General features: G+C 43.5%; 1 protein-coding gene and 1 pseudogene across 17 annotated transcripts in view; both read right to left on the bottom strand.

Annotated features, from left to right (window-relative positions):
* Window positions 1-23,420: 23,420 nt before the first annotated feature.
* LOC110536239 lies at window positions 23,421-55,372 on the bottom strand (annotated as a pseudogene).
* A 7,373-nt stretch (window positions 55,373-62,745) lies between these two features.
* Window positions 62,746-72,089, bottom strand: part of arvcfb (ARVCF delta catenin family member b) — a 309,144-nt gene continuing 299,800 nt past the window's right edge. For 10 of the 17 annotated variants that reach the window (XM_036936118.1, XM_036936120.1, XM_036936122.1 and 7 more), the window contains 8 exons: window positions 71,401-71,551; window positions 70,067-70,259; window positions 68,022-68,133; window positions 67,774-67,924; window positions 67,077-67,130; window positions 66,415-66,509; window positions 65,106-65,218; window positions 62,746-63,622 (listed from right to left, as the gene is read on the bottom strand). In XM_036936118.1, the coding sequence (XP_036792013.1) occupies window positions 65,117-65,218; window positions 66,415-66,509; window positions 67,077-67,130; window positions 67,774-67,924; window positions 68,022-68,133; window positions 70,067-70,259; window positions 71,401-71,551 (858 nt within the window). In that variant the 3' untranslated portion in view covers window positions 62,746-63,622; window positions 65,106-65,116. The remainder of the gene's footprint in view (window positions 63,623-65,105; window positions 65,219-66,414; window positions 66,510-67,076; window positions 67,131-67,773; window positions 67,925-68,021; window positions 68,134-70,066; window positions 70,260-71,400; window positions 71,552-72,089) is intronic. The other 7 variants (XM_036936124.1, XM_021621907.2, XM_036936125.1 and 4 more) reach the window with 6 other exon arrangements.

The raw sequence follows: 72,089 nt of genomic DNA, 5'->3' as shown, positions 1-72,089 counted from the left end.
CAAGTTCAAACTTGAATCCCTCGTTTCAGTGCACAACAGGAAACTACAAGAAAACGTATGTAGTAAAACACAATGGGAGGACATAACAGCTTTACACTTTATGGGCTTACGTCTTACTACTTTCAACTACTACTAGGCTCTGATCCATCAGGCAGACAGAGCTGTACTACAGTCTATAATAAATCCTAATAAGACCTGACCTCCTGACGCAAGTGTCGTTTTCCTGACCTAGACACACTGTCATTGACTCTGATAAAATACACACAGTCTAATGAAAGCTCATTAGAGAGAGAGGGAGAGAGACAGAGAGAGAGAGAGAGAAAGAGGGAGGGAGAGAAAAGGAAGAGAGTGTGAGGGAGAGAGTGAGAGAGAACATTAGATATCATGAGGGAAAGGGCGAGTGAGAGAGAGAGAGACCCTATTAGCTACAGCTACTCACAGTCTCTCTCTGTCTGACTTCCCTATGGCCACACTACTCAGTCTCTCTGACTGATCCAGAGAGAGAGAGAGATACATCCTCATTAAGGCTGAGAATAAACATCCTGTTTAACAGACCAATCAGATTAAATATCCTGTTTTAAAGGACCAATCAGATTACACATCCCATCTAACCAGCCAATCAGAACAAACATCTGTTTAAGGAAGCAATCTGTATTTTATCGGGGTGCCACATCTGTGCCATGTTTACCCCTGAGCTAATAGCCAGACAAAGAGGGCTTTAAGGAGCAGCCTCTCTCGCTGTGCCTCAGGTGGAGTGTTCTTGTGTGGCACACACACACACACACACACACACACTTATGCCCATAAATTAAACACCCACTCTATTAATTAATGCTTTTTCAATGGCAGCAATCCGCTGGCAGCGAGCAGTAAACATTAAACCTACCTGCCTCCTAAATTGATGGTGCTGCTCCTTCCTTTCAATCCCCCTCTGGCTCGGATCTACACCATGTTTTGTGGCTGTGTGTGTGGAGGCATGGGTCTAAATCTATGATTAGGATCCCCTGGGAAAGGCATGGATAACAGTGGGGCAGCCAGGGGTGGGACAGGAGAACGGGACAGTGATAAGAGAGGATGTGTGTGTGTGTGTGTGTGTGTGTACCTGCATGTAGTCACAATGGCATTATTGAGGGTGCTGGGCTTGAAGGCGTCCCGTTGACTCGTCCAGCCTGTCTCTATAGTGGTGGCATGTTTGGCTGGATCGAGTTACTAGCCTGTCGCTTTCATGTGAGGCTTCATTAGAGCAGGGTGAGTAACATGAATCTGGAGGCAATGAAGGTGCCTGAAAAGCTGCCTGTCGCCTCCCAGCCCTGCTTCACTGCACACTGACTGGACTGGGCTATGGCTTTCCACTACCGTCTCATACCCTAACAAACACAAATGAAAGCAAGGGGGAAATGTGTAATAATTTGTCTGTCATTGGCTGATGCACTCTAAACCGTGCCTACTCACAAGTTTCTTTCAGACAGGTCATGAGGAGAGGAAAGTGACACAATACAGCACTTCCATGAACCTAAATTGTTATGTGTTGACAGGTGTATTATCAAAAGTTGCACTGTAACTCATGAACAAACAGCAAATATCCAGGACATCATCTCCCTCTCTTATCCCCCCCTCCCCTCCCTCTCTCATCTCCTCCCCTCCCTCTCTCGCCTCCTCCCCTCCCTCTCGCCTCCTCCCTCTCTCTCCCACCCACTCCCCTCCCTCATCTCCTCCCCTCCCTCTCTCGCCTTCTCCCTCTCCCATCCCTCCCTCCCCTCCCTCCTCCCTCTTTCGCCTCCTCCCCTCCCTCCCTCTCTCGCCTCCTCCCCTCACTCACCCCTCCCACCCACCCACTCCCCTCCCTCTCATGCCTCCTCCCCTCCCTCTCTTACCCCCTCCCACCCACTCCCCTCCCTCTCTCGCCTCCTCCCTCCCTCTCTTATCCCCTCCCTCCCTCTCTCATCTCCTTCCCTCCCTCTCTTACCCCCTCCCTCCCTCATCTCCTCCCTCTCTTACCCCCTCCCCTTGCTCTCCCTCTCGCCCCTCCCTCTCTCATCTCCTCCCCTCCCTCTCTCACCTCCTTTCCTCCCGTTCACCTCCTCCCCTCCCCTCCCTCTCCCACACTCTCTCACCACTCCCTCACCTCTCTCCATCCCCTCCATTTCTCATCCCCTCCATTTCTCACCCCCTCCCCTCCCTCTCCCACTCCCATCTGTCGTGTCTTTGGCATCATTAAACTGAAGACTTATTTGTATCAAATAAATTCTCTGTAATTATTATTATGTGATTAAACTAACTTAATCATGTAAATGTAATTAACTAGGAAACAGTAGATATGGTTACAAGGAAATGATAGGGGATGTGCCCTAATGGGCTTAACCGGCATGGCGGCTTGGTAGACAAAGGGACTGAGAAGGGCGCGAAAGATAAAAGACACTACAAGTTGATAATTATAACCATTGAAATGCTAATCCTTTGCACATGAACACTCACTCATTCTGGAATAATTGCAATCAATATATATATTTACGCTCAGTGTGTCGTCGTGATCTCTGTTGGAGAGTTTGTCCGCCCTCTCTCTCTCTCTCTCTGCCGTGGTTAGAATGGATAGTTCAAAGTAACATTCAGCAACGTTGTTATAAAATACATGTTTTGGCGGTTGTCTGTCCTCGCATTCACGGGTAAATAATTTCTAGCTGCAGACTAGTAATCAGTATCGAAGAGTAGCTCTTATTCTGTCAGATCGATAGTCTAAGAGTTTAACCACGTGGTATGGTTAACTTGTTATGCTGCATCCCTTGTTCTCAATTTCCGCCTGAAGATATACCCTAAATCTAACTGCCTGTAGCTCAGCCCCAGAGGCAAGGATATGCATATTCTTGGTATCATTTGAATGGAAACATTCTGAAGTTTGTGGAAATGTTAATTGAATGTAGGAGAATATAACACAGTAGATCTGGTGGAAGAAAAGAGAAAGAAAGAGCATACGTTTTCTGTTTTTTATTGTTGTAGCATCATCTTTCACATGTACTAGAATAGCCACACAGTCAGATATGATGCTGGAGATATTGATGGATAACACAAGAGGGCAACTGTAGGTGTGCAAAGTTTCAGATTGATAACTTCAGGAATGGGTGAGCTACATGACATTTAGCATGAAGTCACCCAGGTGTCCCACACAAGTTGCCCAAATGTACCCAAGTGGCCGAATTGGTGAAATGATCTATAACTATATACAACAGTGCAAATAACTATAAACAACATATCAAAAATCAATTCTAACACACAATTTTTTAAATAAAAATGTTTAAAAAAATATTAGAATTTAAAAATAAATAAAAAACAGGGGTAGACCCTTTGGAAGTCCTCTACACAATATTTTGCTGCCTGTGCCATGTCCCATAGCAGTCTCTTTCTGCTGTAAAGCAGAGGCAAACTGAACAAGTGGTGCAGGTGATGGGGGACATTATGCGACACAGAACACAACGACGCCTCCATGTGCCCTTTTGGCCCTGAGGCACAGTCATGCCTGCAGTAATGAACTTTGGCATATGAACACCACTGGAGGCAGGAGTAGAGGGGGCAGAGGTAGAGGGGGCAGAGGTAGAGCGGGAAGAGGTAGAGGGGGCAGAATGTAATGCAGTGGACTTTTTGCTATAGCCAGCAAGCTCCCGGATGAGCAGCTCCCTGAAGGCTAGCTGTAAGATGGGGGTCTGTCCACAGCTTTTCGCCATTTACTTCTGCAGGATGAAGGAATTCACCACAGCAATGTCTTGTACCATTTATTTGTTGTATGGAGAACATTGTAGTACCCTAACAGTGCGTCTGATAGGTCTACACCTCCCATGCTCTTGTTGTAGTCCTTGATGGCTGCAGGAATGGGGACATTTTTGGTGGTCCATGCCCCAGTAGCGTCCTTCACACGCCTGACGACGTGATCGCCACTGAAGGACTTGTGGATAGTGGAGCACATCACCACCTCTCTCTCTGGTGTCCATCCACTTCACAAACAGCAGGCCATCTTCATGGATCCATCGCATGGTACCCCACTCAGCCAACTTAGACATGTAATTTATCTTAGTCTTCGGAAAGCCCACTCTGTTGGTCCGAATGGTGCCACAAACCCACACCTCCAGCTTCCTCAGGTCTGCAAACAGGGTAGGGCTTGTGTAAAAGTTGTCCACAAAGAGTTTGTAGCCCTTCCCCAGCAGTTGAAAATCCAATAACTCCATTACAGAGTCATAGCTAAGTCCTTTACCAGTCGCACAAGTGTTCTTCCCCTCATAGACAAAAAGATTGCATGTGTACGCACACACAGAATCAGCCAAAACAAACAGCTTGTAACCCCACTTAGTTGGTTTGTTACGCATGTATTGTTTTAGGCAAATTCTGGCCTTTGAGGCTACCATCCTCTCATCTATGGACAAGTTCTGGGCGGGCTGAAAATGGATCTTGCAGGCCTCAACCATGCTGGGGTAGAGAGGTTTGACTTTGCAGAGCCTATCAAACTTTGCGGTGCCTCTCCTCCTGTCATTCTCCTCATCAACTTCTGGGTCACTGATGTGAAGCGCCCGTGAGATATTTAGAAACCTTGTAGAGGACATGACAGTGGGGGGGAAGGCAGTTGAGAGAGTGGGGATGTTTTCCAGTAATCCTTTAGGGTTTTTAACTTCACCAGCCCCATGTAAATTACCAGTGAAAGCTAGCATAAAAGGTCTGACATGGAAATGGGCTTCCATGCCTTTCTTTTTTTCTTTCTTTCCTGCTTGCTTCCTAGCCCCATACATGTTAGTATTACACACCAGGGAATCAACAACTGCCGGGGTGAAAAACAGTTGAAAAAGTTGCATGGGGCTGTATTTCGATGTCATGTCGAGCTGAGGTCCTGGTGGCCTTTTTGGTCTGAATATTGGAGGACGTGGCTCCACATCCTCCTCCAGCACAGAGTGCCATTGCCCCTCTACCTCTCTGCCAGCAGGTTCCACACTTCCCTTCCTCCGCTTCTTTGTTACTGTCTTCACACCTCTAGATGGCCGGGCGGGGGTAGGTGTGGAGCTGGAGACAGCAGGAGTCCAGCTGGATGAACCCGCTTCAGTGGGGGATGGGCACCTTGGCACCGGGGGCTCCCAGTCAGAGTCGCTATCACTGTGAAAGAAAACATAAAAAAACATTTGTATTGTATGAGCCTTTTATCATCACATAAAATAAACATATATGTATTGTATAGAGCAGAGGGAACAGTCACTAAGGTCAAGTGCTGTTCCATTCAACTCCAGCCATTGTTATGGGCCTGCCCTCCTCCCAACAGCACCCAATGGCTATTTCATATGGAAATGGAGAGGAGTAGCAGGCACAGTGTCCCTGTGTGTGTTTGCTGGTCTACTCCATTCTATTTGAATAAAAAATGGAAAATATATTTTTCTGACATGGAATATATATATGTATATATACACACACACCCAAACAAACAAAAACACACACACACACATACCCAAACAAACAAACAACACACACACTATGTATAGCCAATGTGTAATTTACACATTTCATCACACATTTCATTGCAAATTGCAAAAAAATAAAATAAATAAAAAAATATTTTTGCAAAAAAAAAATGTATATTTCAAACAACGGCATTAGCACTTACCAGTCCAGAATTACGTCCTGTCCTTGCAGAAACATCTCCCCAATGTTTGAATCATAACTGTGTTCACTCAAAGATTCTTCAAACAACAAATCTGTCTCACTTTCTCGATCAATCTCTTCTATAATCTGGTGCAAATCTGTATACTTAGATTCGGACTTCGCTTTTCCTGATTTATTCGCCATGATGTCTTCAATGAAATCGTTGAAAAAACACTTTCCAAAATACTGCTTCCAAAATACTACTTTCCAAAACACTGCTGTGCGTAACGAGCGTGACTGCAACTAGTCTGATGGTCAATGGCGAATGAAGTTCGTTATGCGTGCGTTTACAACAATGTCCACATAGTGAAAAGACCTGAAGGCTGGTATTGTCAGAGAGGTAGTTAGTTTGTTACCTGATGAGGGTGTCTCTGGAGTGAAGAGTGTTGAGCAAGATGACAGAGGCTCCAGATTGACCTTCTAGAACCCTGTCAGCTCTCCTGGTGGTCAGGTTCCACACATGGACTAAGCCCTTGGCCGGAACTACCCAACACACCATTCAACTTGTTACTCTGGTTATCAATAACGAAGTTAAAATTTACTTTAAAAAAAATCTAAGTTAAATACTAGAAATGATCATTGTTCAGTGATGAGAGTAATTAGTCTGATAAACTAATATAGAGATCCAGGACCTCCAGCCACCCAAGCTACGGTGTCGGACCAACAGGCACCGAGACAGTTTCTACCCACAAGCCAATGACTGCTAAATAGCCAGACTGCTAAATAGCCAATAAATGGTAACTGAACTACAGTGGGGCAAAAAAGTATTTAGTCAGCCACCAATTGTGCAAGTTCTCCCACTTAAAAAGATGAGAAAAAAAAAATCCAGAATATCACATTGTAGGATTTTTAATTAATTTATTTGCAAATTATGGTGGAAAATAAGTATTTGGTCACCTACAAACAAGCAAGATTTCTGGCTCTCACAGACCTGTAACTTCTTCTTTAAGAGGCTCCTCTGTCCTCCACTCGTTACCTGTATTAATGGCACCTGTTTGAACTTGTTATCAGTATAAAAGACACCTAGCCTATCAGAAGCTTCTAAAGCCATGACATTATTTTCTGGAATTTTAAAGGCACAGTCAGCTTAGTGAATGTAAACTTCTGACCCACAGGAATTGTGACACAGTGAATTATGAGTGAAATAATCTGTCTATAAACAATTGTTGGAAAAATGACTTGTGTCATGCACAAAGCAGATGTCCAAATAGACTTGCCAAAACTATAGTTTGTTAACAAGAAATGTGTGGAGTGGTTGAAAAACGAGTTTGAATGACTCCAACCTAAGTGTATGTAAACTTCCCACTTCAACTGTATGTTCTTTTGTGGTAATCATTTGAGAACATCTAGGCCTAATAGACAGAAAGTCTATCTATTCACTATGATGTTACTACAAAAAAGGCCTGCGGGCATTAGGTGAAGAAGTGGAAGAGATCTCTCTTCCTCCAGTCCTTCTAGGCCTAGCCTACACGATAAGAGCTGCTCTTTATAAATACGTCATAAATCACACCATATGACAGCTTAATTACTGTAAACACAGAGAGATTCAGCCTTTTCAGTCAAGTTTTGATCAACAGGCACATCTCCAAAGGCAGCAGAAGCACATAGGCTTTTATGTTCATTGTAGGTAGGGCTGCTTGGGAAATCCACCCAACCACAAAAATGCAGAGGAAATTATGTGTCAATGTTAAATCACACCGATATGTTGACGACTAGAATGACTAATTCTCTGTGATGGCTTCATAAAACAAACCAGAGCCAAGAACAAATAGGAAACATGAGAATTGGCCTATTTTGTTTAAACTAATAGACCTCTATATTACTCCTTAAGTCATCTTCATTTATAATCACCATCCCAGCCCCGCCTCCTGCCCCTACTCTTATAGGCTAACCCTTGCCCTCCACATCGGCACACGCTGAAACAGGTTTTTTGAAGAAGCTCATTTCAGAAGGTTAGTGGTTAAATTGTCCATGTTAATCTGTGAAGCGGAGAGACGGACCTCTGGACAGCCTCCCTAATTAAGAAGAGGGCACCACAGTCACGGTTTCACTTTAACCCCTCACAAAGACCACAGTCATCCCCAGGCCCAGACCACTATCCCATTACCACAGCTTCAGCCAGGCAGTCACCACTATCACACTAACTATTATACTGAGTCCACTCAAGCAGAGAAGGGAGCCACCACTAGTATCCCACAGCTAGGCTCCGCTCATGCAGAGAAACAGGGTCCCTGAAGCTGGAATCGGTCATTGCATCATCAGGACTTAGGCTACCAGAAACCTGGGTTATCCTACATCATATGCATATTATTAGGCCAATCAATGGCTCTACCATAAAGAACCTAATAAAATGAAGCACTGTGCAAAATTGGGAAGGAAAAATGGCAGCAATAGTTTGTGAAGAGCCATTAGGTAAGCCAGACCGGAGGTTGTTGTCAATGTGAATAGGTGGGAAGCCCAGGTTACATTCCATAGCTAGAGCTCAGAGCTGAGCTGTTTCTGTATGTGACAGGGAGGCTCACCCTGATAACAGGTGGATTAAGGTACCCTTATTGTACTCCTGCAGCTGTCTCTGAGCTGGGCTGAGGCTCCACCAGTCTGGAACTGCACTGTGCATTCGTTGTGTAAAAACTGACTGCCTGGGCCATAGAACATTCCTCCTGTGGCCAACTGCCTGCATGTCAATCAAGCATGGGGGTGTGATTGAGCGATTGACAAGGAAACCGGTGCAGTTGGGAGTGGAGTAATGTCACTTAATCACTGAGTAGGGCGCCTGCCCAGCCTGCATCCCTACCCAGCCACTACTTCCTCAGTCCACATCATCTGTTTAGTGATGTCAGCATTTCCAGAGCCACTGCCTGTGACTGCCCCATCAATGGAGCTGCTGGGGTGGAGGGTTGTTAGCAAGTCACCCCCCCAAAAACAATACAAACATGTGGGAGTCTGTGGGAGGCAGCAACAGTAGACAAATAAACAGTCCTGTGACAAGGTGTCACTCAAATCCATTCAGAGGCTCTTCAATTGTTTCACGTTAACCTGGAAAGGCAACCAAGCAGACAAAGCGCTACTCCCCTACTAAGTAAGGGCTGTCCCTGTGTGTGACTGTCTCACCAAGCTGATGTGTTTAGTCCTAAAGTCATGAAATGTGCAGAGTACATTGAGCGGAATTACTGCTTCAATAAATACATTTAAGTTGGCAAAAAAAAATCATCAGACAGCGATGCTTTACTGTGCTACATGCTATAAGTACCATCACTGAGTAAAAAATACTTATTGGAACTCGAAATACCCCTACATTTCAAAAATGATCAAAACAACAGATAACCATTAAACCGGTGGGTTGGTCAGGAATGTTTCTGATAGCCTACCTGCTGCTGGATCCCACAATTACAGAGCTCTTATATAAAAAAAGACCATATTAGAAACATCTAGGAAATTACAAAACGGTTATTTAAATCTGTGGGATGGGGTGGAAGGGAATAATAAATCAGATTGACTGAATAATATACCGGAGCTCCTCCGGACCAGAGCTGCCTGCCTGCCTGCCCCAGTGGAGCCAGGCACCGAGGCCTGGAGAAGCTTGAGGCTCCTACTGGCCCTGTAACAGATAAGACAGCTATAGTAATCTGACTCTAAGTCTGTGGATAAAGGCAGTTTGTGTCTTCTCTTCCCCTCTGTCAACACCTGCGGGGTAATTAGGCCTAATTATGAGAGAGAGAGTCCGCTTCCCCTTCATGTTATTAAATAAGAGCCAGCTCCTCCAGCCAGGTCTCTCTCAACACCGGCAAGGGGCTGGCGACCTTCAGATCAAACGTAGCCACTATCTGCGGCCCCCTGCTTCGCGGAGCTCCATGCTTATGAAAAGGGGGATTGGATTGGGAGCCGTGTCGTTGTGATATGGAGCTTCAGAGCACATTCCTTCCCTGGCTCTTTGGAGTTGGTAGCGAGCTGAGATGCAGCTACCCACCTGGGTAGCCTCCTGTCATATTCTGCCATTCATAAATATGAGCGTGACACACAGATCACAGGGAGGTTGTTATGGAAACTATACCCTGTCTCACAAAAACCCATTACGCAGAGAAGACAGGGCCAGAGTCCCATGATCTGATTACAATCATCAACAAATATGAGATTTGATATAAATTATGACAATGACAAGCACTTTGCAGATCATTCACACACATGCATTCTGGATAGGCTGCTTGTACAGCACATTTTAAGCAACAACAATACATTTTACTACAGCTTTGACATACTTGGCTAAACGCACTATGGACGGTTCCATGGCAAGTAAGAAATCCCTCCTTCAGTGAGATCATACCTCAGCTATTAGTCATTATGTTCTTTATCATAACAGTCTTATCTTGTGTTTCCCCCTATTCTCTCCATGGGCATTTCCATTTCACTGACTCTTTAAGCATTAGTGAGCCTTTCTTCCAAGACCCTCCCACCATCCCCGCCACTAACTTAAAATTATCCAGAGGAAACCAACATGCTGAATAGAGACCCAGGTCCATTATAAAATTCCAGTTAAATAAACAGCATAGGAAGTGGCAGGGACACACACCCTTTAGTGTGACTGAGCGGCTGGTAGTGGGGGTATCTGTGGTGGAATAGCATAACACCCCAGCCCAGCTAGCCTAGATAGAAGATGAAGTCAGACAAGTGCACCCACACCCACTGTCACTCACAGAGTCAGTGGGGGGAAGAGGAGGCATTGTTCCTGTCAATGGCGTGAATGCTGAACGGGGCCATGGTAGATAAGGGATTTTAATGCCATCCAAGCCTCATTTAGGCAGGCAGGCACTGACGGAGCACTTTGTCACTGCGTTGTTCTGATTTAGGAGGATCCTGACTAAGGCCAACAGGTACCTTCCTCTTTATCTGTTTGTATTATCACCTAATTTCCTCCTTTAGGTGTTTTACCTGAACACTTCAGGATATAGGGTCACAAGAGGATTGGTAGCTCATCACCAGCCTACAGCACTGCTGCACTCCTCTGGCTAACCCCCTCATGTGCCCTCTCCAAGAAATCAAGCTAGACATTAATCACATTTTTTTGCTCTCAATTTAGTCAAATTTAATCACTGTGCTCATTTGCTCTCTTGTATCACAAGTATTCTTACTTACACTTATTGTGTGTACCACAAACCATGTGACAGTCTTCCTTGATGATAGTCTGCTACTAGTATGTTTTGAACAGGAAGCAGGAATCTAGATAGATAGCTAGAGCTGTAAACAAAGTTAGGTAGCTTTCCTTTAGCTACACAGATCCATTCGTAAACCCAGTCAGGTTTTCCCACGGGCTAAGACACTACAATGGTCTGTATTGTCAACGTTATAGAAATTAACATTGTAAAATGCAAAAACAACTAGCTAGCTGACGTTAGGCCAGCTAACACAGGCTAGTTAAGTGCACAAGCTAGCTAGCTATAAGCAGTAGCTCTCCAATGAGTTCAGATAATAGTGATGATATATACTAACAATAGCAAAAACGATACATGATTGTCAGTGTGCATGTAATTGCAATTTTGAAAATTGTGATAGAAGCACATGTCACAAATGTACCTTTGCAAATCAGGGGAAAGAAAAACTAACCGCCTTTGAAATTGAAGAACCCTTGTTTTCAAGAGTCATTCTTATTAGTGCATGAATTTATAGCAGTTAATGGACTGACTTACTGGAACCGAGCCCACTGAGTGACGACTTCTTCTGTGGTTTCTTTTATGGCGGTTGGCAACCAACTCTACGGTGCTCACGGAGTTACTTTTTCCGCTAGTACTGTAAATAAAATCATTCTAATTTCAAAATATTAGCCTACCGTAAATACAATATCAAAACTGCATTAGATTATAATAGACAATAGCAGAATATAATATACGTCATGATATATGATTTCAGATATGTGTGCTGTGTTTTCAATTAATTAATGGTACAACCTAACCTAATTCATACAGCATGTGTATATGAATACCATAAGGACTATCAAAATTGCCCATTTATTCAATCTATCAGATTCAGTCAAAGCATTTGAAAATAAGAAGCCTCCTAAAAAGCCAATCAACATGTAAGGAGGTTATTGATGAATGAAGATAGTGCAATCAAATTATTCTTTGAAAATGTTCAATCTGAGACCTGGATTTGACTTGCGCCAAAAATGTTTTAGACATAGAATCCCTTCAAAGATTGAGTAAATATGCTGTTTCTGGAGAGCACGTATTTACAATAATTTGTGAATGCTGCTAAAAGCTGAGGTTTGAAAAGAGACGGGTAAAACCTGCAAAACCTTTGGCCAGGTATAATACTGAGCAAACAGGAGACTCTTTATTTTTTTCATCCTTTTCAGTCTAATTGTAAAAAGAGAAAAAAACACAAGCCCCTAATCTATAGAGCACACAGTGTCCTTTCATGAGTGTGCTGGGAGAGACCTTTATTTGTCCATTCCAATCATGGAAAAGAGGAGGTTTCAAGCTCGGCTGGATCTGAGCAAGAAGATTAGATGAAACCAGAGTGTTTTAAACCTCTTCAGGGGCCATGGATTAAGGCTGGGTGATGGTTACATTGAGCCATTCCCCTGCACTCCGAACAATAAAGAATTCAAGCTCACAGGTGTTCGGTCAAAAATACTGTTAGGGACCACAGAATAATTTGTCATGAAGAACTCACATGATCTATACAAGCACAGCGTAAAATATTTTGTCCTTATGCAGATTGAAAATATGGATTCTCCACACACTATCATGTATTATAATTTCACATCAACTACAACTGAAAAGAAGAAAAAAATGAAGTGGAAGAATAAGAACCACTTCATCTACCTATACCTAATGAGATGGAGGGACATGTAGATGGTTGATGGAAGGGAGCAAGAAGAGGAGGAGAGAGGGTAAATGGGGGATGTATCCAGTTAAACCAATTACAGCTAATGGAGGTGGCAGGATCGTGACCCTTCAGTGGAGGCCACAGGAACATGTCTGCTGACTGGCCTGGTCAAATGCCATGCCATGCCCTGCTTATCATCAATTATTGGTGGCAGTGTCTCGGTTTACCCCGTGGGGATGACAAGGCCAGCCCAGTGCACCTGGGTGCCAGTGCCCTGGCCTCCAAGAAGGGGAGTACTATGATCATTATTATGCATCCAACCAAGAGAGAAGGGTAAGGAAATCCCTGGACTCACTCTCTCGCTCTGCCTCTCTCGATTCGCCGCACGGGCAAGCAGGTCATCTTACAGCTCATCACCAAATTAGAAAGGCTTTAGGTTGGCCAGACTGGTCGGGTCCTGTTGTTGGTTGGTCCTGATGGTGCAGCCAAACCATAGATAGAAATAGAATCAGTCTACCATTTCCTGACACTCACTCAGCATAGTCTTCTCTTTCATCACAGAGGAGATACACCGACCATCCAGTGCAAAAACAAACTAGACTGCAGCTTAAGTTCATGGAGACGTACCATACAGTAATGGAAACCTACAGCAGAGACATGCATATAAAAGGGTTTAAATATAAATAAATAAACATTTATTGTGCCGTCCAAACTACATTTAAAAACAAAGCGTACAAAAAAATATTGTCTAACTGCCTCATTCTCGTCTCAAAACAGAGGGGAGAGCAATGTCCTGAAGAGGGAGAAAACCCCTCAAATAACACTGCCTGACCCAAGCACAAAACAATTGAGCTATACCACAGTATTTTGATTTGGAATATGCAGCTCAATGCAAAACCCCTTAGTGGTCCAGCAGCAGTGCACAGTGTCTCCGTCTCTGTCTCTGCCATGCTGCACCATGCAGTCTTTCCTCTGGTTCAGAGCCTTTAATGACAGTCCTGATCCCTTACTGACAGTGGAGCAGATTCTCACAGAACTGCAGCCAGCCAGGGCTACGTCTGCATGGCTGTGGGAACTGGCAAGGCTTTTCAACAGCCACCACAGCATAAGCTGTCCATTACAACTACCAGGGAATGCCTGATAATCTCAATTAGTTCATCTTTATATTCAGCTAAACCTTGAGAAGTCACCTTTTTGTTAGGTGTATCATGTTGTCAGTGATGGAAATACCTAAAGAATAGGAGTAGAGATATTAGGATAATGCAGAGTGCTGTGGTGTGTTAAGATATTGGACCACATGTATATAGAGCAGTGGAGGCTGGTGGGAGGAGCTATAGGAGGATGGGCTCATTGTAAAGGCTGGAATTGAATAGATGGAATGGAGTGAAAAGTTGTTTCCATGTTTGATACCGTTCCAATAACTATTTTCCAGTCATTACAATGAGCCCGTCCTCCTATAGCTCCTCCCACTAGCCTCCACTGATCTACAGTCTACTTCCTTAAAGACTTGCCACTATAAGCCACTACCTTTCATTGCACTCACAGAGGAATAATAACTAATGTACATTTGAGGTTATTGTTCATCATGTAGTCAAGTCAAACAAACCATCTTGAGAACTAGGACAGGGCAGGGACAGTCTTTAACAGATTTTGGCCAATGGGCGACTGTCTATAGTCTTCCCACAATTTATATTGTGAGACTAATGTTTGAAGTTTAGCATTCAATGACCTGGTGATTCCAATGACTAATAATGTTTAAGGATGACTTAGGTTATCATACCCTGCATACACCTCTGTATGAGTGACAGTGGTAGTTGTAACACCAAAACGAGTGGGAGTTAATTGGCCAAATTGAAGCATTGTCAATAGTTTTGTTTCATAAGAAAATCTAGCGTGTGAGAGAGAGAAATATGACGTGTGTATGGGAGGTGGTGATCCATGGGTCCTCCCAGGTCCTGCTGTTTTTTTTGGGCATCAGTGCTGAGGTGAGGTGGGCTGTGGGCTCAGGGTGTGAGCGGAGAGATCGCAGGCCAGGGAGGGTGAGGTGAGACGGGTGAGGCCGGGCCGTGGGGGAGGCAACCTAACACGCTTTTAATGAAGACCCAGGCCTGCTCAGCCTGCCCTGGGGGAGGATAACAGAACATAGCAGATACACTGTCACAATAAGCACCACCACCCCTAAGCAATCCTCCCCTGAACTCGTTGAGAGGGGGAGCACACGATGTCTGAAGTTAATGTTGTTATCACAGGGCTTTGTGAAACTCCCTCTGCTGATGCGGATGGTGCAGCCCTGGCTGGTTCTCATGGTCTCTTACTGTAAGTCAGCCACAGCAGGGAAAGGATGATTACCTTCAAGTTCGCGTCCACGTCCTCTTGACTTTCCCATCCCATTCAGTTGCAGTGGCAGGGCCAACGCTCAAGGAGAGAAAGCTCAACACAACAGGATGCTGTGCCAATAGTACAGTCCTCCACATAATGATCACCCTGCCTATACTCTGGAACTGGGCTCAATTGTAATAGTGTATGACACAGGGCCAAAGGGTTACATTACTAAAACAGTATTTTTGGGAGTACCGAGGTATTCACAACAGCTTTATTTATAGGGACTGTTACAGACGCGTGCACACACACACACACACACACACACACACACACACACACACACACACACACACACATCTCATCAGATCATTGCGACAAACAAAATGCCAGAGATAAAAGACTACCGGGGAACACCAGAACAGAAACCAACCAGTGCATGGCATTGTGTGTGTGCAGTTTTAATATGCCGGCGGGCGGTCTCGCCACACACAGACAGACAGCTTGAGCTGGCTAAACAGGAAAGAGGGCATAAATCAGGACCGCCATCGACAGGCACCCCGGGGTTATCCCAGCATGCAATCTGTCAGCGTTGCATGACGATCTCTGAAGCTCTGTCTCTTTCGGTCTATGGACAGGAGCGACAGGACAGTCAGAGGAGAGAAAATGCAATCTGTTGGTTCTGCCAGTCAAACTATCACCCCCTCCCCTCCTCCAAGCTAACTCTCCAGCTAATGTTTTGGCTGTAAAGTGGGGAATAGTGTCATGGCGGGAGGAGATAAGTCCTTGATTTATGGCTGTGTCAGACTGATAACACAAGGGCCCCAGGGCAAACACAGGCAGAAGAGATAGATTTGGAAGGAAATTGTAATATGGACGTTTACACTGCTGCTGCTTTCCCTTTTCCCTCACTGAGTGGGGAGCTTAAAACGAGCTTATAATAAACCGGATGCTTACTTGGGATTTTAAGGTATCTATGAATGCTGACATATGTCTATGAATATTTTGGAAAATACACAAAAATAACCATACAGTGTTATAGCATTTCAAATGATTAATTATACCATTTTAATTAGTCATTGCTATATTTTAGTAAACAAAGCACACCTACAAAAGCATGGGAAAAATATGGGATAGAATACTCTAGAACATATCAAATAATTATTTGCATGCAAGTGTCTGTCTCTCACAACATTGTGTGCTAGGCTCGTGCCTTGTTTAACCCCAAACACCAGTGCAGGTGTTTATTTGTTAGGAAGCAGAGCAGACCCGCTGAAGTAAAAGGCCAATCCTGCTGATCTGTGGGTTTGGCGCAAACACACAGCCTACCTATACTATCGACAATGTCCCTTTGTCATGGGAAATCCACAGATAACTCATTAACACACTTCATCAAGGCAAAGTAATAAAGAAGCTTCCTGTGTGGCCAGTCCTGACTAGATTATTTAATAGTTGAGGTAGGTGATTTATAATTACTCTATTTTATTGAAGTCAAAACCGCAAAAAATGCTATGTCATATGCCCTTATTATTACAAATGGTCAGAGGCGTTGGTGGCCTATGAAGGATTGTGGTGGCTGGCCGGTGGGGTTAACCAGTTTAGACAAAGAAACATCTCTCTCTGTCAGACATCCCCTCAGGAGATAATGTATTTTAGAAGCCATGTGTAATGAATAAAGTTCCATTCCAGAGTGTATCTGTCCTTATCTGAGGTTGATAAGCCCATTTCACAGCCCTTCACCTCTACTGAGGAGCAGAGCAGAACTACCATCAGGACAGGACTCCACTGTGTTCTGTCAAACTCAGTTTCCCCTCCACCTCAGAGTCAGTTATAAGTCATGTCTTTATCTGGCTGTAACAGGTGTCTGTGGTTCTGGGTGAAAGAGGGGTGACTTGTGGATTAACCTTCTATTGAGAACTATAACAGTTGCCAAAAAGGGTGCAAATCCCCCCTACTGTACTGCGGGTCAGTTGTTGTGAATGGTTGAGACAGACAGCGTTTAAATTCAAGTCAGGGAGTGGTGAAACTGCTGACTAAGTCACAAACTTTATTAAAAACTGTCAGCCGTTGATAACCTTGGCCTTGAAGAACCTACAGAGCTCACCGCCATCAGGACAGTACCAGTCAAAAGTTTGGACACAACTACTCATGCAAGGGTTATTTATTTATTTGTACTATTTTCTACACTGTAGAATAATAGTGAAGACATCAAAACTATGAAATAACTAATGGAATCATGTAGTAACCAAAAAAGTATTAAAAAGATCAAAATATATTTTAGATAGCCTTTGCCTTGATGACAGCTTTGCACACTCTTGGCATTCTCTCAAATAGCTTCCCCTGGAATGCTTTTCCAACAGTCTTGAAGGAGTTTCCACATATGCTGAGCACTTGTTGGCTACTTTTCCTTCACTCTGCGGTCCAACTCATTCCAAACCATCTCAATTGGGTTGAGGTCAGATGATTGTGGAGGCCAGGTCATCTGATGCAGCACTCCATCACTATCCTTGGTCAAATAGCCCTTACATAGCTTGAAGGGTTATTTTGGGTCATTGTCATGTTAAAAAACAAATGATAGTCCCACTAAGCACAAACCAGATGGGATGGCGTATCGCTGCAGAATGCTGTGGTAACCATGCTGGTTAAGTGTGCCTTGAATTCTAAATAAATCCCAGTGTCACCAGCAAAGCACCCACACCTCCTCCTCCATGCTTCACGGTGGGAACCACATATGCAGAGATCATCCATTCATCTACCCTGCGTCTCACAAAGACACAACGGTTGAAACCAAAAATCTCAAATTTGGACTCATCAGGCCAAAGGACATATTTCCACCGGTCTAATGTCCATTGCTTATGTTTCTTGGCCCAAACAAGTCTCTTCTTCTTATTGGTGTCCTTTAGTAGTAGTTTCTTTGCAGCAATTCGACCATGAAGGCCTGATTCACGCAGTCTCCTCTGAACAATTGATGTCGAGATATGTCTGTTACTTGAACTCTGTGAAGCATTTATTTGGGCTGCAATTTCTGAAGCTGGTAACGCCAATGAACTTATCCTCCACAGCAAAGGAAACTCTGGGTCTTCCTTTCCTGTGGTGGTCCTCATGAGAGCCAGTTTCATCATAGCGCTTGATGGTTTTTGCAACTGCACTTGAAGAAACTTTCAAAGTTCTTTACATTTTCCGGATTGACTGACCATGTCTTAAAGTAATGATGGACTGTCGTTTCTCTTTGCTTATTTGAGCTGTTCTTGCCATAATATGGACTTAGTATTTTAATAGTATTTTACCAAATAGGGCCATCTTCTGTATACCAACCTTACCTTGTCACAACACAACTGATTGGCTGAAACGCATTATGGAAAGAAATTCCACAAATGAACTTAAGACACACCTGTTAATTAAAATGCATTCCAGGTGACTACCTCATGAAGCTGGTTGAGAATGTCAAGCGTGTGCCAAGCTGTCATCAAGGCAAAGGGTGGCTACTTTGAAGAATCTCAAATATAAAATATTTTGATTTGTTAACAGTTTTTTAGTTACTACATGATTCCATGTGTTATTTCATAGTTTTGATGTCTTCACTATTATTCAACAATGTAACAAATAGTAACAATAAAGAAGAACCCTTGAATGAGTAGGTGTGTTCAAACTTTTGACTGGTACAGTATATACAGTGGGGCAAAAAAGTATTTAGTCAGCCACCAATTGTGCAAGTTCTCCCACTTAAAAAGTGAGAGGCCTGTAATTTTCATCATAGGTACACTTCAACTATGACAGACAACATGAGAAAACAAATCCAGAAAATCACATTGTAGGATTTTTAATGAATTTATTTGCAAATTATGGTGGAAAATAAGTATTTGGTCAATAACAAAAGTTTATCTCAATACTTTGTTATATACCCTTTGTTGGCAATGACAGAGGTCAAATGTTTTCTGTAAGTCTTCACAAGGTTTTCACACACTGTTGCTGGTATTTTGGCCCATTCCTCCATGCAGATCTCCTCTAGAGCAGTGATGTTTTGGGGCTGTTGCTGGGAAACACGGACTTTCAACTCCCTCCAAAGATTTTCTATGGGGTTGAGATCTGGAGACTGGCTAGGCCACTCCAGGACCTTGAAATGCTTCTTACGAAGCCACTCCTTCGTTGCCCGGGCGGTGTGTTTGGGATCATTGTCATGCTGAAAGACCCAGCCACGTTTCATCTTCAATGCCCTTGCTGATGGAAGGAGGGTTTCACTCAAAATCTTACGATACATGGCCCCATTCATTCTTTCCTTTACACGGATCAGTCGTCCTGGTCCCTTTGCAGAAAAACAGCCCCAAAGCATGATGTTTCCACCCCCATGCTTCACAGTAGGTATGGTGTTCTTTGGATGCAACTCAGCATTCTTTGTCCTCCAAACACAACGAGTTGAGTTTTTACCAAAAAGTTATATTTTGGTTTCATCAGACCATATGACATTCTCCCAATCTTCTTCTGGATCATCCAAATGCTCTCTAGCAAACTTCAGACGGGCCTGGACATGTACTGGCTTAAGCAGGGGGACACGTCTGGCACTGCAGGATTTGATTCCCTGGCGGCGTAGTGTGTTACTGATGGTAGGCTTTCTTACTTTGGTCCCAGCTCTCTGCAGGTCATTCACTAGGTCCCCCCGTGTGGTTCTGGGATTTTTGCTCACCGTTCTTGTGATCATTTTGACCCCCACGGGGTGAGATCTTGCGTGGAGCCCCAGATCGAGGGAGATTATCAGTGGTCTTGTATCAAATTTATTTATATAGCCCTTCGTACATCAGCTGATATCTCAAAGTGCTGTACAGAAACCCAGCCTAAAACCCCAAACAGCAAGCAATGCAGGTGTAGAAGCACGGTGGCTAGGAAAAACTCCCTAGAAAGGCCAAAACCTAGGAAGAAACCTAGAGAGGAACCAGGCTATGTGGGGTGGCCAGTCCTCTTCTGGCTGTGCCGGGTGGAGATTATAACAGAACAAGGCCAAGATGTTCAAATGTTCATAAATGACCAGCATGGTCGAATAATAATAAGGCAGAACAGTTGAAACTGGAGCAGCAGCACCGCCAGGTGGACTGGGGACAGCAAGGAGTCATCATGTCAGGTAGTCCTGGGGCATGGTCCTAGGGCTCAGGTCCTCCGAGAGAGAAAGAAAGAGAGAAGGAGAGAATTAGAGAACGCACACTTAGATTCACACAGGACACCGAATAGGACAGGAGAAGTACTCCAGATATAACAAACTGACCCTAGCCCCCCGACACAAACTACTGCAGCATAAATACTGGAGGCTGAGACAGGAGGGGTCAGGAGACACTGTGGCCCCATCCGAGGACACCCCCGGACAGGGGGTGTGTCTTCCATTTCCTAATAATTGCTCCCACAGTTGATTTCTTCAAACCAAGCTGCTTACCTATTGCAGATTCAGTCTTCCCAGCCTGGTGCAGGTCTACAATTTTGTTTCTGGTGTCCTCTTTGGTCTTGGCCATAGCGGAGTTTGGAGTGTGACTGTTTGAGGTTGTGGACAGGTGTCTTTTATACTGATAACAAGTTCAAACAGGTGCAATTAATACAGGTAACGAGTGGAGGACAGAGGAGCCTCTTAAAGAAGAAGTTACAGGTCTGTGAGAGCCAGAAATCTTGCTTGTTTGTAGGTGACCAAATACTTATTTTCCACCATAATTTGCAAATAAATTCATTAAAAATCCTACAATGTGATTTTCTGGATTTTTTACAATAATTTTGTCTGTCATAGTTGAAGTGTACCTATGATGAAAATTACAGGCCTCTCTCATCTTTTTAAGTGGGAGAACTTGCACAATTGGTGGCTGACTAAATACTTTTTCCCCCACTGTATGTATGTATGTACATATATACATATATATCAAAAATGTATGACTACCATATAGCTCCCCTGTGTAACGCTACCGGAATAGACATTCGTTACATTGCAAGTGCTTATACCCATACAAGTCATTGTTCATCACCCATGTTCAAGTTGTTGTTTCAGTCACCGTTAAGCTTACCACAATTCCTTCTAGGAGTCTTAAAGCGAAATGGTCTCAAACTTGGGAGACCAGACCGCACAGTGCAGAATGCTACAGGCCAGTTTGAGTTGCTCAGCTTGACTACCCATGAGTACTAGAGGCTCCTTCTACTTCTTCTCTAAGTCTTCCTGGTACCACTCTCCATCACTGAGCCCTCCAGGCATTTTAGACTGTCAGTCAGCTGAGGGAGACACTGGCAGCACTACAGCTCAGACATAATCAGCCCCAATTAATTTATGTGGGATAATCCTTGTCTGGTTTAGCCTTTTCTGTTTCCAGCATTTGCGTGAATGTTTACACAAGGCAGATATGTCTGCCTCCCTGGCCGTGGGGCTCTGTACCCTTTGCGTGTGTCTGCTCTCCCTGTGCTGGCTGTAAGGGCTCAGGGACTAAAGTCACAATGGCCCAGTGAATGTTGACTCCAAGTCAAGACTGTACACTTTTAATTGGCGAGATAAAGACAGAAAACACCCCTGAGCGGCACCTTGACATTTTGACATGTTATGCTAAGTGTGTTTCCAAGCTAGATTTAATCTGTTTGCTCCATTTTTGAGGGAAATAAAAACACAAATCCTTTTGCTGTTGCAAAATGGGTTCAATATCACTATTCTTGAGCCACTCAATTAACTTTAATCGCTAGTGGTCTGAGGGCAGATTCCAGATTGACACGGGCCTCAGTTCAGGGGTGAAGCTGTTTGGGGATCCTAAGGAGTTTCTGGGTTTGTGAGAGCCCTGTCCTTAACCAAACAAACAGAGGAATTTGTGCCATTGTTGATGCAGAGGGTTGAGTGACAGGGCTGCATAGCAGAGGAGCCTGTCAGCAGAGCTGGGGAGAGGTCAGTGTGACCACCCCTACGTGCTACTCACTGCACAGCCTCCGACAAGGAACTGACCTAACAACCAGTGAGACCAACCCCCAGACAAAATACACGAACTCACACACGCGGACGCAGGCATAGACAAAGGCACCCATGCACACACAGAGGACATCATTATTTTAATGGGAGTCATCAGTGCAATCTCATATTTTATTCCTTCCTTTACACATAAATAATGCAGTACGGAGCTTCATTGTAAATTAGGCTACTCTATTTACAGTAACTAAAGTTGGTCGCCAGGTGTCATCAGACATGCCCTCCCCAGTTGTGGGTTTTAGTGCAAGTCATCATTAGCTGGCGACCTGAAAGTTTAACCCTGACCCCAATGAGCAACTTAGCATTACGTTCTGCAAGGCTGACGCGGTTGTCCAATTCAAGACCCAAGGCACTGTCTGTATATCAACAACAACGAATAAAGACATTCCAAACAATTCAGCCACAAATATGATTGACTTTAAAAAAAATAGTGCGTTTGCACAGAAAAAGCAGTAGTCAGAAATAAGAAAAGAACGTAAACAGACAATACATTATTATCTGTATGTAGCCTTGGGCTCAGAGGCAGCCTAGTCTCTAGACCGAGTGCAGAGACATTAACTTATTTATCTATCCATGGAAAATACAACAGTTAGTCAGTGTTTTGCATGTCCCCAGCCTTGCAGCTAAGAGCATGTGGGCTAACTTTGTGCTGTTCTGTGGGTGATAGAGTCAAGCTGTTGCTGCCAAGCGGGGGTTCAGGGTTCTTCAGTCAGCACCCCGTCCCTGAACAGAGCACACAGGAATCCCCCCTCCTTCTACACCTTCTCCATAACCTCCTCTACCTCTCCCCATGTCCTGGCTGCATCCCTCGCTCTCAACCCCAGGTCCATATAAACCTGGTAGGGCTGCTGCGCCCTTCTCTCCTCCATCTCTCCCCATCTCTCCCTCTATCGCCCGTGCTGTGCGCTGTCACTCCCCTCGTCAGGATCATTAATCAGGCCAGGCAGATTAGACTTCAAACATAAATAAACCAGCCCAGTTCCCTCCTCTTAGACCCCTCACCTCCACCACTCCCTACTCTGCTCCACTCAATTCAACTGCATGACTTGTCCAGTACTGCATAGTTCTATGCTTCCAGTGGTTATTTATTTATTTCATCTTTATTTAACTAGGTAGGCTAGTTGAGAACAAGTTCTCATTTGCAACTGCGACCTGGCCAAGATAAAGCGTAGCAATTCGACACATACAACAACACAGAGTTACACATGGAATAAACAAAACATACAGTCAATAATACAGTAGAACAAAGAAATAAAAAGTCTATATACAGTGAGTGCAAATGAGGTAAGATAAGGGAGTTAAGGCAATAAATAGGCCATGGTGGCGAAGTAATTACAATATAGCAATTAAACACTGGAATGGTAGATGTGCAGAAGATGAATGTGGAGGTAGAGATACTGGGGTGCAAAGGAGCAAGATAAATAAATAAATACAGTATGGGGATGAGGTAGGTAGATAGATGGGCTGTTTACAGATGGGCTATGTACAGGTGCAGTGATCTGTGAGCTGCTCTGACAGCTGGTGCTTAAAGCTTTAAGGAAAGGGTGATTTTAAAAAAAAAAAAAAATTATTTTTTTATTTTACCTTTATTTAACCAGGCAAGTCAGTTAAGAACAAATTCTTATTTTCAATGACGGCCTGGGAACAGTGGGTTAACTGCCTGTTCAGGGGCAGAACGACAGATTTGTACCTTGTCAGCTCGGGGGTTTGAACTCGCAACCTTCCGGTTACTAGTCCAACGCTCTAACCACTAGGCTACCCTGCCGATTGGGTGAAGGACTCGTGTAAAAAGACGACCTTGACATTGTTTGAAGACTTGAATAGTACGACAGAATGTATGTGACTATTAAAAAAACAGTATAATGTCATTTAAGAGAAATAAACAAAATGGCCTTCTCAGAGGGTAGGGTGATGACTGAGCTGAACTGTGTAAATACACAATGTTATCAGTTGGCACTACAAAAGTCTCCACGGCCTCCACATTTATTCAATTACAGATATCTTAAATATGGATTAGAGGATTAAAATGTGGACCTTGAATGCATGAGGGCTTATTCTTCATACACAGACTTCACTAATCTATCATTTCTTGACCGGCAAGGAAGAAAAAAGGGCAATACCGCCACCATTAGGTAGTGTTAGGTACCTCCACTACTGTGGCCCGGCCCAGGCAGTTCCCTCAGTCTCCATCACTCCCATAGAGGGAGGGATGGGTTGCCAGAGACTGCTGGACAAGGTATCCCCACACACAGACTGACAGAGGCTGTTATTGCAGTCCCACCGTATTCCTTTGTGCATTGGAGTTGAGTGGGGAGAGGGGAGGGGAGAGGGGCAGAGTGCTGGAGAGGGGCAGCAGCACTGGCCAGGCCCCGGCTGGCCCAGCGCAACACCTCTCTGACTGACAGTCGGCCTGCCGACTGTTTGTGTGTGTCCATGGGAAACAGGGTGGTGTCACAGCGGCGACGGCCATGAGAACATCAATCAGTGTCGCCCAGGCAACGCATGTATCACTCAAGACTAATGGACAGGAAGCACAGGCGGAGAAACAACAATATTTGCAGAATATATTTCAGAAACATTAGTTGCACAGCTTTCTCTCTCTCTTATACAGTCCTGTTTCAACAAACTGGAATGGGCCCTAATCCTGATTTATGAGCCTGTTTATTTAAAGGACGATGCTTGTGGCTGGACGTTTCACTAACCTGGATCTAGAACTCCTTATGGCTTTCAGAGAGGGAGTAGAGGAGAGTACTTACATTATGGGGCTAAATTGGATAACCATTGCCTGGTTAATGAGGCCACAAGTCAAACCTGACACAAATCTGGCTTTCCCTGCATATAGCATTACAGCCATGACCTGGAGGACCCTGCAATGATACGACACAATCAGGCACGAGAAACTGGGCCTTAGTATTCATAAAGACTCTCATAGTAGGAGTGCTGATCTTGAATCAGGTCCCACCCTGTCTATATAATCTTATTCAATAGTACCTAGAAGGAAAAACTAATCCTAAATCAGCAGTCCTACTCTGTCTGAGACTATGAATACTGTCCCTGAAACGCCGTAGAACTGAGAGACATTTTAGGCTGATCGAGAGAGCAGCTATAGGATTACATGGACAGTTATGTAGAATTTAGGAGAGCACTGTCACTTTTTCCCTGTCTCTATGAAGAGGTTCCTTCCCTTGTGCTCAAGTGTGTTGAGAGAAGGGGGTGCTTAACTTCAGCAGCCGGTAACCGTGGCGTCCAGCCCTGAGCGCTTGCTGACGTTCACTTTGGTTAGCTCCTCGGCACAGGTGGGGTGGATCACTACGGTCTCTGTCAGGTGAGTGAGGGTGGCTCCACACCTGGAGAGACAGACAGACATCTATCTCATTCATATAGCTGTCCGGAGAGCAACACACATTCTCCTATCTTTAAGTTTCTCTTATTAGTATCCCTCTGCTGCTGTAATGATAAGGCTCACCTTGTCACCTATATAGTCACATTTGTTTACTGTCTACAACTTACATGACATCTAATGTCCATTCATTTTGTGTAGATTTATTATTAACTTAATCATTAATCTACAGATCCAACATATGTTAGTTTAAGTAATTTACATTAGACCCAATATGTTTTAAAAAGCACTTTAGCAGTTTCTTAAAAACTTGCCACAACAGAACACTATCATCTATTCTGAGTGCCTATCTAAGTCCATCTAGCAGAGTTGTTGACTTACTGGAAGCCCATAGCGAAGCCCTGAGTGACCTCTCCAGCGTTTGAACTGGTGAAGTGCAGGCCCAGAATCCTCTGGCCTCCATCCCGCTCACACACCACCTGAGGCAGGGAAAGAAACAACGTTACACCAAACCTCCAGGCTACAGTCCAGAGGAAAAATAAAGCTATTAAACTACACTATAGACTACCCATTATGTGCCAGATGGATGATCTAAGGTAAGGTATCAACATTCACATAACTTCCCCAAAATTCACAGATTTTCCAGATCTCCAAGAATCCTGGTGGAAAATTCCTATAAACAGGAGGGAATAAGCAGGTAATTTGGAATCCCTGGACATTTTGGGAAAGTTAGAGGAATTTTGCAACGCTACTCAGAGCTGTCCTGACCTTAATGTAACACATGCTGGCACCTCTCAGCCACAGTAAACTCCAGAAGCTTGTAGAAGGCATGGTACACCTGGACACAGAGAGAATCATGTCCATTAGTCCACCAACGATACACAGTCTAGTATCATTTATTTATGTTATTAAGCCATCACTTATTGTTACGTTACAACATAATTACCGTCAAAAATTGAAGTACCGAAGTAAAACCAGAGTTTGTGTCCATAAAATAATTTTACAATACTTGCTTGTGTTAGGAGGTAGGCCCTACTTCATAGATCGTTCACTAGAACATGGTATTACAATACTATGCTTTCACAACTCTTCGCTTGTTTAAAAAAAAGGTGCATTTGAGATCCTGGTTTCATGCTGTGTTTTATATTGAGTCAGCGTGCATGCCGACACAAGTCGCAGGCCAGGCCATGCACACAGGCAGCTGTCAGGACCCATGGTGCACCTCTCCTGCTGCGGTGCTTTAGATCACACAGTGCCTGTCAGCACCTGATACACACCTCAATCAGGCCCTCTGCTCACCTGTCAATCACACACAGGAGCTACGCATCACTCTACATCAAGCTGGGGCTCTCTAGGTGCAGGTGTTAGCAGCTGGCACACTGCACACACACAGAGCAAAACACATACGACTTTGCATACATGTATAAAGTAGTAAACAGAGGAACATCTGCATTCACAATCCTGTAAGAACTGAAAGCTTCCCCAACAAACCATAATTTTCTCAAATCTTCTTAAAACCCAAAACATGGGCCAAGATAGAATACCAGCAACCATGTTAGTGGTTTAGAATTAGGTTTACTATACCTCGATGGAGTCCTGGATGGATGGATGTCTGCTCTCAGCCTCCTCCTCTGAGAGGCCCACACAGCCATACTCCAGAGGGGTGAACACTGTGGTGGCAACCTACAGACACAATCGATCAGAGAGCACACAAAGTCTTGTTACATCACGTCCCATGAGGATAGACAGCCCCACAGAGCAGTGCTCCAGTGGGGTGGCAGCCTGACAGACAGACACTGACAGAGATACAACTAGGGTTGCACATTTGTGGGAATATTCAGAGGTGGAAACTTTCCGTGGGAATTAATGGGAATATATGGGAATTAACGGAAATATGCAAATAAATATTAATACCATTTAAAATGTAGATGTTTTTTGTATTGGATATATTTACTATATCATATGGAGACAAACATAAACCTTTCACCTTATCATAAGTAGACAATTGCAAATGATGAAATCCTTCCAATAGAAAAAAATACAATTAGTTACAAATTGAACTTTAAATGAGTTGACTCTTCACATGGGATGATTTCACTGAACAACAAATGGGGATATTGAATGATCCCCAATGATCCATCACATCTCCCAAAAACATTTTCAACATACATCTGTAAAATGATAACCAAAGCTTTAGTTTCTAGACTGCCTGCCTCTCAGGCTTCCATGTCTTCTCCCTGGACCTCCTCAATGTCCACCTCTTGAACATCAGACTGAGGCCTCATCTTCACAGTCACTTTCCAACCTTGTTGAGGATGGCTCGTTGTCAGCCTCAAAAAGCCTCAAATTGGCCCGGACGGCCACCAATTTTTCAACCCTTGCATTGGTCAGCCTGTTGCGTGCTTTGGTGTGTGTGTTCCCAAACAAGGACCAGTTGCGCTCTGAGGCGGCTGATGTTGGTGGGATTTGGAGGATGAGGGAGTCAACAGGGGAAAGAGACTCAAATCCGCAAAGTCCCTTCCACCAGGTGACTGATGAGATATGTTGGTACGACTGCCATATTGCATTGCCATCCCAAAGCCCTTGCTTGGAAGTATACTTTGCCAGACTGCCAAGAACCTTGCCCTCATCCAGGCCAAGGTGGCGAGACACGGTAGTGATGACACCATAGGCCTTGTTGATCTCTGCACAAGACAGGATGCTCTTGCCAGCATACTTGGGGTCCAACATGTACGCTGTGGCGTGTATGGGCTTCAGGCAGAAGTCTTCACGCTTTTTGATGCATTTCAGAACTGCAGTTTCCTCTGCTTGGAGCAACAATGAAGTGGGCAGGGGAGTACGGATTTCTTCTCTTACATCTGCAAGCAGAGTCTGAACATCAGACAGGATGGCATTGTCTCCCTCCATCTGTGCAATGGCTACTGCTATAGGTTTCAGGAGTTTCAGGCTGCTTACCACTCTCTCCCAAAATAAATCATCCAGGATGAACCTCTTAATGGGGCTGTCCGTATCGGCACACTGATATGGCTATTGCTTGGAGAGACTCCTTCCCCTCCAGGAGACTGTAAAACATGATGACAACACCACCCTAACGAGTGTTGCTGGGCAGCTTCAGTGTGGTGCTCTTATTCTTCTCATTTTGCTTGGTGAGGTAGATTGCTGCTATAACTTGATGACCCCTCATATACCTAACCATTTCCTGGCTCTTTTGTAGAGTGTATCCATTTTTTTCAGTGCCATGATGTCCTTGAGGAGCAGATTCAATGCATGAGCAGTGACAGCCAATGGGTGTAATGTGAGGGTAGGACTCCTCCACTTTAGACCAAGCAGCCTTCATGTTCGCAGCATGGTCTGTCACCAGTGCAAATACCTTCTGTGGTCCAAGGTCATTGACGACTGCCTTCAGCTCATCTGTAATGTAGAGACCGGTGTGTCTGTGCTCTTGTAGAATACTGGTTGAGGGGTGGAGATGATGTAGTTAATTATTCCTTGCCCACGAACATTCAACCACCCATCAGAGATGATTGCAACACAGTCTGCTTTCTCTATGATTTGCTTTACCTTCACTTGAGCTCTGTTGAACTCTTCATCAAGCAAATGACAAGATAAAGCATGTCAGGTTGGAGGGGTGTATGCTGGGCGAAGAACATTCAGAAATCTCTTCCAATACATATTGCCTGTGAGCATCAGAGGTGAACCAGTTGCATTCACAGCTCGAGCAAGACACTCATCAGCATTTATCTGACTACGTTCCTCCAAAAAAACTTTGATTCTAGGAGGACCATGAGCTGTTGCTATCGATGAGGTGTCGGATTCATAATATTCACCTTGAATAGAAGTAGAGGGACTTTTGTCAGAGGTTGCTTGTGAGCACTGAGGGAACTTTATGCACTTGGCCAGATTATCCTGCATCTTTGCTGCATTCTTCACATATGATTTGGCACAGTATTTGGAAATGTACACAGATCTTCCTTCTACATTAGCTGCAGCGAAATGTCTCCACACATCTGATAGTGCCCGTGGCATTTTCCTGTAAAGAAAATTTTAAAAATAGTTTTAAAATTCATAAATACAATTCCATGTACAGATAAATAGTTAAGCAGTTAGATTAAACAACTCCTTTGTAAGATACATGTTTTAAAATTAAACATGTATGGAAACAGGTGAATTAACACTCCGCAGTTAACAGGTTCAAGCAAGCTAGAACACACCTGGTAGTAAAAACTAACTAGCAGAAATGGTTAAGTTTGAAATGATTTAAACACACTTTGAATGTGTATGTATCAATCATGTATGTCATATAAAAATAGATTCACCCCACCCAGTATTGTAATCAAAACTTACCAGAAAGCATATAGTCTTTGGCTCAGACAGTGTAGTAGTGTGGGCTCAATAGCATCTCAATAGTGTTTAAGATCTTGAAAATCAGCTGTACATGTGATGGAAGAGTGCACTGCACATGTGATGGAAGAATGCACTGTGCATGCAGAGAGTTGCAATTCCATTGAATTGGGGATAGTTTAACCAAAATATGCCACAAGACCTAGAATTGCCTTATGTGTATCCCACAAAAAAAAGGTTCACTAGTAGCCTAGTGGTTAGAGCGTTGGACTAGTAACCGAAAGGTTGCAAGTTCAAATCCCTGAGCTGACAAGGTACAAATCTGTCATTCTACCCCTGAACAGGCAGTTAACCCACTGTTCCTAGGCCGTCATTGAAAATAAGAATTTGTTCTTAACTGACTTGCCTAGTTAAATAAAAAAGGTAAAAATAAGCTAACTTTTCTGATGAATTTAAGCAAAATTCCCCCAAATTCCAGGGCTTAACTTACCATGGAAAATTTCCGAAAAGTTTCCAACCATTTGCAACCCTAAATACAACAAACAAAGTTATAGCAGGATAGATAGGCAGAGCCATATTGCAGGCCTGTCACGTCGCCTACTGTATCTTCCAACATCAACAATAAGCACAATAAAGTGGTCACAGAACAAAGCTACAAAAGACCACAAAAAAAAGGAAACAGAGACGAAGAACCCAAACAATTGGCATTTAAGCATTATGTCTGTCATTATGAATAGTTTTGGAATGAACATTTGGAAAAGGGTGCAGACGTGCAGTGTGTACCATTTAAACCATAGGAGTCAAACCAGGCTGCATAATCCAGGGAAAACAACTAGGCATTAAAATCACACTCCACAGAAACTGAAAACAAACGCTTCAAAAGGTCTCATACAGACAAGCTGTGGAGAGATGGGGGAAAGCATGGGAGTAGTGTGTGTGCGCCTATGGGATGTGTGTGTGTTTTAGATTTTACTATTCTTGTGGGGACCAGAAGTCCTCACAAGGATAATAAAACAAGGAACATTCAAACAATTCGGGACATTTTGCCGGTCCCCACAAGGAAAAGGGCTATTTTAGACTTAGGGTTTAAGGTGAGGGTTACAATTAAAGTTAAGGTTTAGGGTTTGGGGAAAAAGGAAAAATGCTGTGTACTGTATGTGTGTGTCTATGGCGTGTACTGTACAGTGCATTGCAAAAGTATTCATTCCCCTTGGTGTTTTTCCTATTTTGTTGCATTACAACCTGTAATTTAAATGGATTTTTAGTTGGATTTCATGAAATGCACATACACAAAACAGTCCAAATTGGTAAAGTGAAAAGAAAAATTGGTGTGTGCATATGTATTCACCCCCTTTGCTATGAAGCACCTAAATAAGATCTGGTGCAACCAATTACCTTCAGAAGTCACATAATTAGCTAACTAAGTCCACTTGTGTGCAATCTAAGTGTCACATGATCAGTCACATGATCTCAGTATATATACACACACCTGTTCTGAAAGGCCCCAGAGTCTGCAACAACACCAAGCAAGGGGCACCATGAAGACCAAGGAGCTCTCCAAACAGGCCAGGGAAAAAGTTGTGGAGAGGTACAGATCAGGTGTACTGTCTGTGTGTACTAAGTGTGTATGTGTATGGTGTGTGTGTGTACTGTGTGTCTATGGTGTGTGTGCATGTGTGTGTTTATGGTGTGTGTGCATGTGTGCTGTATGTGTATGTGTGTGTGTGTGTATGCATGTATGTGTATGTCTATGGTGTGTGTGTGTGTATGGTGTGTATACTGTGTGTGTGTGTATGGTGTGTGTACTGTACGTGTACGTGTGTGTGGTTTGTGTCTATGGTGTGTGTGTGGTGTGTGTACTGTGTGTGTGTGTGTGTGTGTGTCTATGGTGTATATACTATGTATGTGTGTGTACTGTATGTGTGTGTGCCTACGGTGTGTGTGTGCCTATGGTGTGTATGCGTACTGTATATGTGTGTGTGCCAACGGTGTGTGTGCCTACGGTGTGTGTGCCTACGGTGTGTGTGTGTGTGTGTGTGTGTGTGTCTATGGTGTGTGTGTGTGTGTACTGTATATGTGTGTGTACTGTATGTGTGTGCGTGTTGGATGTCTACTCATGTTGTCGTAGTTCATGAGCTCATTGGTCTGGTCTGGAGGAGCTTCCCTGCCTTAACGGCGGTGGGGGTCAACTTAGGACAACCCTGGGAACACAGAACGCTAATGAGTGACAGGACAGAGAGAGAGGGAAGCAGTCAAATAGACAGTGTACATGCATGCATATTGTATGCGCTTAAATGTATGCAGGCTGTGTCACACAGTCACAGAGTCCACCTTCCTAACACAGGCCCTTCGGCTATTTAGAGAGAGTGGACAGATGTGCCTGTGAGTTACTGTGTAGACAGACCTGCAGCCTCAGAAAACAATGTCCTCAGAGAGGCAATTCATTTTTCATAAAACATAACACATAAATGAAAAATAAATAGCAATGGATATTTACAAGCAAATAGGCAGGGCAAGAATAGGCAGAGCAAGAATAGGCAGAGCAAGAATAGGCGGGGGCAGAAAAGGCGGGGGCAGAAAAGGCAGGGCGGGGCAAGAATAGGCAGGGCGGGGCAAGAATAGGCTGGGCAAGAATAGGCGGGGCAGGGTAAGAATAGGCGGGGCAGGGTAAGAATAGGCGGGCAGGGTAAGAATAGGCGGGGCAGGGTAAGAATAGGCGGGGCAGGGTAAGAATAGGCGGGGCAGGGTAAGAATAGGCGGGGCAGGGTAAGAATAGGCGGGGCAGGGTAAGAATAGGCGGGGCAGGGTAAGAATAGGCGGGGCAGGGTAAGAATAGGCGGGGCAGGGTAAGAATAGGCGGGGCAGGGTAAGAATAGGCGGGGCAGGGTAAGAATAGGCGGGGCAGGGTAAGAATAGGCGGGGCAGGGTAAGAATAGGCGGGGCAGGGTAAGAATAGGCGGGGCAGGGTAAGAATAGGCGGGGCAGGGTAAGAATAGGCGGGGCAGGGTAAGAATAGGCGGGGCAGGGTAAGAATAGGCAGGGCAGGGCAAGAATAGGCAGGGCAGGGCAAGAATAGGCAGGGCAGGGTAAGAATAGGCAGGGCAGGGCAAGAATAGGCAGGGCAGGGTAAGAATAGGCAGGGCAAGAATAGGCAGGGCAAGAATAGGCAGGGCAGGGTAAGAATAGGCAGGGCAGGGTAAGAATAGGCAGGGCAGGGAAAGAATAGGCAGGGTAAGAATAGGCAGGGCAGGGTAAGAATAGGCAGGGCAGGGTAAGAATAGGCAGGGTAAGAATAGGCAGGGCAGGGTAAGAATAGGCAGGGTAAGAATAGGCAGGGCAGGGTAAGAATAGGCAGGGCAGGGTAAGAATAGGCAGGGCAGGGTAAGAATAGGCAGGGCAGGGTAAGAATAGGCAGGGCAGGGCAAGAATAGGCAGGGCAAGAATAGGCAGGGCAGGGCAAGAATAGGCAGGGCAGGGCAAGAATAGGCAAGGCAGGGCAGGGCAAGAATAGGCAGGGCAGGGCAAGAATAGGCAGTGCAAGAATAGGCAGGGCAGGGTAAGAATAGGCAGGGCAAGAATAGGCAGGGTAAGAATAGGCAGGGTAAGAATGGGCAGGGCAGGGTAAGAATAGGCAGGGCAGGGTAAGAATAGGCAGGGCAGGGTAAGAATAGGCAGGGTAAGAATAGGCAGGGCAGGGTAAGAATAGGCAGGGTAAGAATAGGCAGGGCAGGGCAAGAATAAGTGCAGATTCATAGCGCAAGTTCTAAGTGGAATTTTGTTAACTTGCAGAATTGCATTCGGAATAAAATAGTACAGTCTTGAACACACAATCATTACAATGGCATTGACTAAAGGTTTCTAAATTGTTTTTCAATGTGCTAAGCAATCATAGCTTTTGTATTCGCTCAAGAATCTTCCCCACTCCACCTAACTGATTGTTAACAACATGCTGCTTCTCACTGAACTGTAATGTACTGACAAGGATTGGAACATTTTATTTATTTAACCAGCCAAGTCAGTTAAGAACAAATTCTTATTCTCAATGATGGTCGATTAACAATGTTTACTAGTCCAACGCTCTAACCACTAGGCTACCTGCCGCTGTGGTTGTGTCCCAAATGGCACTCTATTCCCATAGGGCTCTGGTCAAAAGTAGTGCACTATATAGGGAATAGGATGCTATTTGAATTGCAAACTGTGGGTCTGGATTTATGCCAGATAAATGTCCTCTAGAAAAACACTGAAATACTCTAACAACACAGAAAACTGCAGAGCTGCAGGGTGAATCCTCTCTGAAAGCATAACTTAAGTCATCAGCAACCTGTTTGATTACCACCACTGTTGCACATCCTGTTGTCCAAGACAGCTCCTCTGGCACTGGAGGTGAGCGTGTGTGTTCGTGAGTTTGTCTGAATGTGTGTGGTGATATTTGAGTACCTGTGTTTACACACCATCCCGATCTGCGTCATAGATATGCGTTTCTTGGCAGTGCCAAGTGCTCTTCAACATCAACACAAAAAGGTGCTCCGTCTGGACATATCGAATTAATATCAATCCACCCCCTTTTAAAAATTCTCCCAGTATGTGAAAAGATGACAGGCATCAGGACTAAAAGTGACTCTCTGTGTCAAACTAACAGTCTGGAGAGGCCTGTTTTAGTTAGGAAACCCATAGCTGGCCAAATGAAAAGACAGGACTGACATTTAATACAAGTAGACAGAGTATTGTGATACAGCAGTACAGTAGTTAGAAAGGAGATCTCTGTTGTGTAGATCCAGCTGCAGTGAGCGCCAAAAGTATTGGGACAGTGAAACATGGTCCCATACTCCAAGCACACAAAGATTACATCAAGGTTGTGACTCTACAAACTTGTTGGATGCGTTTTCTGTTTGTTTTGGTTGTGTTTCAGATTATTTTGTGCCCAATAGAAATGAATGGTAAATAATGTATTGTGTCATTGTTGAGTCACTTATTTTAGGAATATATTTCTAATCACTTCTACATTAATGTGGATAATCTTGAATGAATCGTGAATAATGAATAAAGTTACAGATGCACAACAAATCTGTTGTTTAGATCCAGCTTCATGACTAAATCTCAAATTTAAAAACAAGCAACATCTAAAATGATATGGTGCCCATCTAGCGCATTCATTTGGGATTGAAGAGTGAACTACAGTACCACTTCAACTTCTTGCACACCGTAGGTTTCTTTCCTACAGTGTCACCTTGGTAGGCTTATTTGGGCAACTGTAGGTTTTATTTCAGATGTCCATACATTCTGGAAGAGGTTCATGTTGGCATTGTAAGGCTGGGTGAGTATACTGTTAGGATGACGGACGTGATCAACACCTACCTCACCGATAACAACAAAAGCGAAGATGTTCGGCACGGATATGGATTCGTCGGCAGCCACAATTATTTTCCCAGACTCCTTGCTGAGCTTGACGCCAACTTTCTCCAGGTTGAGAGATTTGGTTTCAGGAGCTCTGCCTATGGTCAAGCAGAGGAAAACACAGTCAGACACTTAATATTATATTACACATTGATAAAGAGGGGAGGGTACAAGAATCTTGGATTCTTAGAAAAACTCTGACTGCTCAGTGTTCATAACACATACCATTCGGTTGGCACGCTAGCGGGTTTACGTTTAAGGCAGGTCCTGCTACTCTTCATCCAACAGAGAGAGAGATCTTATCCAGGAATTAGAAAAGAAAACACATGAACAGCTAGGAGAGGGGGAGAGTGGCTTGTCTTTTGGCGGGGAGTGAATAATGAGCAGGCGGGGGATAGGGAGGATCCCTGGGTGTCATTTCTCCCATTTCCTGCAGGACAGTTGACTGATGCTGTCGATGCTCGCCCATCTTGCCGTCCGTCTCTATGGTGACGGGGAGCACCAAGCACCCCTGCCACCAGGCTGGGCCCCGGTCGAGGCTCTCTCTACCTCCCTCCACTTCCCCCTCACTGCCTCACCTTCTCATTCCCTGCCTGGGTAACAAAATAACTTCCCCAACTCCTCCCCGGTAGTGCCCAGAGGTACCCACATAGATGCTATCGGACAACCGCCCCCAAGCAGTAAGGCTCAGAGACAGGCAGTAAGGCTCATAGTAGCTGTTTGGAAGAGCTGGAAGAGCTGCACTAGGCTAGTCAAGCAGGACCATGCAGTCACCAGTGTTCAACTACACAGAGTAGGTCTAACACAGGGATCTCTCCCTGTCATGGCTGCCTTTCTCAAAGTATTAAACAAATGTAAATGTATACCAGGGGATTGTACACTGCATGCATACCTGGCTAATAGACAGTGCATAGTTAGACACTATAGCAAGTTGTATTTACAAAAAAAAGGTTGTTCTTAGGAGATCTAGCCCCACTTTGCTATCACAGCACAGTTCTACCAAATCACAGCCCAGTTCTACCAACCACCACAGAAACTGGAGTCAGGTGGGCTATCCTAGACTAGTGCTCTGCTCTCTCTATGTATAGACTAGACTACAAGAGCCACTCTAGTCTGGCATTTCCTGCGTTTCTAGGTTTCTCTGTCTATGATTGGAGACTGTTGGAGCGCCACTGATCCATTGTGTGGTGAGACAGAACAACAGAGGTTCTCCTGATAAGAGCCTTCAGTGAGTGTGGAGCCACACATAATGGGCAATGAGAGCCAATGACAGGCAGGCCTGATAGGACCACACTGAACAAAGACTATTGTGGCACACAGAGGAAATCTCAAGACCAACCAGCTAATTAGCCACAACAAGCTTTCTGGCACGACTTGAAATGAGACCAACTACTGTACATGGTGGTTTAGCAAATCAATCAAGTGAACAAAGACAAGAGAAGGAAGTCAGAAAGAATGACTTTTTGGGAAATATATTATTTTGTCTAGAAAAAGGGGTTTCTGAGAAGGCATTATGTTCAAAGGCCTAAAATGAGAATAAGAGATATGATTGAATGAGATTCTGTACTTTGCCTCAGATATACTTTTCTGTTTGTCAGAGTGTGGGGAGACTCCGAGGCTTCACATCTTGGCACTTCAGTTCCCATGGAGGCATATACCAACCCCTGACACCCTCACACAGTCTTCAACCTCTTTCTGTGTCCCTCAAAATTTGAGAAAGAAAAGGTGTTGGGGACAACAGACATTCGTAGGAGAGAAAAGTAACATGGTACACCTAGAGGAAATAGGCTGTTTCCGCATCTGTGCTATTGGCCAATTGGCCTAGGTGCAGCCCTGAGGAAGGTCAGGCTGTGGAAGCTGTGCATGGAGAAGGATGTAGCCTAACTATAGCTAGAGGACTAGCTAGAGGACTGGAACAGGCAGTCCCACCAACAGCCACGAATCCCTCCCTCAGAGAAGCTCACTGTCTGAGTCCTGATTCTCCACCCTTTCCCTAAAGTTTGCACTTGCACACTTCCCATCAGTTGATTTAAAAGCATGAATCAATGCAAGTGTAATCATTGGTTAAAGGGAGTCTCCACTAGGGATGCACAATATATTGGTGAACATGTCAGAATCGGACGATATTAGTTAAAAAAAATGGCAACATCGGTATCGGCCAGATGTCTAGTTTAACGGCGATATGCAAAACAGATGTCAAAGCTGATGTGCATACCTATATAACGTAGGTACATGTTGTAATGAAGCCACGTAAGACTTTGCACTACACGTGCAACACAGCATTCCTAACCAAGCCCACAATGTCTGCTGTGTGAATCGAGCAATCAACATTTCTGCGAGAAAACTCAAAGGCGAAATCCATTAACACCAAGATAATGGAATTCGATGCCCTTGACAATCAACAGTTCTCTGTCGCGGGTGATGTTGGCTTGCGCCATATGGTCGAGCACCGGTACACGTTGCCCTACCGGAGTTACACAGTATTAGCATCACTGTTATTAGCTTCACGACATGCTATGGAACACCATTTGGGTCTTTGCATGTAAAAGAAGATACATGTCAAACACTATTTGACGCGTTAAATAACACAGTTCTATTATAGAATGTTGTGTGTTCTGAATTTGCAAGTGCAAGTGCCACCACTACTGTCAGTAGCACTGTCAACTGTACAAAAAAGTCTGCAAACTCCAGCCACGAACGATGGGTTTACAATACAGCGTAGGTAATAAAGCATAATTTGTTCGACCGCAACTTCTGGGGTAGCTAGCTAGCTTTAACTTGGTACCTAGCTAGCACCAATACAACCAGCCTGAAAATAATTACCAGTAGAAACTGCAGTCATTTTCATTATTCTTAGCAATAATTTAGGAATCCTTGTGAGTAAGTATTAGCTAGGTAAACTTCAGTTCATGAAAATAAATAGCTAGCCAGCTGCTTAACCCTGTTGCCCAAAGCTAACATTATAAGCAGCCAGCTAGCTTCAGCTGGCTAGTGAGGCTCGACCAGACCGGGATGTGTTGTGATGCTAGGCACAATAAGGATTAGGCACAATAGTGGACTTTGTGGTTTGCCTTCAAAATAAAAGTACCTCTGACAATGATGCAGGAGGTTACAATTGGTGGAATCATGCCATATTTAGACTAGATAATGTTAAACAAGGTTGGAATGTAAAGCAATACAATTGGGTATCAGTCTACTCGGTGACACCCACAGAACACGATTGTAGAGTTTAGGCAAATATTAGCGCTGTAGCTCTTATGGCGAGGCTGTGACTGTGAAATCACCTCCCCAGTCAGCCTATTGTGTGTATTGACATTCATATTGCACTGTACAGCTTTACCTAAGGATTGGTGGTCAATGAACATGGGGTACCAGTCTACTAAATACCACAATATATTTTCCCAACGTCCTCCTCAGAGTTATCAGACTACAAAACATCCACGCAATATTGTTTTTTCTCTGGAATAGTGTTCAATACACATAGGTTGACAATAGTGGCTCAATTCACAGTTGTCTCAGAGTCACGCAACAAGAGCTACGACACTAATGATGTCTGGGTGTCACTGAGTAAACTGATACCCCATGTCATTGATCCACAATCCATTGGTAAGGCTGTACAGTGAAATAAGTATGCAATTCTAAAGTAGAATACATCCAGTGTGATTTCAACAGATTGCACTGCAAAGTCTACTATTGTGGCTAATCCTTACTGTGGCTAGCTTCACATAGATGGGTCCGACCACCATAAATCAAATAAGAACTGTGTTATAAATGAGGGTTATTTTAGATGACGATACCTAGATATATAGTTAGCTAACTATAGCTACTGAAACAGATTGACGTTTTGCTATGTTTTGGGGAAGAACATTGTTTGCATCCATGAGCTAGCTAGCTTTCTTTTCTGACAAGCACTGTAGGTGCGCGAGACAACTTTACCAGCACCATAGCATGCGTATCGATGAATAGTTGTGAAATACGAGTGATCGTGTAATCAATGTGTAATAACTACGTAAACATTTTTATGAACGCGTTAAATTATTGTGATGTGCAGTCATATTCAGGTCCTGATTGGTCAACAAGCTAATTTGACACGTCAAATAGTGTTATTTGACATGCAAAGACCCAAACAGCGTTCCATAGTATGAGAATCCTGGTTGAGAATAAAACGACTGAACAAAAGAACAACGAAACTGCAAGTAAGTGAAAGAAATAGGTTTTTGATTAGGTTTTACTGGTAATGGGGACACACGTAAAGCCAACAAAATAACTTTTTGGTCAGTATGGTGTGTGTGTGTAACCTTTATTTAACTAGGCAAGTCAGTTAACAACGCGGGGCCAATTGTGCGCTGCCCTATGGGACTCCCAATCACAGCCGGATGTGATTCAGCCTGGATTCGAACCAGGGACTGTAGTGACGCCTCTTGCACTGAAATGCAGTGGCTTAAACCGCTGCGTCCATGTTTTTGTGTGTTAACTGTACTAGAATGCTTAAGGCCGCAAACTTTTTAAATATCAGTTATCGGTATCGTTTTTTTGGAAAGGAAAATATCGGATATCGGCTAAAAATGTAATTGGTGCATCACTAGTTTCCACCATTGTTAAATCCATGACGGGAAGAATGCAAGTGCACACTGAGAAAAGGGTGGAGAATCATGACATACCCACGGTCTTTTATAGCTCCACTGAGGAGGGCACAGACCCAGTCTGACCTGTAGTGTAAAGGGCACATTGGGGAAGTGGAGAGAGGCCCACTCATAACTCCCACAGTCAGACAGCCACACTTCAAACGAGAGGATGTACTCACTGACCTGCATGAGAACACCAGGGTAAAGCCCACAGACTGTAGCCTACACTGTAAGGTAGTAATGTAAGGTTGTAATCAGACGTTTAAAAAAAAAGTTATATTCCTCTTAGAACCAATAATAATAATTGTTATATTCATGTTGACAAAGAGACTGACTCCAAGGTCATTGAATGTATGAATCTTTTGAGCTCTATGGACTTTATCCAACATGTTACTGGGTGCAACCATAACCGTGGCTATACCCTGGACCTGGTTATTACCAAGTGTCTTCCTATTGACTTGTCCTCTATTGTTGATGTTACTTTATCTGATCACCACTGTGTATTTTTTACTACCTTGTTGCCCATAGCACAGGGTAATACTGAATGCATTATTAAGAAACACCATCTTACCTCTGAAGATGCTACAGATTTTAATGAGGGTATGAACAATACTCCACCACCTATTCTGTTTTCCTCTTGTGATGATTTAGTTGATAACTTTAATAGCAAATTAAAAGGCAACCACTGATGCCATAGATCCAGTAAAGTTGAAAAAGAATCAAAAGAGAGAACCTTGGATGAGTGAGGAAACTACAGAGAAATTGCAGAAAGGCAGAGCAGAAGTGGAGTCATTGTCGATTCTGATATTCTGAGAGAGTAACTTGGGATATATAACAAGGCAATTAGAAAAGCCAGACGGGCAAATTTCTAACTGCATCACTATTAAATCCTAAATAATTTGAGTGCTCTTCTCGACCATTGATGGCATGATACATCCTACCCCCGCAAACCTGTGAACTTTCCTCCACATCTAAATGTGATACGTGTTTTTGTCATATTTCAGAGATAAGAACTACATTTTCTTAAAAACAGTTTTTAATTCCAAATCTGAAAATCTGAAAAACTGCAAGATATTGTTAATCACTCCCTGTTCACAGGCACTTTCCCCTCTGCACTAAAAACTTATGGTGAAACACATTCTGAAGAAAAGTAATCTAGATTATTCAACTCCTAGCAATTTTCAGCCAATCTCTAACCTTCCATTCCTAAGCAGAATTCTGGAATAAAAATGGTGTTCAAACCGTTAAATAAGTTAAGTGCCAACTGTTTAAAAAAAAAAATCCAATCTGGTTTTCGTGCCCACCACAGCACAGAGACAGCCTTAGTTAAAGTGGTAAATTATCTTAGAGCCAACACAGATACCAAACAGCTCTCTGTCCTTGTACTCTTAGATTTGAGTGCTGCATTATTGACCATGATTTCCTTATGGACAGACTGAAGAGGTGGGTTGGCCTCTTCGGTCCACTTCTACATTGGTTTAGGGCCTATTTAACCGGTCAAGAGAGTTTGTCGCCCTTGGTGAACTTAACTCAGAGCAAATACATATCACATGTGGCGTTTCACAAGGTTCGATTTTGCGTCCGGTACTGTTCAGTTTATATACACTGCTCAAAAAAATAAAGGGAACACTTAAACAACACAATGTAACTCCAAGTCAATCACACTTCTGTGAAATCAAACTGTCCACTTAGGAAGCAACACTGATTGACAATAAATTTCACATGCTGTTGTGCAAATGGAATAGACAACAGGTGGAAATTATAGGCAATTAGCAAGACACCCCCAATAAAGGAGTGGTTCTGCAGGTGGTGACCACAGACCACTTCTCAGTTCCTATGCTTCCTGGCTGATGTTTTGGTCACTTTTGAATGCTGGCGGTGCTTTCACTCTAGTGGTAGCATGAGACGGAATCTACAACCCACACAAGTGGCTCAGGTAGTGCAGCTCATCCAGGATGGCACATCAATGCGAGCTGTGGCAAGAAGGTTTGCTGTGTTTGTCAGTGTAGTGTCCAGAGCATGGAGGCGCTACCAGGAGACAGGCCAGTACATCAGGAGACGTGGAGGAGGCTGTAGGAGGGCAACAACCCAGCAGCAGGACCGCTACCTCCACCTTTGTGCAAGGAGGAGCAGGAGGAGCACTGCCAGAGCCCTGCAAAATTACCTCCAGCAGATCACAAATGTGCATGTATCTGCTTAAACGGTCAGAAACAGACTCCATGAGGGTGGTATGAGGGCCCGACGTCCACAGGTGGGGGTTGTGCTTACAGCCCAACACCGTGCAGGACGTTTGGCATTTGCCAGAGAACACTAAGATTGGCAAATTCGCCACTGGCGCCCTGTGCTCTTCACAGATGAAAGCAGGTTCACACTGAGCACATGTGACAGACGTGACAGTCTGGAGACGCCGTGGAGAACGTTCGGCTGCCTGCAACATCCTCCAGCATGACCGGTTTGGCGGTGGGTCAGTCATGGTGTGGGGTGGCATTTCTTTGGGGGGCCGCACAGCCTTCCATGTGCTCACCAGAGGTAGCCTGACTACCATATTTGGTACAGAGATGAGATCCTCAGACCCCTTGTGAGACCATATGCTGGTGCGGTTGGCCCTGGGTTCCTCCCAATGCAAGACAATGCTAGACCTCATGTGGCTGGAGTGTGTCAGCAGTTCCTGCAAGAGGAAGGCATTGATGCTATGGACTGGCCCGCCCGTTCCCCAGACCTGAATCCAATTGAGCACATCTGGGACATCATGTCTCGCTCCATCCACCAATGCTACGTTGCACCACAGACTTTCCAGGAGTTGGCGGATGCTTTAGTCCAGTTCTGGGAGGAGATCCCTCAGGAGACCATCCGCCACCTCATCAGGGGCATGCCCAGGCGTTGTAGGGGGGTCATACAGGCACGAAGTTCAAAGTTGGATCAGCCTGTAGTGTGGTTTTCCACTTTAATTTTGAGTGTGACTCCAAATCCAGACCTCCATGGGTTGATAAATTTGATTTCCATTGATAATGTGTGATTTTGTTGTCAGCACATTCAACTATGTAAAGAAAAAAGTATTTAATAAGAATATTTCATTCAGATCTAGGATGTGTTATTTTACTGTTCCCTTTATTTTTTGGAGCAATGTATGTTACCCTCTGGCAAAGTTATCAGAAAGCAGAGCATTGATGTTCACTGCTATGCAGATGATACACAGCTTTACATGTCACCAGAGAATTTTAGCTTCATTGATCAATTATTAGACTATATCAGTGATTTAAATACTTGGATGGCTCACAACTTCCTCCAGCTAAATCAAGACAAGACTGAGGTACTCATTGTTGGAGCCAAAGAACAGAGAAAATCTAGGCTGCACATTTTAAATGACGGGCAATAAAGATAAAACAACACTACCAAGGTGCAGGCATCTCTCTCAGGCTGATACAGAGAGACTACCCATGCTTTATTACAAGCAGGCTTGACTACTGTAATGCTCTCCTGTCTGGTCTTCCCAAGAAAGCCATTGGTCAACTGCAAAACATACAGAATGCTGCAGCATTCATACTGACCAAGACCAGACATTACACCGGTTTTAAGGTCTCTCCACTGGCTGCCTGTTAGTTTTAGAATTCATTTAAAGACTTTTCTATTGGTTTTTAAATCAATCCACATACAGTGCCTTGCGAAAGTATTCGGCCCCCTTGAACTTTGCGACCTTTTGCCACATTTCAGGCTTCAAACATAAAGATATAAAACTGTATTTTTTGGTGAAGAATCAACAACAAGTGGGACACAATCATGAAGTGGAACGACATTTATTGGATATTTCAAACTTTAACAAATCAAAAACTGAAAAATTGGGCGTGCTAAATTATTCAGCCCCCTTAAGTTAATACTTTGTAGCGCCACCTTTTGCTGCGATTACAGCTGTAAGTCGCTTGGGGTATGTCTCTATCAGTTTTGCACATCGAGAGACTGACATTTTTTCCCATTCCTCCTTGCAAAACAGCTCGAGCTCAGTGAGGTTGGATGGAGAGCATTTGTGAACAGCAGTTTTCAGCTATTTCCACAGATTTTCGATTGGATTCAGGTCTGGACTTTGACTTGGCCATTCTAACACCTGGATATGTTTATTTTTGAACCATTCCATTGTAGATTTTGCTTTATGTTTTGGATCATTGTCTTGTTGGAAGACAAATCTCCGTCCCAGTCTCAGGTCTTTTGCAGACTCCATCAGGTTTTCTTCCAGAATGGTCCTGTATTTGGCTCCATCCATCTTCCCATCAATTTTAACCATCTTCCCTGTCCCTGCTGAAGAAAAGCAGGCCCAAACCATGATGCTGCCACCACCATGTTTGACAGTGGGGATGGTGTGTTCAGGGTGATGAGCTGTGTTGCTTTTACGCCAAACATAACGTTTTGCATTGTTGCCAAAAAGTTCAATTTTGGTTTCATCTGAACAGAGCACCTTCTTCCACATGTTTGGTGTGTCTCCCAGGTGGCTTGTGGCAAACTTTAAACAACACTTTTTATGGATATCTTTAAGAAATGGCTTTCTTCTTGCCACTCTTCCATAAAGGCCAGATTTGTGCAATATACGACTGATTGTTGTCCTATGGACAGAGTTTCCCACCTCAGCTGTAGATCTCTGCAGTTCATCCAGAGTGATCATGGGCTGCATCTCTGATCAGTCTTCTCCTTGTATGAGCTGAAAGTTTACCAAGACCTGGACGGCCAGGTCTTGGTAGATTTGCAGTGGTCTGATGCTCCTTCCATTTCAATATTATCGCTTGCACAGTGCTCCTTGGGATGTTTAAAGCTTGGGAAATCTTTTTGTATCCAAATCCGGCTTTAAACTTCTTCACAACAGTATCTCGGACCTGCCTGGTGTGTTCCTTGTTCTTCATGATGCTCTCTGCGCTTTTAACGGACCTCTGAGACTATCACAGTGCAGGTGCATTTATACGGAGACTTGATTACACACAGGTGGATTGTATTTATCATCATTAGTCATTTAGGTCAACATTGGATCATTCAGAGATCCTCACTGAACTTCTGGAGAGAGTTTGCTGCACTGAAAGTAAAGGGGCTGAATAATTTTGCACGCCCAATTTTTCAGTTTTTGATTTGTTAAAAAAGTTTGAAATATCCAATAAATGTCGTTCCACTTCATGATTGTGTCCCACTTGTTGATTCTTCACAAAAAAAATACAGCTTTATATCTTTATGTTTGAAGCCTGAAATGTGGCAAAAGTTCGCAAAGTTCAAGGGGGCAGAATACTTTCGCAAGGCACTGTATGTGCACCCCAATACATGTACCCAATAGGTCCCTCAGGTCCTGTAGCAAGTGTCTTTTTCACTATTACAAAGCCTAGGACCAAGAGGCAGCCTTTAATTATTATAACCCAAGCCTCTGGAATAGCCTTCCAGAAAACCTGAGGGGGGCTGAAACTGTGAACATATTTAAACAAAGATCTTAAAACATCTGTTTAGCTTTGCTTTTCCATAGTTAGTTGTTCAGTTTGTGTTATTCTTTAGTTATTTTTTATCTCATGTTTGTTGTGCAGAAAATATTTCAGCTTTTATTTCTATGAAGCACATTGCGTTGCATTCCATGTCTGAAATGTGCTGTATAAATAGAGCTTGATTTGATTACATAATTTTGGTGGGTGCTTATGTTTCTCCTATTGGAAATGTGTTTTTTGCATATCCCAACTCTTCCTGGGACGCCCTCGGAGAAAGGGAGCCCGGCCATGGTCTGCCATTACAGTCGGCAACCCTAGAGCAGTTAGGGTTAAGGCCATGGTCTGCCATTACAGTCGGCAACCCTAGAGCAGTTAGGGTTAAGGCCATGGTCTGCCATTGCTGTCAGCAACCCTGGAGCAATTCGGGTTAAGTACCTTGCTCAAGTGCACATGGAAACATTTTTCACCTTGTCGACTCAGGATTAAAACTCGCGACCTTTTGGTTAATGGCCCAATAGCTCTAATCGTTAGGCTACCTGCCGCCCAGAGTAGACACAGTGGGTCATCCTTTACCCCTACTGGGTCATGCTTTACCCCCTACTGGGTGAGAGTGCAGAGGAAGATGTCCATCCACCAAAATATAACTCTATAACAAATATTATTATTGCTGCCAATTTCCCAATCCCAGTGAGTCTCAAGGTCTTGGTATTTTGACTGCAGTCGACAGACTGGACACTGTGCCTTGACCTCCACATTGTTTGAACCTCAGCTCTCAGAGCTGCAACCTGCCAGGGTGGGAAAAACGTAATCTCTCCCAAAAGATCACCCACATCCTGGTCCACATGTCACATGCTCCCTGTCACACGCACAGGCAGAGAGAGATGCCCTGGCCTGTCCTGGCTGGTACTGTACAGTCACACACTGCGGAGGGGTGTAGTCAGGCTTTCGGAAACGCGTCATCTTTGGGACCATCTCAACACAAATAAACGTCTGCCGGGCAGAAGTTCCCTCCATTGTGTTGGTTGGCGGAATGAGAGAAATTACATGGTGTGATAAAGAGAGAAAAGGACTAGGGAAAGAGGTCTGGTGTGGGTACAGAGCCGCAGACAGACAGGTCTGTGCAGTGCAGATGCTGCAGGAGGTAGAGTTGGGTGGCGTGGCAAGCTGGTTTCCGCAGGGCTGGTACGACGGGCAGGAAAGCCCAGAGCAGAGCGAGAGAACAAAGGAGGGAATGCAGTGACCCGTGCCTGGTTGCATCCTGCCCCTGCCCCAGCCAGGCCCAGGACCCGGACCCAGCACTCGGCTGGGTGATTAACACTTCCCCTGGTGACTCCATCATTCACCCTTTATTACCTTGTTTTTAGGCTTGATACACCGTCTGCTGACACTGCACTCTTTTGTAGATGACAATAAAACAAATGTCTGGAAAGGGAAGGGGGACTAGTGATTTAACCAATACGTCTTTGCAAAGCTTATTGTATGTTATGTGGCATACTCAACACACGTGATTGCAGCTACTACTAAAATAGTAGTAAATTATTCCAAACATTAGGGTATTACTGTAGTAATTTGTGGGACAATTCTCTTCCTTCCCCGACACACTCACCTACGGCCCACAGCACAGAGTCAAAGGTGTCCTGTTGGTACTGTATGTTTGTCTGTCCAAGTCACCTGCAGCGCCCCAGAGGACAGCTTGTCCAGTCTCTTGGGGACACTCCTCCGGGAGAACTTGGTGCTATAGGCCTCCATGTAGTCAGTCACCAGCCCTGCCATTTGCTGCAGCACACACAAGACAAGAGGGGAGAAATTCAGGTTTTTGACAGCTCAGTCACCTTTCCAGCACTTAACTTGGGAAAACTATTATTCCAAACTTAACTTGTACAAGAAAAGTCCCAATATCACCAGTACACAATGAATCAATGGGCTCCTGAGTGGCGCAGCGGTCTAAGGTACCGCATCTCAGTGCTAGAGGCGTCACTACAGCCCCTAGTTCGATTCCAGGCTGTATCACAACCGGCCGAGATTGGGAGGCCAATAGGGAGGCGCACAATTGGCCCAGCGTCGCCCGGATTTGGCCGGCATTGTAAATAAGAATTTGTTGTTAACTGACTTGCCTAGTTAAATAAAAGGTTAAATAAAATAAAACAAAAAAATTTGAGTTACAGTATAAACACAATACAGTATAGAGAAATAAGAAATTAATTAAATTAGTGTCAAATCAATTTTGAAATTTTTTAAATTGTGATAAGTGCAGTACCTGATCGAACCCCCTGAGGGGGATGCTGCACATCATGAATGTGGTGTCCAGGCCAATGCCTGTCAGGAAGCCAGCACACTCCATGGCCACATCTTCATAGCACCATGTTCAGGAAAACAGAACACTACACAAATGCTCTCAGAGGAACCTTGTCACATCTACTTTAACTAGAGATAGACAACTGAGAACCTGAGCATAAGAGGCATTGATAGACAGGTGATCCCACTCTAGGAAGAAGGGGTCACCAGTTGAACTGCAATTCACCACCTTTTGCCTTCAACATTAGGGCCAACTCACTCTGACAATATACAGTGTAACCAGTGACTCATGACCAAGCACATCGGCAGTCAAAAGGATACAGCCGGCACCAACCACAGGTCTGAAAAACAAAAACCATCAATCTTAGCTGTTTTCATTTCAAATATATCTCTTGGAAGTTATATAGTACAGGTATATGTGTTTTTCTATACGATGCACTTCATACATTTTCCTTCAAATGATCTTGAATACTACTGCACCAAACAAAACAGGGAAACTGGACACAAATGTTTAGTCTGAATCTGAGGAATTTAAAAGTGATGAAAGTACTATTCGAACTTCGGGGGTTCTATTACTCAAAAAGGGGTGGCGGAGTTGGTAGTGCTAGTCTCTATGTGCGTGTGTGGGCCAGGTGAATCACACCTCTAATCCAGCCCTGAGCTCCACTCACTACTAGCGTTCAGGCTAATCCCTGCGGATGGGGTGTGCCGTGTTCATGGCTCAGTCCACATCACTCCGCTGAGTGACGCCCATCACCCGCATGGAGGCCAGGGCCTCTCTTGCTTTCCCATCCTCTACCTATCCATGGCTCTCCACACTGGCCCAGGCCCTGGCAGGTGAGGGGGCCTGGAGCACACACACAAGCCCAGCCATACCCCACACTCATGCTAGCGCTAACTGCTAAGAGCGTCAGTACCCCGATCCTCCTGTCCACCTAATGCACAGCTGCACTTAGTGCACATTGTCAGGTGGCTTAGGGAGGGATTAGGCCAGGAGCTTTAGGCTGATTCCACACTCTCATCTCCTTTCCCTGGCTGCTTGGTTATATTGTATTTCAGAGAGACTCTGGGATCGTTCTGTTATCCCTCATCCGGATGGTGGTGTCCGAAAGCATTGGTGGAGGCACAAACTCACAAGTGGGTCTCAAAAACACTGCATCCAGATGTGAAAGACGGGGGGGGGGCTGATTGTGTAACTAAAAACTACAGAGGGATAAATTCCAGTGGGAAAGACATACTTTACTGTACTGATATCTGCCCAGGAAATGTTGCCCACTCCCCTGGAGGAAGGGAAGTACAGCCTTTCAAAACAACAAAGATAACACAAACTCAGGGCTTCCATAGGCTACATCCTGATCCAAAGCCACTTCAATGACTGTTGGAGTATGTCTGACTGTGACAGTTAAGAATTTGCCACAAGCTCGCTCTCACAACCTTGGGCCAACCTTCAGCAGTCCAGACAAGAGATAAGTCAATCTGTTCTCCTTCGGTGTCTCCTATGTTCGCCACAATAACAGTGCTCTTTCACAAGTGTTCCTTAGAGGGGAGAGTTCTACAGGCAGCGGACTTTATCTGAATTCAAATAGAAAGATATAGGATGAGAACTCAACTCCCTAACACGGTTGTGACTACAGAGAGAAAAGATTGTGTGTTACAATTGTCTCACTGTCTCCTTTTGATGTTGCATCTTTTCATCCCAGGCTCTTTTCCTCAGCTATTCTCTAGAGCAGGTATTCCCAAACTGGGATACGCGCAATGCCATCGGGGGTGCGCCAAATAAAATTGTGATTCACATTAAAAATATAGATATATTTATTTTTTTCCCCTTGGCTTCACATTTTCAAACACTCAAAAAAAAATGTATAATATAAAGTAAATGTATATTTTCCAACGGGGCTATACATTTGGGTGGTGTTTTTTGCTCGCCTGTTTCACTGCCGGTAATAAAATTAAACCATCTAGTGTTCAGCAAAATAACAACACAATGTCAATTACAGGTAGCCTAGTCAAATAATGAACATCCAATCAGATTAACCGTTACTCTCTCGCGGGAATTCTACTAACGGGCCGTATGTAGCTGCTACAAATTCTGTTTGAGCGAAAATTGTTAAAAGGGTTAAAAGAAACTAAGGCCCGCGTCCAGAGAGACACATACCAGCTCTACAGATCGTACTGCTACTACCAGCAGTACTACACCTGCACCTGTCGACGACACAAGTTGTTCTGCTTCCATGAGCACATCCAATGCTAGCATCAGTAATTCTACATTTGTTGTTAGCCCAGCTAGCATGGACACTGACAGTTGTGAATCTGATACAGCCGAAGAGCTACTGCCCCCTTACCTGGGAAAGCACTGAACAACAGACCGGAACGTTGGACCATCGAAGAGGCGCAAATATGATGAGATCTACATTGATTTGGGGTTCACTTACAGTGGGGCAAAAAAGTATTGTCAGCCACCAAGTTCTCCCACTTAAAAAGATGAGAGAGGCCTGTAATTTTCACCATAGGTACACTTCAACTATGACAGACAAAATGAAGAAAAAAAATCCAGAAAATCACATTGTAGGATTTTTTATGAATTTATTTGCAAATTATGGTGGAAAATAAGTTTTTGGCAGCAAGAGCTTCTTGGTTATCAACTGCAAAGTATTGACATGTTTTTTTTATTGAGAGACGAGCTTAAAGTTTTCTTTACTGACCATCATCACCTCTTGTCTGACTGTTTGCATGATGATGAGTTTCTCACATGACTGGCCTATCTCGTGATGTTTTTCTCTCGCCTGAATGATCTGAATCTAGGAATACAGGGACTCTGCAACTATTTTCAATGTGCGAGACAAAATTGAGGCTATGATTAAGAAGTTGGAGCTCTTTGTCTGCATTAACAAGGACAACACACAGGTCTTTCCATTCATTTGTGTGCAAATGAACTCAAGGTTACGGACAATGTGAAATGTGATACAGCAAAGCACCTGAGTGAGCTGGGTGCGCAATTTCTTTCCCGAAACGGATGATACAAACAACTGCATTCGTTATCCTTTCATGCCATGCATCCAGTCCATTTACCGATATCTGAAAAAGTGTGTCATCAAATTGCAACAAACGGTTCTGTGAAAATTGTATTTAAATCAGAAGCCACTGCCAGATTTCTGGATTGGGCTGCGCTCAGAGTATCCTGCCTTAGCAAATCGCGCTGTTAAGACACTGATGCCCTTTGCAACCACGTACCTATGTGAGAGTGGATTCTCGGCCCTCACTAGCATGAAGACTAAACACAGGCACATACTGTGTGTGGAAAACGATTTAAGACAGACTCTCTCCAATACAACCCAACATTGCAGTTATATGCATCCTTTCAAGCACACCCTTCTCATTAACCTGTGGTCACAATTTCCGATGAACAAATAAAGTTATATGCAAGATGGCTAAATAAAGAGCAAAATGATTGATTATTATTATTATTTGTGCCCTGGTCCTATAAGAGCTCTTTGTCACTTCCCACAAGCCGGGTTGTACACCGAACAGTCCCAGTCACATAAAGGGTTTCCTGAATTGAAGCGCTCTTTCTGGGGCCACTCACTTGAAAGCTACATAAAAAGCTGTGAGCAAATATTTGTGAAAATTGCTTAGGAGACATGCTGAAAGAGGGAAGGACAGTGCAGGGAAAACATACATACAGAGACCACCACCGTCTGGCTTGTTGTGAAGATGAGTTCATATTGCCCTCTAGTGGTAGAATGTTAGAACAGCAGCCTAGTTTGACAAAAAAAATACAATTTCCCTGACTAAACTGGAGAGGGGTAACAAACAGGTTGTTGCGATAGAAAAATTATGACGGAAATCTATTGTAGATTATATTTATAAGCAAGGATTATCAATGAGTAGGTGACTAAGATAACTCTTCACTGTTGGCACCATGTACGGTTAAATTACAGCCACACTAACAAACATTACACTCAACCTCCATTTTGTGCCAAGTGGAAATGGTGTGGAGAGACCAATTAGACAGGCGATGACAGGATTTATATGGCTGGATTGGAGATGTGTGTGTGTGTGTGTGTGTGTGTGTGTGTGTGTCCCGACCTTTGCTGAACACACACACGCACAGCTAATCTGAGTCAGGAGGAGTGAGTGACAGGAACATTTAAAACGTCCTATAGTAGAATACGCTGTGTCCTGGATGGATCATTATGACAGAGTTGTCTGTGTACATGGCACAGCATTGTATGGTTTGTGTGTCTGTGTTTCACCACATGTACCATTCACGTCTTGGCAGGGGACTCTTTCAGCCAGAAGATAACACCACTAGTGATGCCGTGCTGGATTGCTCCGTGGATCTACAACACAGGAAGTAGAAACAACAGGTAAACACAACAAACACTGTTTGATTCATATTGTCAATACAGCTTCTGGCAAACGATTAGGAGGGGAAGGTTGGCTTTGTTCTTTGTTAGTCTGTTATCAACAGACAGTAAGTCACAGCCTGTGATACACCACAGGGAGGGAGGCCTATGAGAGGCCGCAGTCCCAGAGTGTATCCCAAATGATACCCTATTCCCTATGTATTGAATAGGGAACAGGTAGGGTGCCATTTGAGACGCAGACCCAGACAGCCTCCCTCCTTCACCCAGAGAGAGCCATGTTTTGTCCACCACCATCCCATCAAAAGCTCCAGATCCACTGTGGTGTTATCAGCAGCTGGGAAGATCAATGAAGGAGACATATCTCCCCATGTCTACTGGGCAAGGACACATACAGAGGGAGAAGGGGGGTACAGAGAGAGAGAGGAGAGTTGGAGGTGAGGGAGTAGAAAGAGAGGTAAAGGTTAATACTTACATGTGTGGGGTACTTTGCCGCCCTCCAGCTGCAATCACAATGCCCTTGGCAGTCAGTGTCATCTGCCAGACAAGGGGGAGAGAAATTATAATGACTTCAATAGGAAAGTACAAATACCGCAGTGTTGAAATTATGTTCCTTAATTAAAAATAATAATATGGTGAACATTTACATTTTTTGTCATTAACTCCCAGTTTGAAATACAGTACCAGTCAAAAGTTTGGACACACCTACTCATTCAGGGGTTTTTCTCCATTTGTATATTGTAGAATAATAGTGAAGACATCAAAACTATGAAATAACACATATGGAATCATGTAGTAACCAAAAAAAAAAGTGTTAAATAAATAAAAATATATTTGAGATTAGAGATTTTTCAAAGTAGCCACCCTTTGCCTTGACAGCTTTGCACACACTTCGCATTCTCTCAACCAGCTTCACGAGGTAGTCACCTGGAATTAATTTCAATTAACAGATGTGCCATGTTAAAAAGTTAAATAGTGGAATTTCTTTCCTTCTTAATGTGGCTGAGCCAATCAGTTGTGTTGTGACATGGTAGGGGTGGTATACAGAAGATAGCCCTACTTGGTAAAATACAAAGTTTCTTCAAGAGCAGTCGCAAAAACCATTAAGTGCTATGATGAGACTGTCTCTCATGAGGACCACCACAGGAAAGGAAGAACAAGAGTTACCTATGCTGCAGAGGATAAGTTTATTAGAGTTACCAGCCTCAGAAATTGCAGCCCAAATAAATGCTTCACAGAGTTCAAGTAACAGACACATCTCAACATCAACTGTTCAGAGGAGACTGCGTGAATTAGTCCTTCATGGTCGAATTGCTGCAAAGAAACCACTACTAAAAGGACACCAATAAGAAGAATAGACTTGCTTTGGCCAACAAACGCGAGCAGTTGGACAGTTGGAAATCTGTCCTTTGATCTGATGAGTCCAAATGAGATTATTGGTTCCAACTGCCGTGTCTTTGTGAGACGCAGAGTAGGTGAACGGATGATCGCTGCAGGTGTGGTTCCCATGTGAAGCATGGAGAAGGTGTGATGGTGCTTTGCTGGTGACACAGATGTATTTAGAATTCAAGGCACACGTCACCAGCATGGCTACCACAGCATTCTGCAGTGATACGCCTTCAGGTTTGAGCTGGTTGAGAGAATGCCAAGTGTGCAAAGCTGTCATCAAGGTTACTACATGATTCCATATGTGTTATTTCATAGCTTTGATGTCTTCACTATTATTCTACAATGTAGAAAATAGTAAACATAAAGAAAAACCCTTGAATGAGTAGGTGTGTCCAAACTTTTGACTAGTAGTGTGGTATTACCTCTTTTCCTGTCCTGGTTAACCCTTTGACTGTGTGCTCATCCACCAGACTTCCTTTAATGTTCAGATACTTCACATTCCTGTCAAAGAAAACAACATGGTGACACCATGCAAACACCACAGGAGAACTTGTGAGAGATTTTGTGCAAACATTGGGTTTATCTGAAAAAGGATAAGTACTGCACAGCTACACTGTTAAAGCAGTTTTCTAGCTAAAACAATTACATATGAGAGTGAAGACAAAGTTTGGGAGGAGAGATGTAAAGCCATTTTCTATGAAACTGCGTCTATTAAATATGAGATTCGGTTGCACAATGTGAACATCTGCTGTGAGAGTGTGTTAGCCCTGCAGCCATTCAGTCAGAGCACTGCATGCAATCATGGACAATTCATCATAGCGCTGTAACCTCTGTGTACCAACAGGTCTACTAGGCCTAAGAGGGAATATCTCAAGTCGGAAACTTAAGGAGGCAGTTGTCATAACAAAATTACTGAAAACTGCAGGTATGCATGTGTAAAATCCCTGTTTAAGTTATACAACAGAATCTATGACATACCGCATGTGTTTTCACAGGTAGCCCAATTCTGATCTTTTCCCCAATTATTGAGATGTACCAGTCGTGGGAGATGGGCCTGGGGATTTGCCAGCCATACTTCTGGGCGTCTTTCACAGCTGTGCCCAGCAAAGAAGCCTGGTGCATGAGCTTCTTGGGAATGCAGCCCACAGTCACACACGTGCCACCAATGCCCCACTTAGTACCTGGAAGGGTAGCATGATATATTTTTTAAACTTCCATATTAATGCAGATTGTTCACAACATAGTTTGTTTACTCTGAGACAAGCAAGGTGAAATGCTACAAGTCAACAGTTCAAGTCAAGCTGTTTTTGGTGGAATGTACAGTCAGTATGAGTACATTTCTCTTACCTTTAACTGAAGGCTCCACATAATCTAACACAGCAATGGTCTGTCCTACCTGAGCCGATGAAAACAAAGGACAGAATGTTTTGGTCAATCTTCATGGTCAGTAACGCTGCATTAGCACATTAGATTAGACATTATCCTATATAAAAACCTTTACACAGAGCCAGACCTCCTGGTAACAAACCATCTGGGGTGCATATGATTGTATACTATCCTCAAGAACAAACAGTGAAGTCCCTACTAGTTAATAACGTCGTCTTGTAATACTAATGATTTAATCATGGGATTGAGACACCACCTTCTTTGGAACAAGCCAGACCCACCTCCAATAACGAAGAGATCAGTCAAATTTCCCTGTAACAAACCAAATTCCTTGACATTCGATCTCTATTGGTCAATGCTGACACCATAAACACATACGTTACTTAGAATGTACACGAGGTTACTTATATAGAAACCAAGCTGACAAGTGCATAATGAAGGGCATTCGAAAAGAGCATGCTATTCTACCAAAGACACTCATTATTTGGAATATTTGACACGGACAGCTTGCCAAGTACCTCAACTATTCCGAGGTACTGGTCAAAATGACAGCTAGCTTGCAGGGCATTGGTTACCACTATAGAAAAAGAAAACGCTGTTTGAGAGATTAATTCGAAATCGATTTCTCATATTCTGTCCTTTTGTCACTAGCTAGCAATATGGCAACAAACTCCATGTCTGTCAAGTTTCTCATAAAAAAAAATTAAAAAATGAATGCAGTTGGTACGTTTCCACCGGCGTCTGCCTCTAGAGAATGCTGCCATGTTGTTATCACAAAAGGCCCTTCATAGGTGTCTGTAAGTCTGCCTGCCTCATTTTACATTGGAAGCACATTCACTGAAACTACGTCGTCAAAATATAAATGTCGTTGTAGTGTTGCAAATAAAATATTGTAAAAAAACACTTGATATATGTGTTTTTGTCCTCCTAGGCCAAACATAGTTCTCAAACTCCAGGCGCCATTCTGACTTCTCCCTACGGTTTTCAACCATCAGCTTTGCCTACCACTGGCCCATGTGAACCAGTTCCGTCCTGTTATGTGGTGCCTTTTCTTGTCCGAGGAAATAACATCAATTATTGTGTAAAATGTGATTTCCAAAAGGCTTAAAATATAAAGTTAGGTGTTCTTTAACATAAAACACAAAGATATGGATCTGAAAGGGAATGTTATGCATTTTGTTTTTTGTGGATGTAGGCCGGTGCTATTCATCAACTTCTACGATAAATATGAGCCATTAAATATTCAAAATATTTATTCATGATTTTATAGTCCTACTTAAAATATCAGTCATCAACACTTTAAAAATATATACTTTTTCTGTGTGTCTCTGATTCCACTTTCCACCCTGTTAGTGTGTAGTAATACCACTTTTAAAAACAGTCCCTTCCCACAATGACATCATGTTCAGGAAGTGTCAATCATTATTTTGGCAGGAAAACAGTGCACAGCTAAGTAACTATCAACACCTCATTTTTATGTTTCATGATGTTAGTATATTTCACTCTTAAATGTCCACCCTGTTAGGCTACATTAGGGGAACATGTTTTATTTATTTTAATTTTACCTTTATTTAACTAGGCAAGTCAGTTAAGAACAAATTCTCATTTTCAATGACGGCCTAGGAACAGTGGGTTAACTGCCTGTTCAGGGGCAGAACAACAGATTTGTACCTTGTCAGCTCGGGTTTGAACTTGCAACCTTCCGGTTACTAGTCCAACACTCTAACCACTAGGCTACCCTGTTATGAAATGTAATAATTAAAAAATATGTTAGGCAGAAAAGTAAAAATTCACTTAAAGTGTTCACCATTATCCTAGCTGGATCTTGATCACTCACAGGATCTTGATGTCATGCTAGCTCAATCTAGATCACTATAGCTAATTTAGCCTCCAAATTTACACTCTGTTAGGCATATGCACAAAACAGGGTGGATACCATATACATAGTATATATAGATGCATGTTTGTTTCTAATTACAATACAATGACTAGGCCTATTTACATAAATGTGATATGTCATTGTATTGCAATGTATATACAATTATAATTAGCAATTGTAGTGCAATTAGCAACTATATATACAGTACCAGTCAAAGGTTTGGACACACCTACTCATTCAAGTTTTTTTTCTTTATTGTAGAATAATAGTGAAGACATCAAAACTATGAAATAACACATATGGAATCCTGTAGTAACCAAAATAAAGTGTTAAACAAATCAATATATGTAATATAGTTTTTAGATTCTTCAAAGGAGCCCCCCTTTGCCTTGAAGACAGCTTTGCACACTTTTGGTATTCTCTCAACCAGCTTCACGAGGAATGCTTTTCCAACAGTCTTGAAGGAGTTCCCACATATGCTGAACACTTGTTGGCTGCTTTTCTTTCACTCTGCGGTCCAACTCATCCTAAACCATCTCAATTGGGTTGAGGTCCGATGATTGTGGAGGCCAGGTCATCTGATGAAGCACTCCATCACTCTCCTTATTGGTAAAATAGCCCTTACACAGCCTGGAGGTGTGTTGGATCATTGTCCTGTTGAAAAACAAATGATAGCCCAAACCAGATGGGATGGTGTATCACTGCAGAATTCTGTGGTAGTCATGCTGGTTAAGTGTGCCTTGAATTCTAAATAAATCACTGACCGTGTCACCAGCTTAATGTTGCCTTGAATTCTAAATATACATCTCAGACAGTGTAACCAGCAAAGCACCCCCACACCCCCTCCATGCTTCATGTGGGAACTACACATGCGGAGATAATTGTTTCACCTACTCTGCGTCTCATAAAGACACTGCGGTTAGAACCAAAAATCTCAGATTTGGACTCATCAGACCAAAGGGCAGATTTACACCATTCTAATGTCCATTGCTCATGTTTCTTGACCCACGCAAGTCTATTCTTCTTATTGGTGCCCTTTAGTAGTGGTTTATTTGCAGCAATTCGTCCATGAAGGCCTGATTCTTTATTTGTGTCGGCGCCAACAGAGATGGCCGCCTCGCTTCGCATTCCTAGGAAACTATGCAGTATTTAGTTTTTTTATGTATTATTTCTTACACTGTCACCCCAGGAAATCTTAAGTTTTATTACATACAGCCGTGAGGAACTATTGGATATAAGGTCAACGTCAACTCACCAACATTACAACCAGGCATACGACTTTCCCGAAGCGGATCCTCTGTTTGGTCCACCACCCAGGACAATGGATCGGATCCCAGCCGGCGACCCAAATCAACGGCACTGCAGAAGGGGCAGATGGAGCAGTCTTCTGGTCAGGCTCCGTAGACGGGCACATCGGGCACCGCTCCCAAGTACACTACTCACCAATGTCCAGTCTCTTGACAACAAGGTAGACGAAATCCGAACAAGGGTTGGCTTCCAGAAAGACATCAGAGATTGTAACGTTTTTTGTTTCACGGAAACATGGCTCATTCGGGATACATTATAAGAGTCGGTACAGCCACCTGATTTCTCCACGCATCGCGCCGACAGAAACAAACATCTCTCTGGTAAGAAGAAGAGCGGGGGTGTATTCCTTATGATTAACGAGTTGTGGTGTGATCATAACAACATACAGGAACTCAAGTCCTTTTATTCACCTGACCTAGAATTCCTTACAATCAAATGCTGACCGCATTATCTACCAAGAGAATTCTCTTCGATTATAATCACAGTCGTATATATCCCCTCCAAGCAGACACATCGACGGCCCTGAAATAACTTCATTGGACTCTATGTAAACTAGAAACCACATATCCTGAGGCTGCATTTATTGTAGCATATTGCAGCATATCGAATGCGCGACCCAGGCTGGCAAAACCCTGGATCAATGTTATTCTAACTTCCGCAACGCATACAAAGCCCTCCCCCGCCCTCCTGTCGGAAAATCTGACCACGACTCAATTTTGTTGCTCCCACCCTATAGACAGAAACTAAAACAGGAAACACCCGTGCTCAGGTCTGTTCAACGCTGGTCCGCCCAATCAGATCCTAAGCTTCTAGATTGCTTCGATCACGTGGACGTGGATCATATGTTCCGCATAGCGTCGGACAACAACATTGGTGAATACGCTGAGTCGGTGAGCGAGTTTATTAGCAAGTGCATCGGTGATGTTGTACCCACAGTGACTATTAAAACCTTCCCCAAGCAGAAACCGTGGATTTATGGCAGCATTCGCGCAAAACGGAAAGCACCACGGCTTTAAATCAGGGCAAGGTCGACCGGGAAACATGACCGAATACAAACAGTGTAGCTATTCCCGCCGCAAGACAATCAAACAACCTAAGCGTCAGTATAGAGACAAAGTAGAATCGTAATTCAACGGCTCAGACACGAGGTATGTGGCAGGGTCTACAGTCAATCACGGACGACAAAAAGAAAACCAGCCCTGTCGGGGACCACGATGTCTTGCTCCCAGACAAACTAAACAACTTCTTTGCCACCAACACGGCCCGCTACCAGAACCTGCGGACTCTCCTTCACTGCAGCCAACGTGAGTAAAACATTTAAACATGTTAACCCTCGCAAGGCTGCCGGCCCAGGCGGCATCCCTAGCCGCATCCTCAGAGCATGCACAGACCAGCTGGCTGGTGTGTTTACGGACATATTCAATCAATCCTTATCCCAGCCTGCAGTTCCCACATGCTTCAAGAGGGCCACCATCGTTTCTGTTCCCAAGAAAGCTAAGGTAACTGAGCTAAATGACTATCGCCCCGTAGAACTCACTTCCGTCATCATGAAGTGCTTTGAGAGACTAGTCAAGGACCATATCACCTCCACCCTACCTGACACGCTAGACCCACTCCAATTTGCTTACCGCCCCAATAGGTCCACAGACGACGCAATCACCATCCCACTGCCTTAACCCATCTGGCCAAGAGGAATACCTATGTAGAATGCTGTTCATCGATTACAGCTCAGCATTTAACACCATAGTACCCTCCAAACTCGTCATTAAGCTCGAGACCCTGGGTCTCGACCCCGCCCTGTGTAACTCTGTCATGGACTTCCTGACGCGTCACCCCCAGGTGGATAGAGTAGGAAACAACATCTCCACCCCGCTGATCCTCAACACTGGGGCCCCACAAGGGTGCGAAACTCAAATTCCCTTTGGAGATTGACTAAGTCATAGGCCCGTCCCATGAGCACAGACATTGATCTGGCATCATGGGACAGCCCTTTCCTACGGTTCTGGATATAACCCTTGGGAATTTCCCGGCAGACCAGTACCTCAATCACAGAGGGAGCTAAGGTTTGAGTAGAGACCATAAACCTGAGTATAAGCTAAGGTTGTAATGGTTGTTGAAACTCTGAGACTATCGATACCGACAGAATAAGAGCAAATATTTGATACTAATTACCAGTCTGCAGCTAGGAATTCTATACCATTGAATGCGAAGGCCGACAACCGCCGAAACATCTATTCTATAACAACATTTCTGAATGGGACTCTGAAGTATCTATTCTAACCACGATAGACGGGCGGATGAACTTCCAACAGAAAGGACGATTCCAACAGAGATCACGATGACACACTGAGCGTAAATATATATATTTATTTCAATTATTCCAGAATGAGTGAGCGTTCATGTGCAAAGGTGTAGCATTTCATAATTATCAATTGTGTAGTGTATTTTGTCTTTCGCGCTCTTCTCAGTCCCTTTGTCTACCAAGCCGCCATACCGGTTAAGCCCACTAGGGCACATCCCCTATCATTTCCTTGTAACCATATCTACTTTGTTTGTTTGTTTGAGCAATTCTGTGATTATTTAGTTTGTTAATAAATAAATGATTCAGACAATTGATGAATGGATGATTCATATTGAAGACTGGGTTCGTGCAGATAACCAACAATTTATGACGTTTGGAATGGGACTAACGTGAGGTAAAGAATAATTCATTAATTAGAAGACTAATGGATCAGATGTTAAAATATTTGAAAGTTATATTAGGAAAATTATAACTTTGTAATCTGAATATTTTCCTTGGTGCCCCACCTTCCTAGTTAATTACATTTACACGATTAGTTTAATCACATAATAATAATTACTGAATTGATTTGATAAAATAACAGTCTTCAGTTTAATGATGCCAAAGACACGACAGTAGCATGAGTCTCTTTTAACCATATGACAATGTGACATTAGTGACAACTTCTACAATATATTATTTATTGGGAATGGATTTTGGCTTGAGGTAAAAATTCATGAAGCTGTATAGATCCTTGGTCTTCTTGGAATGGAATGTCAACACAAAATTCACAGGCAACATGTTCTTTCCAGGCATGGTTTATTGAAAACACACCAAATTGATACTCTACAAATCAGTACTTTTTATGTTATTTGAACAAGCGTAACACTTGCCTCTGGGTATTAGTAAAATCAACATAATACATTCTGTCACTGTGGCATCGCTCTGATAGCTACGAAAGCATTAATGTACTCTTCTATGAACTCAAACCATGTTTTATGTCTCTATCGTTTAAAAGTTTATAATACAATGTTATACAAAGCAAAAACCCACCAACAGTCTAGTCTACACTGAGGACAGAGTGGGTGAATGTGTGAGTGTGTAAAATGAAGGGGAAGGGGAGAGATATACTGTAGGGAGGGAGGCTGACAGAAGAGAAAAGGAGAGGTATAAGAGGATGAGGAGGAAGAAGGAACGACGGAGGGATAAAGAGTTATATAAAACACAATGATATCTTTATGTACCATGGAAAATGTTAAGGCACATGATAGTTACAAACACATTTGCTACTGAGCAGTACAATTACTTTATTTTGAAGAGTTTGAATCAGTGATATCTACACAGGTAGGTCTTGCTCATTTGATTCAATTTCTGCCCCATTTTCTTGCATTTCTTTCACAGCACAGTTAGCACAGTCCACAAACAAGCCCATGGACTCATTTCATATGTATATAAATACAACACCAGGTCCTCTGGTTGTGTACTACAAAATGCAGTCAGGAATAGACAGTCAAAGATTAACAATCCAATGAAAAGCACACAGTTTTGAGGACGTATGTGGACATGGAGGAAGTTAACGTGGGGCGATTATTACAATGCTTTTCTCTGAAATCAAATGTTTATTAATACATGTACTTTACATTTTTATTTTATCACATAAGTCTTTGTAAACACTGTGTAAAATATGCAAGCTTTATAAAGTCACATCACAAAGAAATTCGGCATTCAACGCAGGCACATGCCATTTGCCTATAGCTGACGCATGAGTTAAGCTGTCCAATAGTGGAGGGTCCCCTCACCAGTCCCAGAATAGGTTCATAGTGGAGAGTCCACTTGGAGATGGAGATAAAACAATCACAAAACCACTACTAAACCTTTAACCACATGTGTAGTTCAGCCTTTCTTCTCGTCTCTTTTTAAAAGACAATGACGTAATCATCTGCACTACTACATTTAAACTGCCCCTAGAAGAGGGCACAAAAAATATAATAATCAAACAGATGTTGTATACTTCATACGTGATGCAAATTCTGCCTTGAACCACAGGAAAACTGCTCTCCTCTCCGGATATAAATGACTAATATCCAATTACACCACAAAAACTGGCACTTAAAAATAATATAATATAAACATTTGTACATTTTTTCATGCTTGTTTCAAATAGTTCTTTAAAGATGCATTAGTGAAATCAAAGCATGTTTTCAGGTTCTCAGCGACGTCATATAAATTGCAGTGTGAAATGTGAAGGGAATTGTAACACTTCTGTCTAACATCTTCTGTCTATCCCTGCTGCTGTATCCAGCCATCCATCCATCCCTCTTTTCTCTCAGTCTTATCTCTTGAGTGATCCCTGCTGAACCAACCATCCCTCCCTCCCTCCCTCCCTCCCTCCCTCCCTCCCTCCCTCCCTCCCTCCCTCCCTCCCTCTATTAATCTCCTTGAAAGATGGAGACCAGGTCATCAGTTCAACTCGCCTTTAAAAAGAAAGCTGAATAACAGCTCTTCTTGTTTTGTTTTGTTTTCTCTTGACAGTACAAAATATAAATATGTGATCAGCATGACTACAGATTTGACACTTAAATGATGTGGTTATTTCTGTTTACAAACATGATATTTTATCCAATGAATGTGCTTCCCAAACAACCTATTATGAGTACACAACTAAGACGTGTCTATTGTTTTCTCTGTTCTCTTTTTGTTTTTCTTTGACCCTAATATACATTTATAAAACCAACAAAAATATCAAATGCTTTTAGATTCTACCCTTTGACACCAGGAGCATGTACTTTCCATTCCTTCATTAACACAATCCATTTATAAACAAAATGTCTTATATCCTCTTCAACTTTAATACATATCAATGACAAACTGCAACCAACCAAGCAATTCATATATCGTCGGCAAACACATATCTCTAGTCTGTGTCGATACTGAAAATATATTTTCATTTTGTTTCGCTCAACAGCTATAAGTAACCCAACCAAATGCACGTCATTTCACTTCCTTAAGTCCAATCAACACTTGCAGACATACAGTTCCTTTAAGTGCCCTTCAAGCATCAAGTCCTTCAAACCAACCCAACCTTCATCTACCACACCAGTCCACACTTCTTCAATCTGGAAAACCCAAACAGAAACAAAGACCAGCAAAATAAAAAAAATACAAATTATATTAAACAAAAACTATTTACTGTGCCTCGACAAAAGACAAACCAACAAAAACAAAACCTAAACAAAAGGCTAAATTGTAACATAGAAAAAAATACTATTAGAAGCAAACTGTCTCCTTTCCTTTCCAACACACTTCCTTTCCTCCCAACAAACATCACCTTCTCATCACCTTCTCTCCCCCACCACCAGTACATTGCCATAGAGATAGAGCTCTAGAATACTTGTATCTCTATGACAATAAATGCTTCCCCTCTTCCATCTTGACACCATGCAGTGCTGCTCCAGTCAGAGTCCTTGCTGTTAGGGTACCCTACACCTACATCCTGACACCATGCAGTGCTGCTCCAGTCAGAGTCCTTGCTGTTAGGGTACCCTACACCTGTCCATCCAGTGGGGAATGTAGATATGACAAGTAGTCGTTTTTAGATTTTCTTTTCTTTCTTTTTTTATACATCATTTCATTTGCTGATTCAAAAGCATGAAGCATTGGTTGTTGGATGATTGTTTCTTTTTTCTTTCTTTTACAAAGTCTATCTGCTGACGAGTCAACATCAAAATGAGTTCCATGTGTTATGGCAGTGATGACATGGGAGATCCTCTAGTTTAGGTGTTACGCTGTCGTTATTTAAGCCTAGAACACAGGAGAACAGGGAGGGAGGGGGGACACAGGTGGTTATGTCAAGAGCTGAAAACCTATAAGAGAGCAGGCTTGTGTACCAAAAGGCACCCTATTCCCTATATAGTGTGCTTATTTTTACTGGAGCCAAATGGGCACTGGTCAATAATAGTGCACTTCAAAGTGAATAGGGTGCCTTTGGACGCAGGCATGGTGTTTAAAGCAGTTGAATAATCAAGCTTTTAAAGTAAGTCAGAGGGCACAATGACCAAACGGTATTGCATAATCAAAATCACAATACAAAAATCACTATATTCATACATGCTTGACAGATGTCAAATCCAATGTAACAGACAGCGAGAGGGATGCTTTGATGATAGGTTTGAATGGCAGCTACTGCATAAAGCCAGCTTGATAAACACACAAATGAAGCAGGCCTTTCGTATGATTACTCTGTCTTACCTGATTGACTCAATGTCCATTACTCTGTCCATTCTAAGCATGTCTTTGTTATAATAGATCTGTTATTGTGTTAGCTTTGACTTGACTAGATCTTAATGTGGTGATCACAACCTGTTTTCACAGTTATTATATAAACTCAATTGTTTTCAGCACTTCATTCTGTACGGATGATCATTGTCATATTTCAGTTTGCGTTTCAGAGCACCACATGAGGAGTCTATCAAAGCAGTATGGTTGATCCCTTACCTAGGACAATAAGAGTTATGGGGAAGCAATGAGAGAATAAAGAGACGTACAGCAAGGAAGAAAGATAGCCCTTCGCCTCCATAGAGCTGTTGATGATCAGCCACCTACCACAGCTTCTCACCCAGAGCAGATACACTCAGTTATTAGTTGACGGAACAGGAGCAAAGAGATGAGCAAGTGATGAGAGGATCCCCAATAGTGAGCTCTCGTGATGCTAACCCAGAGCAGCTAGCCTATCCTAGCCTACCACAGACTGTAGACATAACCGAGAAGGAGGAGCTGATGTGTGTGTTCATCCAGGCATCCATTATTTATCTGGAGGAGCTCTTTGTCCCAGGGAATGGTGTGTTGATTACTGCTGATAGGGAGATGATACACCATGTTCTTCCCACAGCTTTTCATTACAGCTACACTGGGAGGAATTGTGTTTGTGTGTGTGTGTGTGTATTCCATCTAAAGTCTAGATTTAATACCTTTCATAATTTAGAACAAACATAATTTCATCTGGAATAGTCAAGGGAGTCTGTCTGTTTTGCAACAGATGGGTTTGAATCAGGCAGGTGCTCCACAACTGTGAAAATTATGAAATTTCATCCAGCTTTTCTCAAGTTTGGTGTCATAAGCCAACTACTCTGGGTCAAGCAGGTCCAAGCACAGATAAAAAACTAACAGAAGTGGCGTGTGTGAGGGTTAAAACAGAAACAGTGTGGTGGTGGTGGTGGTGGTGGAGCTAACAAAGAAAGGAGACTAACAATCCAGAAAGTGGAAAACTAACATTTGTAAGACCTACCATGCATGCATTTAGACCCAGGAGTCAACAGGCTGAGGTTTAACGTCACAAGCATCCACCAGTTTGACTGCAGGCCTGTTACTCCTGACATAGTGTTTCCTATTTGTGTCATTCTGCAGCAACGGGACAAGGGGTTAACAGAAAAACAAAGAGGTCGATAAATATCATCCATAGAGAGGAGTGGAAAGCCAGGGTTAGTTCCTTAGCATAAAGGAAGATGTTTTTTGAGTCTGAAAAAGTGATTAAAAACAACAAACCAACCGACACATGCAAACAAACAAAAACAGAGTGGGAGAGAGCAGTTCAAACAGCAGAGTTGCATTTTGGTTTCAGGCTTCTGGAGGTCTAGAAAGTTGGGTTGAGCAGTTGTTGCTGTGCTGAAGTAAATTCAAAACATGAGAGGGATGGGGGCTATAAACATGAGAGGAGATATCTGCCATCTCCAGTCCTGTCTGATGGCTAATTTGCTTCTGGAGGTTTTGCAGCATACTGTATCTTGACAAGCATTTGTGTCTTCAAGCTGCAACGTGTCTGCATAGCTGCCATTCTACACATGGTAAGCAGAGGTCAGCAAAACACCTATTTTCCAATTCTACCTCTTGATACTATCATGATGTCTGATTCTGAACTCATGGTAACTCTTCATTAACCAAGAGGACTTCTAACTGTGTTCGTATGCTTGACCTATCAAACCACCTTCAGTCCTTACGCCACACAGACCGATCAGAGCGTGAGAATATAATCCTGTGATGGGAAACACAGGACTGGACTGAAAGTCACCCTGGTTCAACAGTGAATAACTCATCCTCAATCTCTCTCTCTCCCTCTCATTTACTCTGTGTTTTCTCTAGCGATGGATACTGAGCCACTTACGATGCAGGCTTGTGTGTGTGAGTGAGTGTGTGAACCAGGCCTTGGTTGTCGATCTATGAGGAGAAGTGGAGATGGAGGGGCAGGACTCTTTTAATCAGTCCCAGATTAATTACTTTCACAATCACAAAGCTTACACTCAATTATCTGCTGCTTAGCTGTCAGTAAATTGGACTGCCAGATGAGTGGCACCAGGCTCGACAGACAACAACATGAACTGCTGCTGCAGAACATGAAAATCCAGATTCCTCTTCAAGAAATCAAAAGGGCATGGCATTGACAAATGGGCAAGGGCACTGGAAGAGATGGATTCAGGCTACCTTAACAGAAACGGAGTATCATGACTTGTGTGTTTTAATAGCCTGGTCCTTTAGTCACCTATAGCATAGCTGTAACTGTGCGGTGTGAGCTGTTACGGGTCGGTCTGGACCAGACGTACCTTTAATGGCTCGCGTTCTGACAGGTCCACTGACCCGTCTCCACTACTCTTGTACTTGCAGTCTTTGTCTCTCTGGTCGATAGTGGAGTAGCCATCTAATGAGGAGAGAGAGGATCACAGAAATATAGCACTGTTAAATACATGGATGGAAACTACAGATGTATAAGCTGCATGCAGCCTTCCAGGAGTGGAGCTGTGCATATCTGATGTGGAGGAAGAACTCGTTAGTAAGAGACGAAACAAGACAATTGTGTTTACATTTTCATTGAAAAGAGGAGCACTGAGCAGAACATTAAAGTTTGCCAGGTTTTGAACACAGTCATTAGAGAATTGCCCACACCTCCTGTTGCTCCTGTGTCTGTACTACTGAATTAATGGCCATCCTTATACCAACATCTTGTTAAGAGAGGGGTCTTGCATACAGCATCATAAGTAAAACAATACTGCACTACATTGTACACTGTTAGAGCATAACAACAATATATTTGCTCATTCCCAATATTGCCAAAGTTTGTCCTACAAACTTTTTTTTTAAATGTCCATGTTGGCAATGGTGTTGTTAGAGTTCTAGAACTGTGAGTAGTTCCTACAGACAAGAACATTCCATCTGAGACTACTATTGTTCCTCGTCGGCGATTGAGGTCATGCAAACTCGGTCTTACCTGGACCAAGCTCGTCCATAGGTATCATATCACCACTTCCATTTTTCTTGGTGCCTGAAAAGCATTTATATGCCATTTTTTTATCATGAGCACCACACACACAATTTGTTTTAATCACGAGCCAATGCTGCTTTCAGGCCAATGGTTCTCGGTCACTGTCTGCTGGTACACTTTAGCAGTAATGCAGGCAGGCTGAAAATGGGTGTGAATGACAACTACACTTTATGTGTATGCATGGTTGCAAAAAAAGTCACATGACCAGAAACAAGATGACAAGAGAAGTACTGTCATGCTCTCGACTCCTCTGTCAATGAGATGTTCGTGTTTTAGGCTGCTTCCGTACCTCCCTCTATGCATATATCCTAATATACATGCTTGGATTTGCGTTCAAGAACACACTATTGGATTAGATAAATCTACCCATGATGCATCATTCTCCCAACCACACCATCCCAAAAAGAACCGACTTACACATAAAGATCACCAAACACTGCAGCACGAAAGGTTTCAAGCACAGCCCTCCAACAGTAGGTAAATGGATATGAGTGAGACAGACAAAGCAATGCGCAGATAGATAGAACCATCCCCCTAAACACTTGTTCTAATCATGGCTTCTGATAGAAACAGACACACAGTAACAGCATCACAATTTGCTCCATAGATATAGAGCAGTTATTAATATCTATGGTTTCCTCACTCAGTTCACCACAATAGGCCAGGCCCGGAGGATCCCCAGTCTCGCCTGCCATCACAGACTGACCTTGGTTCTTCTCCATCAGGGGCAGAGTGGTGTCGTCATAGCCTGGCTTGCCATTCTTGGCTGCTTTAGGGGCGCCGGTCGCTGTAGGCTGAGGGGGGGAGAGTAGAGACATATGACTGTACTAATTGTGTGTGTGTGTGTGTGTGTGCATGTGTGTGCGTGTGTTCTACTACACAGCCTATTACCTGGAAGTGACTCTTGTTCCATCCTTCCTTGGTCAGGGCGTTCCTCAGGTCCTTGTAGCTCCACACCGTCTGCAGCACGTGGGAGGCGGCCTTGTCCTCACGTGGTGATTGGCTGAGGAAGGTAGACAGGAAGAGAATAAGGGTCGGTATTCACAAAGCATCTCAGATTAGGAGTGCTGATCTAGGATCAGGTCCCCATGTCCATTCATTATAATTGAAAAGGCAAAACTGATCATAGATCAGCACTCCTACTTTGAGACTCTTTGTGAATACAGGCCCAGAACATTGGGCCCAACCGCTGCCAGCAGCTAGTGGAGGCTGGGGCCAAATGCAGTCAATCTCACATTCAAAGCCATCTATTCCCACTGGTTGCCCCAGGTGCTTGCTTTTAATTCATTCTCCAATGGCCGCACACATTTATTTTCATTCAATTCATTAGCTACTCCTTAGCCCTTCTGTTAATTACATGGGATGGTTCTCCATTACTTCAAAGTAATTCTCACGGGTGGAGAGAAAACACATTTATTTGATATTAAATAAAGTATGGGTATCAAATACCAACTGGAAACTAATCTTAAATTATCAATAGGTTGTAGAAGGAGACAGCTATCCAAACAACTTCTCTCTGGCTATCACTGCTCGCTGACTTGATCAAGTAGATCAGATAATTCAATGGGATATGAGGAAAGTGAAATATAGTAGAAACTGGGAAATCATTAAAACAGCTCCTGAATTCCTATTCATAGTACTTACTATTCAGGTGAAGTGCACTATAGTTTGTTTCCTGGAAACCAGACACTGCACGGTTTATCTATTCAATCTAAGTAGTGTTCTACAGATCGAAATACTGTGACAAGGAATCCAGCTTATATTACCTTCTATTATTAATTCCCAAGCCAGAGAGGACATGAAAAGACAGGGTCGTTACATTTTATAAGGCCAGACACTCCTGGTCCTTGAGAGACTGCAGAATATACACTGCTCAAAAAAATAAAGGGAACACTTAAACAACACAATGTAACTCCAAGTCAATCACACTTCTGTGAAATCAAACTGTCCACTTAGGAAGCAACACTGATTGACAATACATTTCACATGCTGTTGTGCAAATGGAATAGACAACAGGTGGAAATTATAGGCAATTAGCAAGACACCCCCAATAAAGGAGTGGTTCTGCAGGTGGTGACCACAGACCACTTCTCAGTTCCTATGCTTCCTGGCTGATGTTTTGGTCACTTTTGAATGCTGGCGGTGCTTTCACTCTAGTGGTAGCATGAGACGGAGTCTACAACCCACACAAGTGGCTCAGGTAGTGCAGCTCATCCAGGATGGCACATCAATGCGAGCTGTGGCAAGAAGGTTTGCTGTGTCTGTCAGCGTAGTGTCCAGAGCATGGAGGCGCTACCAGGAGACAGGCCAGTACATCAAGAGACGTGGAGGAGGCCGTAGGAGGGCAACAACCCAGCAGCAGGACTGCTACCTCCACCTTTGTGCAAGGAGGAGCAGGAGGAGCACTGCCAGAGCCCTGCTAAATGACCTCCAGCAGGCCACAAATGTGCATGAGTCTGCTCAAACGGTCAGAAACAGACTCCATGAAGGTGGTATGAGGGCCCGACGTCCACAGGTGGGGGTTGGGCTTACAGCCCAACACCGTGCAGGACGTTTGGCATTTGCCAGAGAACACCAAGATTGGCAAATTCGCCACTGGCAGTGATTAGAGGCAGTAAGAGACCTGCTCTCATGGGGAGGGAGACCATGTACATGTAGGCCTACATACTGTATGTATGTGCATACTACACATGTGTATAGTATAGTTACTATGGAACTGAACTACTGTTGATTGAGTCATTGATTAGATTGATCAATCAATCATTAAATTCAAGAAAGACAAACAAATCTATTCGAAACACTAGAACCTGTGAGCGGCCAGACGTTAGCATTGTGCTGTGCTACACTATGCTGAACTAATATGCTGCCTCGTACTGTACAGTGCTGTACTGTTGCTATACTGCACTGTAGCCAGCTGTGCTAGCCAAAGGTCATACCTTGTCTTGTTGATGGCCACCAGTTTCTCGATGGCCTGGGCCTGGATGAGGGAGCGTGCGTTCTCAGAGCTGTCCGTCACGATCTCGTGGATGGTGTTGAGGATGGCCACCACCGTGTCTTCCTCCAGGTTCTTGGCTGGCCGCTGCTGACCGCTGGGCAGGTTACTCACCAGGTCCCTCATGGCATAGCTCCCTACAGGGCAGAGATCAGAGAGCAGTGTCACCGTCAAATGGTAATAGAGGTAAAAGGTGTGTAAACATTCAGGAAAGGGGGTTTTATTACATCTTGTTGCGCTACATAGTGTTTTGATTCATAATAGCATTGTACAAAATGTTTGATATCAACTAATTAAAACTTTGGCAAATCTGCAATCAGTCAGCAAAAGACATACACAGGTTCAACAATCATATGTTCAGTAGCTAGGTTTCAATCCAATTGGCAACAGATTTTCATGCGAATATTCAAAAATCTGCATAAAGAAAACATGCACATTTTCCCACCAGTGGTGTGCTTCTTATTCTTATTCTTCTTGAATTATTGTGGATAAAAGTCAGTGGTGATGAAATGTATTTTTTCCGCACGAGTTTTCATGTATAAAAATAAAAATAAGAATAAAAATGTGTTTCCATCGCTATCTACTGATAGTTTTGTCACAGAAACTGTTGTGTCAAATAGCAAATGTGCCTACTCTGATCTTGGCATGTGCGCCCTAGCCAACAGCTCGCAGATACAGTGTGCGTAGGCTGCTAGTCTACACAATGAGATTATTATGGATAAGAGCGAGAATATGTTTATTTGTTAAACGGCAGTCAAGCATCAATCATCATGTCACCAGCATTATCGATATTTATTGGAAAGCAGGATCAAGCTTGTGCACTTTCACAACCCTGTAAAGTTCACCATCATTTATTTAATCTGTCACATAATAAACTGCATGCTTTCTGATCACACATCATATCGCTGCGTGACTCCAAATGTACTTTGGTTATTATATCAATATTTGTAAATAAAGGCATTTCCACCACCATTTCAATAATCATTTATTTGACCAACACAAAAAGATCCTACCATGTCGAACATACAAATTGTACAGAAACTTCCTGTTTCCATCACAGGTGTCGTGATTTAAAAAAATATTATATGACTTTACTTGCATTAAAACTGAGAATGGAAACGTGGTTAGTAACAGCTATCTGATCTCACAGCATTCCAAAGTGTTTTACCCCATTGTTGTACTTGTACGCTGTAAAGAGAGGCCATGTGTTAACAGTGTGTGGTCAAGCCCACAGTTAATACACAGCCTCTCTTTACAGCATACGGTCAATGGTCGTACCGATCAGGTCTTTGTTGCGGCGGTCGATGGAGAGGTTGCGCAGGGCGATGGCCACGGCTCGGACCACCTTGTCAGAGTCAGAACGCAGCAGCTCCACCAGGATGGGAAGACCCTTCTCCTTCCTCACTGTGGCACGGATGTAGTTGGACCACTGGGGACAGAGAGAGGAGAGAACATGGATGATAAGGATAAAATGTCTGTGAAGAGAGAATACTACCAGCCAATACATACATACGCATGTACACGCACGCACACACACACACACACACCCCACCCCACACACAATTATTGTACATGAGCACAGCCAACAGTGGCTATCTAGATTGGACTGTTCAAGAAAATTACACAGCAGGGCTACAGACTGTCATGTGATGGAATTTGTCACTGATTAAACATCAACGAATGCTCCTCTCTTTTTTTTATGAAACACAAAACAATAAGTTTGACATGAAAGAGCTCCTTTGCTGAACACGGTTACCCCCTGAGATGTAATTAAACTGGTGCAACACCAGAACCCGGCCACTGGGTGGCAGTAGTAAATCTAAAACTGACCGTACCATAGTAGTTAAACAGCAAGGGAGCAACAAGGAGAAGGGGATGAGATATCCTCATTGGGAATGGGAACATGTTATGTCCATCTCCTTTAAGCAGAGGTTTGATGTGGTAGCATCAGCCCCAAGCCCCAGTGT

This window comes from Oncorhynchus mykiss, chromosome 11 (genome assembly GCF_013265735.2).
Source record: "Oncorhynchus mykiss isolate Arlee chromosome 11, USDA_OmykA_1.1, whole genome shotgun sequence".
Lineage (NCBI taxonomy): Eukaryota > Metazoa > Chordata > Actinopteri > Salmoniformes > Salmonidae > Oncorhynchus > Oncorhynchus mykiss.
Note: the sequence above shows the minus strand (reverse complement) of the source record. Positions and strands in the feature narration are given on the sequence as shown.